Source organism: Aythya marila, assembly GCF_965140915.1.
Source record: "Aythya marila genome assembly, chromosome: 11".
In the NCBI taxonomy this organism is placed as follows: domain Eukaryota; kingdom Metazoa; phylum Chordata; class Aves; order Anseriformes; family Anatidae; genus Aythya; species Aythya marila.
The window spans coordinates 18,513,944-18,585,335 of NC_139052.1; the positions used below are offsets into that span (position 1 = coordinate 18,513,944).

Genomic DNA, 71,392 nt, shown 5'->3' on the forward strand with positions numbered 1-71,392 from the left:
AATTCAGCACTACTAATTTCTCAAATAATATTCCCATGTGCTATTACTGTCTTAAGATGACAGAAATGAAGACACAATATACTCTGGCTGTAACAGTAGGGATTTAGGGATCAGTCCAACCAATTCATTCAGGGAAGAGTTTTTAATTAATTTCCAACAGTCTGAATAATATAGGATTAAAATAGAGAAGCCTTGTTGATCCGTGGACCTGGAAGCACTGGTTTAACGACTGTATGAAAATAAACCTCAGCAATTTGTAACACTTGCACATAAGACAACGCTGCAAATGTTGTTTGATTACATTAATAGAAGACTCTTAGCGCATCAATCCTTATCTATCCAGAGAGAAAACGAGTACAAATACAAACATACGCTTGGTGCAAAAGAAAGACAACCCCTTTGATGTCTCACAGTCAGTAAGAATTCCCTCCTCTGCATCTGCTCATGACTGAGAATTACAGAAAACTCTGGTATCATACTGGCTGATGCTTTTAGCTCAGGTGAAGAGACACTTCTTTAACGGGACCAATGTCCTGCTGAAGATGACCGAGTACTAGATTCTTCCCTGAAGAGATTTTAAAAAAGATTTAGAGTTTTACATTTTCTGCGTAATTGCTCTCTACCTAACTGTGAATATTGAACAAAGCACACCAAATTGTCATTTGATGACAAGTCTGCAAAATAGGCTTCATAATCTTGCCCACTGCTTTCTATGCAGTTATTACTTCCTTCAAAGTAGCCCTGGACATTTGGAAGCTCTTTGAAGCTCCAGAGAAAATCTTTCAGGTTTCAACTCTCTCTGGCCTCAGCATAGGATGAGGCAGATTCTTGGACAGAACTCCTGACACAGTTTCAGGATATGCAAAATTTTCCCTACCACCTTTTAAGAAGGCTAGTATTCAGCAGCACAGTCACCTTTCAGGTTGTATATGCTACTTTTTTTCAAGTCTCCCAGCTGGAAGGCCACTGCTGGCTGACAAAACACATGTTTTGCCAGACACTGGTATGTAGGAACCAGGAATGACTAAGGATACTGTAACTCTCCACAAAAGCTTTCTACCACAGAATATAACCTTATATTCCTTTCTTGCTGTATGTAAAACAGAGTCAGCTTGTCCACTGAAGAGCATTTCCAACAGTAATCAGCAATAAAGTCCATTACACAGCATTTAAATAGACAATGACTTGGAAAAGCTTAAATCTCTGGGATGTTACCCAGACAAGGCCAGGTCTGTGCGGGCTGTTGAGCTAGTTAGTGACAGTAAAAGGCTGCTTATGATCCACTGACACACACAGATGGCTTCTAACAGGACTTCAGAGTGAGCCAGGTAGCCTGAGAGTTGTACGAAGTGCAACAACGATCTACAAATTTATTTGGACAATTCTTTGAGAAAACAAAAAAAAACAAAACAAAACAAAAAAAAAACAACCGTAATGACCATAGTGTTTTCACTCTCCCTGATACTAACAGGCTGTGATTAATACCTGGTACTGGCTTCAGACACCATCCCTGACTGAATTTGGAAGAAGTGCAAACACTTTATCCTGCAGTGATAAACTAGGGAAAAACCATGGCTCCTTATTCCCAGCTTTACAAGAGTATTGTACATATAGAAATTCTCAGGGTTGGTTTTTGGTCCTGTATTGCAGGATTAAAACACGTACTACAAGTGTTAACACTAGAAGGTACAGCAGTCATATAAACATTGGAGGAAAACCAGTCTAAAGAACAACAAACATAGAACCACCTGGATTTAGCTGATTGCAACCAAGCTCTACAATAATCCAAGTTTAAGACTATTCTTTAAAATAAATAAATAAATAAATAAATAAAAGCACATCCTTTAAGCAAATTCTAGTGCTGTTTACTTCATTAAAGCATAATTTATTCTATTGATGTGGGAGGAAAACTCAAAACATAAATGGAGACTGTGGATATTTCTCAGGTTAAGTCTTCAGATAGACAACCATCTCCAGACGGGTCATCTGATCTGTTCTGTGTCCAATAAGAGCAGAAAGTTGTTAGGTATCAACAGCCAAATATAAGGCATTTTATCCTCCTAATAACAGTATCACTGACCTAGTTCAGAAGTTCTAATTTAACACTGGTAATAGGTTCTGTAGCTGAGTTAATTTGCTCTACCCTAAAACCTTTTGATAGTAAAGACTCAAGAAAAAAAAGAAACCAAACCAAAACCAAACCCCACCTTACATATTCAAATGATAAAAATACAAGCTCATTTATAAAGGTGTTGTCTTTGTACTAGACTTCCTCAAATAGCCACAGAACTACCAACTGCCTGCACTGTTTACACTCATTTTGTGTGGAATAACAACAAAAAAAAGTTAATCCTCCTTATCAGTTTTACTTCATCTCAGGATCTACAGTTTGTTAATGGTAACATATCAAGGTAAAAAGTATAAAACATTGAGGTAGCTAGTTAGCAGATACAAACCAGATTTACCCATTTTTACCATTAAAATGTTCTGTGAATTAAAACAATGGATTTCTGAGAAGTAAAACATGTGGGAATGATCATTACTAATAACCAACTGGGCACACAATAAACTTCATGCCTGTAACAATTAAATGCAGTTTTATTGGAACCCAACACTGCTATGTTCAAAAATCAAAAGTTCTAGATCCTACACTTCTTGCTAAATTCTACACGCTGTGCCGAACTTTTACTTTAAAAAAGTTTAAGTTGTAGTAATCACTGACAAAAATGATGAAAATGAGCACTTAGGAAAACAGGAAGTGTCTCCCCATGCTACCTTTCCCACCCAGTTTATCTTATCGGTGTGTGAGAAATAGAGTTGTAATTTAGATATTTCCAACTTGCAAAGTAGCGCAGTGAAACAATGAGGTTACTCAGGCAAAATCAACTAGTCAGCAAAGCCCAGATTAGAAAAGAAGAGGGGATAGTGGAAAGGATTTCACTGAAACTAAAGTACCTACATTTAAAATTGTGATCTTGAGAAATTCTTGCTCAACTCTCTTGCCAAAGGCACTTCCCTTGTTTGAACAGAAATGTTCCCAAGTTGTCTAGAGCTGCATCTTTGGACATGCCCAGAGGCTTTTTAGTCCTGACAGAAATAAGCAACTTGGCATCTAGAGCATAACCAAGTTCAGACTGTAGAAAGAAACTAAGCATTCCTCTGCCCCAGACAACTCAGAGGATAGTTTTAACTAAAGTGACTATAAGCAGGAATTGACATTTTTTCCTACTCATTGATATTCTTTTCCAGTGCTATCCTTAAAATCATCTGCACAAAGAAACCAGAGGCACAGAATACTGTCTATTACAGCTGCCATCCCAAAAGAGTAAGATTAAGGTTCAAACCTTCGTGTCTAAGAACCCATACCATTCAATGCCTCTGGAGAGCACTGTAATTTCCAGGTAAGTTATCCTATAAACTTCACCCAGTCTTCTCCTCCTCCCAACACATGGTTGATTCACTAGCTGAGAGCTCAACTCTAATCCAGAAGAAGGTCAAGGAGATTTGGAGGAATCAGGGTCACCTGTTCCAGAGTCTGGTTGTTTTAACTCAGTATCTATATTATTTTACACTAAACAGCTATTTTAAGGGGAAGAGACAACTTACCTGGTTCTAAACCAGAATAGAGCACTTACCTTCAAGAGAAGATCCTAAGAGGAAAACCGTTTCTTTCAGTTCTGATGAGCTCTGAGATTTTATAGTACTTTCTGTCATCGGTATTTTCCCATTGCCTAACCCTTATAAGAGCATTACAAGCTGCATGTTAAGCGTACCAACATTAGGTGGCTTCCTGTTAAGTGTACACACTGGTTTGGAGATCCTGTTCTGAACTAACTTTCCATAGGCAGAGTCTTAGACACTTACTTTTCAGGTTATTCAAATTAGAACTAATAACAGATGCAACTATAAAAGTTTACATTCAACATCCACCTTGCTGCATTGCAGATATTTAATTTCTAGTTCTCTACTTCGTAAATATTTTCTATACTTAGATAAAACGTAATGGAAGTAAGGATTTCTTTTGGAATTTCAACAATGCAACTTCTGCATTACCTAAGTTTGATTTTTAAATGTAATGCTCCACTAAAATGTTCTATAAATAGGCAACATACCATGAAATACTGAGAAAAACTAAATACAACTTTTAGTGAGATAGTAACGCTACTGATTAGATCAGGCAAAAAGTAAATCCTAGACATTACTTGAGCACTTCAACCAAGAAAAGAGAGGCATGGATTAATGGGATTGTGCTACTACCCCTGCATGTGCATTTAGAGCAGAGCACTGATTCAGAACACACAGTATAAACTCCCCAAAACACAGTGTAAACTCCCCCTAGAACTGTCCCCAGCTACAATATTTTATTTAGCTCAATCTCTAAGCAGTTAAGTGTTGCATTAACACTTCATCGGAGCCTGTAAGTCATTAGAATGACATTCAGTATAATTGACAATACTTTAAATATTGTTGATAAGCTTTCAGATTAGTTGTTTATTATCAAACTATGGACAGCTAGCAATTAATCTTCATATACACTACAGACGTACATACCATGAATATGCCTGGGACCCTAAGGTAATGAATGGATCACGTCACTGAGCAGATTTTTTAAGGTGTTAACCAAAAACATGTTTATCCTGTTTCAGTTTAAACACACTGACAGGTGCAAAAGGCGTGAGCTTTAGAAGTCATTCATCTCATGGAAATGTTCTCTACTGTACTAGTTAGAAATCACCAGATCTTTGACTTATGCTGAATTTGTGCTTTTACTGATCTTCTCAACGTGACTCAGTAGTCTCAACAACGCAGATGGATTATATGGGAAAAGATTTCTTCTCTGCAACCTAGAAATAGCATTTTGCAGTTCTTCCAAACACTTTGTTGATTTATAAAGCATTATTTTTAGGGGAACGATGTTATCTGAAGGCTCTATACAAGCCAAACTGGATGAAGTATTACATCCCTTTTGTTTCAGAGGCAACGTTTGAGACTTGAGTTTATTCTGCGTATCGTCTGTGTAGCTGCAAACAGTTTCACTTATCATTGTCTCATGCTCATTATTTAAAGGCATCTTCTCTGTGTTTACCAAACACTCTTTTCCAACTGATTCTAATTCAGAATCTTCTGAGCTGTCATAATTAACAAGGCTTTGAAGAGAACCCAGCAGAGAGGTACTATCGTTGCATAGCAATGACTTAGACTGGTTAGACTCTGCAACTTCATTATCGCCTTGCTCTGTGGTAAACACTAAGCAACTGTGAGAAGAAGTCAAAGGTATCAGAGTCTGTGGTTCTGGTTCACAAGGAGCATTTTGCAAATTCACATCACTCATGCAGCTTTGTTTTTCTTGATGTGGAGGCTTGATAGAAGAAACTGGTTGACAAGTGCCATGCTTGGTATCAAAATAGTTACAGACATTTACAAACTGATGCCAGTCTTCTCTAAGAAGTTTTAAGTACCTTACCAAGTACTCCAGAAAGCAAGTTTCTGATGAAATCAAAAAATCTAGCAGAACTGTGGAATCAAATGCAATTTTTTCTAGAAAAAATAAAAATATACAGTGAGGATTATAGCCACTTGCATGTGTAAGGCAATTCCAGCTTTCCTCTTCTTTTTGGCTTAAGTTATCAGCAGCATCATGCCGTAACCTGAAAAGTAGGTTGTGAAATGGATTAAATTCAATATAAGTTTATAGTTAAGAACAGGTATGTGCAGAAAAGTGCGTTCTTGATCCTTTTTGATGTTCTCTGACAGAGAAACTAAATGCACATACATTAGATCCAGTTGCAATTAAATGTTTCATAGTGATAGATTTCCAGGTCAATATTTTATATAAATAAAACTGTCTAAAAAATAAAATATGAGAGAAAACCACCTGCTGGAATCCCAGCAAGGTAATTTGTTTTGTTAGATGAGTTTTCTATGCAAGACAGAACTGAAACTTGTTCCCACCTACAGTACGTAATACTTTGAAAATCAATAACCCACCAGACTCAGATTTTGTCAAAAAATAAACACTAGGAAAAACAAAGTTTTGCTACTAGAGAATGAACACAGGGAGGTGGGAGATCAGACAGTTTAGAAAGTCAAAGCACTTAAAGAAGGCTTTCTTAAACTGTACTTCTCCTTAGGATGCATTCTGGGAGAAACAAGGTTACTTCTAATACATGATCTCTTATTTTAATATTTTTGTAAACCTGAACACAGATTACATTGGGAAAAGGTGGGCTTTTATTTAGGTGCCTAAAAAGAACTGTATGTATATATGATATCTCAGTATCTTCATATTAGAAGCTCGAAAGACACTTCATAAATTAGGATAATATCTTGCATGGTAACAACAATGAAGCACTAAATGTCCCGCACAAATTTATAAAGAACAGGTTTTTGCTATTAGCAATTGCAGTATTTACCAAGTAGCTAGAATTAACATGGGTCCAAACATGAGAGCACTACCTTGCCAGACGTCCCTAAATTCCTGAAGCTTAATTACAATATCACGTTCTTCAGAAACTCAGTGTTGAAAGAAAAGTCTTGCCTTTTATCTATATCTAACCACTATTTAGATTGTGAAGTCAATTATTCTCAATTGCAGTTCTAAGCGCTAAAGTATTTAATAGGAATTAGTTGCACAACTCCCCCGCTTCAATCCAAAAGCCACTTAATTAAATTATCCAAAAAGTTAGCAGCTCTCACACCATACATTACTACATAGTCCTGAGTTTACTATTAAAAATATTTCTCCTTTATACAAAACTAATCAATGGAAATGTTATGCATTTTACAATAACCTCATTAAATCATTATTATTCATAGGTCTAATAAATAAAATATGTACTAACCTATCAAATTTTAAGTAATTGAGTAATAAAGCTTTAGCAGCTTCCCACATATCATCATCTTGCTCGATGAAAACCAAGGAGAGCCATTCACAGTGATGTACAACTGGGTGGGATTGTGGGGAACACTTCATATGACTCCTCCAGAATGTCAACAGTTGGGACATGGAACTCTGAAAGACTTCTGGAAAATGATTTAAAAAAACATGATTTTTATTGACTTTGTTACTAAACACCATAAAAACTCTTGCATATAACAAGGTGAATTCTCTTGCACCTGAGCTTACAGACTAATGAACAAAGTTCACTTCCACAGATTTGCATGCATCACAAAGCCTACAAAATTTTGATAAGCCTGTACAGCTGGGATTTATATTTTCCTTTAACTCCCTGATTAGGCAGCTTCATGGGTATACCACAAACTAAAGAAAGGTGAATTGTAATCGAGTCAATTCCACAGATGGAACAATCCAACATGAGCACTTTCTTCCCTCATGAAAGAACAATGCAGTTTTAATGTTTTAATAGGGCTGAAGCTCAAACCCATACTCCGTGCAAGTTCCACTGCATAGAAATTTGCTGCAGTGATTTACAGTTGATGGAAATAATTTGTTATCTCTACAATAAAAGCAGTAAGCTTGTAGCACCACCATAGTCAAAACAAATTTTTTTTAAATAAATTCTTCATGGGTGAGGCACATTTTCAAGTATATATGGACTTGGAATAAAGGTACGTTCATGAGATGGTACTTCCAGCCAGGATTTTGCACTAAATTCACTGAACTTTCTAAACTAATGTAAGCAGTGTTTTTCCTGCAAGTCTTCATTTTTCCTTTCCTTCTGCACTTCTGAATGGGAAAATCACCTCAAAATTAATGTCATTTTAGTGCAGTAGCTTACTCATAAAAATACCTTTGTATTCCTACGACTGAGACAGACTCCCTCTCCCTTAGGAGAAGAAACCTCTTCAATGCTAACAACAAACTATAAAAAGATTCTTTATGTCTGAACTTAGGTACCAGTTTTTCATGTAATGCAGCATATTCAACATTTAGAAAACCAAAGAAAAGCAACACATCTTTACCCCAAAGGTATTCCTCAACTAAGAACTCTAATGCTACTGGACGTACACCATGGCTTAAAGAGCACAGCTGCAACATTTATGTAACAGTGATTACTGCTTTTGGAAGATTTCCTGCAACATGGGAATCAATTTTACTTACAAAACCATCATTACATATTTTTCCTTAATATTTGACTTTAAAATTTGCTTTTTCTCTTAGAAAAAAAAAATAAGAACAGCAAATTATCTTGGCTATTTGTTACTATTCAGACTGAAATTCTTCCATATAAATCAAAGCTATCTGGAAATTACTCTCAAAATTGACATGAATTAAAGTTAAGCCACTGTAATTCATATTAATAAAAAAAAAAAAGATAGGATCAACCAGCTTCCCGGAAGGGAAGTTAGCATATTAAAGCACTTTGGTGCTTGTTTTAACCACTTCATTTAACACCACTCAAATAGAAGCACCGTTCCTTTCAACTTGAAATTCCTCATGACAGCTGTGGTATTTGAATCTAATTAAACAACTCATTTTTGTGGAATGAATCTGGAAAAGAAACATTTTTTTCTTTGAGACAGAATTATCCATAGAGACATCTAAAACAGATTCAGCCTACATTTATTCTATTCACTTGTTCTTAAACAGTCTCAGAACTTTTTCTGGAGGTGGACTTTAAGCAAGATATTCTCTGCAAATACTTAAAAATCCTAACAATACAACTGGCATCACAAACACGACATCTTCCAAAAGTATGGAAAAAGTGCCAGAAGTTCTCTTGCAAAATTCTGGAGCTCTTTTGCACAGATGAATTAGGACTTTTTACATTTCTACATTCTGTAGCAAACAAAATAAAATAACATTTACATCTTGAACTGTTAAAGTTCCTCAATAAATGCAAAATGCTGTAAAAAAATCTATCCTTCTATAAATAGATTAAATAGTTTTGAATTTTGCCACGTCAACAGTTGACTGACAATAAGGAACACCCATTCTCACTTGAATTTGGCTACAGTTTCAAAACCACCTGTCCATTTTTGCTGTGAAGTCTGTACTCCAGGGACAGCAAGCTGCTTTGATCACAGGATTTGCACATCCACGTTCACATGTAGCTTCACAAGATGTGCACCATGTGCCTCTGAGAGGCAAAAAGGCGAGTGGAAAGCCGGGATTCCAGGAGCGTTTCCCAGGCAAGAAGTCTCACCCCACCACTCCCTTAGAGCATACAAAGCGACTACTCCCCGGTGAGATGCAGCACCGCGTCCTCTCCTGTCAGGAACGCAAATTACACAGCATTCCTCCGCCATCCCACTGTCTGCCTTGTGGCATAGTCCTAGCGCAAGAGACTGATCTGCTCTTCTACTAATCTAATTCATCTATTCAGTGGAACAAACACACTCTAGCTGAGCAGGTATGAAAAGTATGCCTAGCACCTACTAATTCAAAGGACTAGACCTGTAAGTCAGAGTGAAGAATACCGCCAGCATACGCTGCCAGCTCCCATAATTTCCCTATCTTCTACTTTACAGCTTCATTATTTTTACTTTTGCTACCACCACTGTTTTCTGCCCCATTACATTATTTGTCTGACAGCAATGCCAGTACCTTCAACCAAGTTAAGTGCAGGTCTAGCTCCATGTTAGAAATCAGGAGAGAGTTGCCTGTCCTTGCTTTCAGTTCTCCATCCCGTACAGAGTAGATGCTTGTGCTATGGGCTCTCTTCTCTTCCACCTGGAGAAGAGCCTGGTGTTCTCAAGCTGGCTCAACTATTTCAAATATTAACGTATGTTCTTAACAGGAAAAGCTTTCAATCCCAAACACAGCTGTTGCAACCCCCCCATATTCCAGGGCTAAGGATAGGATAAAACATAAAGAGCCAACTTAGGCAGAACACAGCGACAGTTCTGACAAGTTTTCTGTATGTTTTTTTTCTTCTTCCCTTCTATCACTACTAATTCAGATGAATTTATTTACAGTCTTAATGAGCTGTGACTTCAAATTTAAAAGCTTTGAAAGTATTGCCACTTACTGAATGAAACCAAGAGATTGTTACCTTTGATTTCAGCTTCTGTAGCAGAATTCTGAAACTTGAACTCCAATGTTTTAAGCACAACCAGACTTAGGGCTCTGAGAACAGTTTGGTCAGAACCACTTTGAGTATTATCTCCAGGCAGAGCTTCACTACTTCCAAAGTAGCTGGCCTTTTCACCAAGTGGGATTTGATCAAGCCAAGTCAAATTCACAACTTGCAGAACAGCATTACTCAGAGCAAGCATGTCCTCATAGAAATATGGGTTTCGTAAGGACTGTGATCCACTTACAGTATCTTCTCCAGGTTTACAAAGGACACATTTTTTAAGGAGCATAATGAACTTCTTCTTGATGAAATAGTGAGTTGATGAGCTAATGACGTTCAGGACATAAGAAACTTTCAGAAACAATACTCTCTGGCATTTTAGTGGTAACTGCAATTCAGTTCTGGAAGCCAGAAGTGCTTCAAGCAGATCTGTAAAACTTATCAAATTATTTGCAGTTTCAGAATAAGGTGATGTATAGAGATGACTGTCAAAATGATGGAGCAGAATGGAATTATAAAATCCTTCAAGTACATCATCAAGAGGAGACAACAACTTCTTCAAAATACCTATAGCAACAAGAAGAAAGTTAGAGTTGGTTTTCCAGGATAACAGCCAGCTAAATCATCATATAAGCAGAAAACAAGTGATTGTGACTACTCAATTTTTAAGCATGTTAAACCCACTACATTTTTAATTGCACTTTCTCCCCGTCTTCGCAGCAAAGAAAAATAGGTGTTGTACAGACAAGCTGCTCTAGATGAGATTACAAGTAATATTCCTCCCCCTAGTGGGCACTCGTGTATTGATACTATCCTGAAATTGCTACGGTACCTGCTTTGGGTAAAGTTTCATCTTTTAATATGTCTTTGATAATAGCTGTAAGAGTCCACAGACATTCTGCTACCTGGGTACACATAGGGAATTCCAAAAGAGTCTTCAAACTATGGCTGAGCCAGGTGACATTCAATGCATTCTATGGAAATGAGATAAAAAAGCATGTATGTTCTACAGTTGCTATACAAATTAAATTAAAACATTATACAATGATTCAAATTTGTAATTAAATGTAATTAATAAGATGCAAACTAAGACATAGAAAAATCACAGGTAAAAATAATACATCCATCTAGTGCCTTTTACATATGTAGACCTGTGTTTATAAATATGAAGTCACGCATGCAATAGCAATTAGCTCTATTTTCAAGAAAGGGAAAACCAAACCTCAGTGTTATGTAACCTGTCCCATATCAGATAATACTGTAGACAGACCACATCTGAATTCATAATTCCCAGTCTCAGTGAACTCCGCAAGATACTACAAATGCGTTTCTGAGAGAAATACATGTATTCAGGTATGATACTATGGAGGATATAATATTTACCCATCAAATATACAGTAGGAAAAAAACAACAACAACAACAACAAATCATTGGAATATTAAACAAGAAAATATAGAAATGCATTCGATTAACTTTCAATAGGTTGTTACTTATTTTCACTTACTGCATCATGCAACAAACCTCAACTAACTCTACACATATTGACGGTGTAGTTTATTGTTTTTTGGAAATACCTGTATTGCAAGCTTAAAGAGAGTACTTCTTGTGACTTAGCAATATTTTATGCTAAAGTTGTTTCATGAAATTCCAGATTTTTCTGTGTCTTCTGCAAATCAGTTTGCTCTAGAGTAAATGGAACAACTTGAAGGGATGTATTCACAAAGTCATTTTTTAAGCTGTGAGAAGTTATATGACACTCACCTCTTCCTTCAGCTGGAAGTACACAAGAGATGCTAAACTTTTTGAAGCCATGTGTGATAATAGCCGATCACAGCTACTGAGCAAACAAATCTGCAGATGTAAAAAAACAAACAAAAAAAAAAAAAAAAAAAAAAAAACCACAAAAAACACATTAAGTAATATTCCCTTTTTCCCCCCTTCTGCAAAGATCTTTCAAAAGTTTATAAAAGCTTACCAATTTCGAACTGATTTTTGGCTCCTTCAGAAGAAGGATGAGGATTTCACAGTACTTCTGTCTTGTACTGAATTCAGTTTCCTCGGACACTGCTTTATCAACCAGCATTTTGATCAAGGTTAACTGAAGCAGCATCACTTCTCGTGGACAGGATGAGAAGTTCATGCTTGCTAAGTCACGCGATACATCATCTGCTGTAGGCCCAACAGTGTCTGACATAGCGTCCTGATGGCTCCTAATACCACCCTCAGTAGATGGTAGATGCATTCGATCACACGATTCATCTCCTTCTGGTGACTGCTCAATATACAGAGTAAGAAAAGAGGCATAATAACAGTTTTCCTTTGCTAATGGAACGCCTGCCAGTATGTCCTTGTACATCTGCTGTAGCAAAGACATCTTCATTATGAGAACATTCAATATTTTGGGGAAAGTCGTATGTCTTCACTGATTATTTCTGACCACTGCAAACCAGCTTTGAAGTTATTTTCATCCTGTAAGAGAAATTGACACATTATTAGATGCTTCTCTTCTAAGTTACCTAGAAATAAATATTTTACTATTACTGAACTTAATGGGTAGCCATAAAGAAACTTCTGAAAGATATGAGAACTTCAGTCAAATCATTCTACCTTTACATTGCTAGATTTACCAACACCTCACTTCCTTTGTGACAGATCGCTCCAAGAACAGGCATGAAGTTTCAGCTGAGCTTTTTCACCTGAACCAGCAATGTTTATTTCTCCACTAAGGCTGGACAGAACAATATCTATCAAAAAATATGTAAAACAAAGCACAAGTCTTCTATTCTGTTGCACGTAGGCTCAAGGTAAGCAGTGTGAATATGCACTAGGGGAGAACCAAGCTCCTAATTTCATAAGGAGGACCACAAAATTCATTTACCTCCAGATATGCAGAATTCTTATTCTGAGCACATAAATCTTGTAACCCAAACCTGGCTCTTAGATAATGCAAAGAATAATCTCTTCTGGTTGATCCTGTGACCAGAAGACTGGTCTCAAGGGCACAGTGGCTGAAAAGTTCAAAACAAAAATTTACTTAAAGTGTAAAAGGCCTTGGGAGCCAATAAAAGTATTTAACCACACTCAGAAAAGATTTTTTAAAAAATCTTTATCACAAAGTCAATGGAACATTTCTTAAAATCACTACACTGGAACATTCAGTACAGCTTTAAAAGAAAGGCTATTAAGAATTCAAATCCCTCTTCAAAGCATGTGCAGCTAAGCATCCGCAAATTTCTAGTCATTATGCAAGCAAGGCAGGTATCAGATCTCCCCAGAAAACAAAACAGATATACTTAAGAACACCAGGGTTTCTTTTTCATTTATATTGAGAGTGATATTAGTCTGTATCAGTTTTAACATGTTATCTAAGCAGAGCCCCTTTAATAAAAGAAACTCATTACCTTTTATCTACTGTGAATTTAGGAGAGGGATTTATTTTCTTTATTCGAATTTGCTTTTGGGACTCCCTCTCTGAATCTGGCACAGTCAGCCAGGTAGGCTGCTGGAAGCCACCTGTCTCTAGTTGGCTTTTGCTTAAATGTTATGCTTCCCGCTTCTCACCAGTGGAAGAAAACAGCTTGGCCTCTTAACTGATCAAGATTGGAAATATCTTCCCATCTATGTTTTCAGTTATACCACCAATTATCATCACACCAAAAATAAGTTACTGGTTTTTAGGAGAATATTAGAAAACATTGAAACTACAAAATTCAGTATTCTAAGGGTGATTAATTTTCTAAGTTCTAATCTTTGTAGGTTTTTATAATTACTAAACATTGACAACTACACCTTGCTTTGTACAAAGCGATTCTGATCTTTTTTTTTTTTTATAATACAGCTGAAGTACGCATTGAAGAAATGACTTCCCAAACCTACAAAGTAGTGGTCGTAGACCAGGACATGCCACCCAGTCTGCTAACTACTGCCACAAGCGGCAGTCTTTTCTTTGCTGTAAATTCAAACCTAAAATTTGAAAATCACCAGATGCCTGCACTGCAGGGAGTCATCTGCAGTTCCCTCTGGTGGGGTATTTTGGAAGAGATATTCAGCAACGGCTGTCCGGACAGCTCCAAAGTGTCCCTCACCTCATCCACAGCAGACCTAAGAACCCTTTCCCCACCCCTTTCCCATATTCCACATTTTAGATTTTAAAAGCAGATTTTGTGCTTCATACAAACTCCTTCATCTGCAGAATCTACTTGGAATTCTACTCAAGATAAAAATTTATGGCGTGAAACCTCATAAAATTTCTTCAGAAACCACTCTGAATATTTTATATAGCTATTGTTCCCATCTTTGAGTTTTATTTCTTCCTAAACGAACATCTAATAAAGTAAAATTATCTCAACACATTTACTTCTGTGTCCAAAATCAACCCGAATTATCATCCTTCACGGTAAATGAACAGATCTTTCGTGCACAAATTCATAACATACTGCAAGGCTGTTAAAGGCAAGAGGGACTTAGAACTTTGCTAGGACGTGCACTGTGAAATTTTACCTTCGCCACATGATATTGGCTGTGCTTTCCTTGATCCTACTGTAACATCAATATGAAAACCATTAATTTGCAGAGCTCTTTACAAAAACATCTGAAGTACGCCTCGCTCACACAACACAACAGTTCATGAATAGGAGTCATTAAAAGAAATGCTATGTGAGGGGGTTATTTTGCAGAAAATTACTTTAAAGAGGGAGAAAACGTCAGAGAGTGACTAGATTTGGTTCTGACATAGAAAGCACGGTGGAGAGCTCAACGCTGAAGAGCAAAGAGCTATCGTAGCCATAAAAAAATGACAAATTCCACCCCTTACTTGTATAATTTATTCCTGTTATTTAGACGGCATCTAAAAACCAATTAAGATAAGGCCCCACAGTGCCAGTCTCTTGCATAAACATCAGGAAATGCTTCTAAAGACCTCCTGTATAGACAAATCAGGCAACAGACAGGAAAGCTATAGAGAAAAAAAACACTTTGCTATCTATTATTTTCATGACTTCAGCTAGGCTTTGAAATCTTAAAGCCGTGCGGAGCTGCAAGCAGGGGAACGACAGGAGCAGCATGATGGGAACCGCGCTGAAGCACCAGAGATGAAAGCCCCGACGGCCGCTGAAGCCTGCAAGGTTTAAGGCCCTTCAAAACCCCAAACGAGCAAAGTTTAAGTGGTTGGAAATGCCGCCAGCGTGCCCTAAAAGAGAGTGATCAAACATGCGTGTTTCTCCGGGGAGGGATGGCTGATTTAGCACAAAACCACAGAAAATATCGATGTGGCGGGACTACTCCGTGCGTCACGTTTTACCTGTTACATACGCTATATGTTAATTGTGTAAATATCAACTGAAACCGACAGGCGGTGACTTTTGGGCACCCCCTCAACGCTGGACCACCACAAACCCCTCTAAATAATAAAATTTCCTCACAGAGGCCGCCAACGGCCGCTGCCCCCCCCCCCCACCCTCAGCCCTCAGCCCTCAGCCCTCCGCCCCCCTCAGCCCCTCACCAAGCCCCGCCCCCAAGCCCCGCCCCACCTCATAAGCCCCGCCCCCTCTCCTCTCCCTCCCCCCTCCCCTCCCGGAAGCCCGCGGCCCCGCTTAGTCACCCCCAGGCCGCCCCGCGCACGGGGGTTCCCGCCCCGCTGCCAGGCAACCGTTGCCAGGCAACCACCGCGACTCACCCCCTCCCCAAACACCCGGACGGGTCGCGGCAAGGCCCAAACCTCCTCACCCAAACCGCGCGAACGTCCGCAGCCGCCCCCCTTGCTCTTGTCGCAAAGCCCTCCCCCCTCCCCCCCCTCCCTCCCGCGGCCGCCTTTACGGCAAGGGGAGGGGAGCGGGGGAGGAGGGAGGGAGAGGGGGGGAAAAAAGGGGGCGGAGCCGCCGTCAGCCGAACAACCAATCAAACGCGGCGGGCGGGGGCGGGCCCAGCGCGGCGCCTTCTGATTGGCGGAGCCGGGGGTCAGTCCCAGCCCGCTGACCCCGGCGCGCAGTGGCCCCGCTCCGCTCGGCCCCCGCCCGCGGCCGGCCCCGGCCCCGGCCCCGCCGCCTCCCCCCGGCCCCCCCCCAGCCCCGCCGCTCCCCCCCCTTCCCCTCCCCCCTCCCCTCTCCTCCCCCCTCTCCCCTCAGCGCCGCCGCCTCACGGAGCTCGCCGGGTGCCCGCCTCGGCGGCGGCAGGCAGGTAACGGCCGCGGGCGGCGTCCCGGCCGCCCCCTTTTTGCTTCTTCTCCCCCCCCTCAGCCTCGGCCCGGGCCTTTTCGGCCTCCCCCGGGCCGTGTGGGGGCGCCGCTGCCTCAGGGAGGGGGGGGGCGGCGGGGCCTGCGCTGCTCCGCTGAGCCCCGGGGGGGCCGGGCAGCACCGTCAGGGCCCTGTGGTTATGGGGGGAGGGGGCAGGGTGCTGGGAACCCCCCCCAGTTCCTGAGGACCCCCCCCTCTTGTCCCCGGGACCCTCTTCCCGGAACCGCTCTGCCCGGAGCCACCCTGTCCCCGATCCCCCCTTTCCTGAGGACCCCCCCTTATTGGGGACCCCCCGGATACCCCTTTTCCCAGATCCACCCCTCTCAGGGATCCCCTTCCCGGATCCCTCTCCCCCCCCCCCCAAATACCCTCCCTTTCCAGGGGACCCCCTCTTCCCGGTGGATCCTCCCCAGGGGCTCCCCCTCCAGGGTCTACCCCCTTTTCCAGGAACCCCCTTTTCCAGGGACTCCCCCCTTCCCAAGCACCCCCCTTCCCGGGGACCCCCCTTTCCCAACACCCCTTAACCAGACCCCCCTCTCCTTCCCCACAACCCCCCTTCCCAAACACCCCCCTCCCAGATATCACCCCCTGGACACCACCCCCCTCAGACCCTCTCCACCAGCATCTTCCTGCCCCTGACCCTGCCGGGCACTTGGGGTCCCGCAGCCCCCCCCCCGGTGTCCCCACTCAGTGCCCTTCCTTCTCCCCACGCTGCCGTCCCGACCCCGGTAACGCACCCGTTCCTTCCTAATCCTCGCAGGCTCTTCCTGTTTCAACCTGGTGTCGCCTTGGTCTCGGTCTCTCTCCTGTCATTGCCTGGCTCAGGTCGACTTTTATTTATTTCTTTTTTAGGTTTAAGCTGCCTTAAAGGAGAAATAAGAATCGTGACTCCAAAGAGCAAAATAAGACAGAAGAGAGAAAACGGCGCGCAAAAAATCCCCAGAAAGGTGATAATTCATGTAGACTTCTCAGAATCATCCGAGACGCACGGTTTGCCTGGGTTTGGGGCCTCTCGTTGTTAGTGTTTTTCCACGGATCTGAATAGGTAGCATTAAATGCCTTTGTTCTCTCAAAACCTGCTTGCTATTGAGCTTCAGAAGTTTGAAAGCTCCGAGGCCCGTTTGAAGCACTCTTCCTCTTTTCTTTTTGTAAGTTTGTCATTTTCTAAATTTAACCTGCAAATGATATTTTGATCTTGAGCTGCTGCTTAACGTTTTTTGGGTCTCTTCATCTCAGGAGCGTCATTTTTAAACGACTTTGCTCTGGGTAGCGAAAAGGGTCGGCTCTTTCAGTCTGTTCACTAACTTACCTGACTTGTTTCTGCTCTGATTCTAAAATCGTTACTAGAGCAGGTCATGGTAATTGCATTTGGTTGGTTCAGTTGTACCGAAGTTTTGCGTGGGTCAGGCTTTTTTTTTGTATTTTAACTGAGTTGCGAAAATCGCCGCGCGTTTAATTGGACGGCGTTTGTTTACGAGTACCTTGTGGGCTGAGATCACATGAGAAGATAATTCTGTTAGATGCTGAAGGAAAAAAAAATGAAAGGAGTCATCAAAAACTGAGCCCTGCTGGTAAGAGGAGGACGGTTGGGGTTCAGAGCGAGAACAGTTCCTAGGGAGAAGTGCTTGTTTTACATGGCAAGGAGATAAAGAGATGATCTCTAGAAGGAAAGAGCGTTGGGGGGGGCTTGATGGTAGCAGTCAGCCTTTTTCTGTGTCCTGCTGTTGCTGTGCTCCAAATAATGGCGTTTCTGCGTGTTCCTTTAATGCCAAGTCTGTATTGACTCCATCCTAATCCGTTTCAGAAGTAGATGAGGTTGTGTTATTTTGGCAAATATCCTCAGTGTGGTCCCACCGGTCTTTGTCGTGTTGTCAGAGACGTCGTTGACTGCACCAGAATGTTTTTGCGTTGTCAGCATTAAATTATTTCTCAGCGTTAGTTGCAGGGGGAAAAAGCCGTACCTGTGGCTTTGGTCAGGGGTGGATCTGTATTCTGGTGTGTGCGTCCTCGTCGTGTGTTGAGGAGTAGCTGTTAGCAGATTAAATAGAAAATTCCTCAGTACCTCAAGTTCTGAGATATTTGCTGAAAGTAGTAAAGAAATTATCTGTGTCATTTTGCTAGAATGCTGCAAAGTCATGTACATATTGCTGGGACACGTGGACGTGCCCGGTGTGATTGCAGGAGGGGCTTTTATGCTAATTGGTGGGACAGACACGCATTAATATGAACTTTGCAGCGCAGTTATGGCACACCTGCTTTGTAAAGTTGCATTGTCCTAACAACCTCTTTGCAGCCCATCCCGTGGGTCTAACGTGGGCCTTGCGTTAACGTCGCTTCTCCAGCAGAACATCTTGGTGCTGATAAGCCGTGAGATCTTTGGGGACTGTGTCTGTGATTTGTGAAGCTCCTTCCGAACGTGGAATGGCAATGCAGTGAAGTGTGATCCAGATGTAGAGGCTGGAACTGGATTCACAGGAATCAGGGAATTAGCTTCTGGCAGAAATTTACACATGGTCAAAACAAGATTCGGAGATAAATGGTGTGCTGAAGCCCTCCTCTCATGCTCTGGAAGGAATGCAGCACGTTGCAAGTATAGCTGTCCCCTTAGAAACACACATCCAGTGTGCTGTTTGTTTGTTTTTTAATTATCTTCAGGCTATATATCTACTTTGTTTTTGGTTTTCCTTAATGTGAATTCTCTACCCTTAAAGGAAATGGGTAGACTGAGAGGCTGTTTTCAGTTGTTCCAGCATTTCCTTCCAGAATGATACCATTGCAGTGAAATACAGTTGCTTTATCTGCTGAAGTCATCCAGGGAATCCTGTCCAGTTTGATTCTTTTAGGCCATATTAAAAAGAAATGCAGAGACTTGAATGAAGCAAACTCTGCTCATCAGTTGTCTTATTAGGACTGAGTGATAGCTTTTGGTGAGGCTTGAACTAGTTATTTTTTCCTCCTGCTTTTGTCATTCCACGAAAAGTTGGTGTTTGGATACTTTAATGACAGCAAATCATGTTAAAATTTGTAAGTCTTAGGCATTAACACTTGCTATGAATTGTTACTGAGTTTAAGGCTAACTTTTCATTTCACTCGTACTGTTTGAAACTTGTTAAAAGTTAGAAGAGGGATTGTGTTTTATGCTGGTACAGGAGGATTGCAAAGCATGCTGCAGGCCACGAGCTCCTGCAGTTGGTCAGTGCAGATTTGAGGGAGGAGAGTTACAGCTGTGTGAATCTGATGCAGCATTCCCTACTGAAAAAGCTCTGCAAGGCCTTGCTTCAGCACTGACAGTGGGCTCCTTGGTTTGGGGGCAGTCACAGCATTTTCTTCACGGGGTTCTGCTTGTGGTTAAGGTTGCCAATGTATCGGGAGGGAATCCTCAGGATGGTTAAAGCTGACACAGTGCCAGTGTTTCCTGAAGGTGATGTCTCCTCTGTTGCTCTCCTGTTTGCAGACTGAAGTTACTTGAGCTGGCTGATTTCACTAGTTCTCCACCAGGCCCAAAAGCCAGACCTCAGCCTCTCCGTGAAACGGATAATAGTTGGTAAAATGACACCTCTAAACTTCAATTTCAGTCACCTGCAGAATGTGCCAGCCCAGCAGCTGCTTGTTAGTGTCTAACAGCACCACGTGGTACCATAACCATCTGAAGTCGATGGAGCGCTTTTAGATCAGCTCTCTTGGTTCAGCTGAACGTGTCCCAGCTACAAGATGGCATTATTGGTGCCCTCATGAGAACCCTGTAACTCTTAATGACCACTTAGGAAGTGTGAAGGCTTCTTTCCTTTGAAGCAGCAGTAGTTCTGTGATGGTTGGGAAGATTCGTGCACTATTAACTCATTGCTTCCAGCACTACGCATGCGTGGCTCGGTGATTTTCATCTCAGTCACTTGGATACCTCGCTTGATGTCTGTCTGGGATGTAGCATAGAGCAGCTTGCAGGAAATATATTCAGGACCATCAGGCTCTGTGAAATTCTGATATTTCACATGTTATTTGCAAACTTTGTGATTGCGATAGGAGAACACAAATAACGTTGTTTGCCTTACTCTGTCTGTAGAGCTCCTGAAATAGGAAGCCGAGCGACATAGGAAGATGATGGTTGCGTTTAGGCTCTTCGTCAAACACATTGTCCGTTTCTGAAATGCCATTTGAGTGAGAACACATTTAGCTTGTTTGAGTTTTGAAATGGGTGGGAGAATAATGAATGCTAATGTGATTATCCTTACTCCACCGGGCTTTCTTTTCTTTGGTTGGTTGGTTTAAATATCGTGGGAGACTTCAGATACAACCAGGACCTACGCTGACTAGTTCTGTGCTGAATATTAAGTGTCATGCGTAGTGATACGCTTTCCCTGTTGTATACAGTGAGGTTGGTGCCAGTAAGTGTAATCCTTGCTCTGCTGTTGGATGTGTAACTTCATGGCTCAGGGATAAAGCCTGTTAGGCTCTTTGAATGAACAAAACACTGTCCTCTAAGGTCTCATCTTTAGTACCAGCCTTGAATCTTCTTTAAAGTGCACGCGCAGATACACTGGAATTCATTTTCCACGTAACGTTTGCAATGACTTGAATGAAATAACACGTTAATGTAGAAAAGTCTGGGATATCTATTGATAAATAGTCCCGTTGTCAAAGAAAATGATGATGTTTGTCTTATTTTCTTTAGTTAGTGTGCAACTTCTACTACAATTATTAGTATTTTAAGCAAACTTTGTCAAGTTGAGTAAGTGAGCTTTACTTTCACTAAATATAACTTCTTTTTATTAAAGTTACAGATCTTACTCTTGCCATATGCAGCTAATTTTCCTTTGGGGGGAAAAAAGCTTGTTACTTTTTTAGTGGAGCAATCTGTTACCTTGTCTGTAGTCTGTGAAGTCAGTGCAATTCTAATTTGCATCAGCTAATAAAAAATGTGTGGGTTTTTAAGTGAAAATCATGCAAAAAAAATAAAAAATAAAAAAGGTGAACTAACGACTGATCAACTATGCAAAAACAAGGCTAGAAATGTGATCAAATTAGGTCATGGCAGTGCAATTTTGTGCAGGGCTGTGAGCATATCTGCAAGCCCTGTGTGTTTTATCTTGGGAAGCGAAGCTCTAGGAAAACGTGCATAAGGGGATGAAGAGAGCTTTTCTCCATCCTCTTTTTCTGAGCTACCATCAGGAAAGCAAGATTTCATGTTGCGTTAAGTGACAAGTTTTAAGCTAAAAGCTACACGGTTCTTAAATTGGTCTGATGCAACAGACAGAACTCGCAGTTTGTGTGATCCGCTACACAGTGCGGTAATTATTGCTTTTATTACTTGTGGTATCACAGCGCATAAACATGATGAGGGGTCCTTCCCAAACAGCTCACAGCCAGAGTGAAAAAAAGGCCAGAAAGAGAGAGGAGTACAATGAATTAATGAAATAATATCAGTCACTCAAGGCTCTCAATGGGGCCATGAAGAGTGGTTAGATGTTGGGACTGACGCTGGTAGCTGCAGATGGCAAGGAAGGAGAATAAGATGGGCTGGTTTGAAGAAAGGAAATGGGTAGGGATGGTAACTGGTGTTCAGTAAACCTGGATATGAAAAGGAAAGGTTTGATGTGTGAAGAAAAGGGTGAAGATTTTGGGGCTGAAGGTATTGCTTGCACTGTGAAGGTGTCTGTGAGCCTGGCTGCTTGTGTGAGGGAGAGCAGAGTGACCTGCTGGTGATACAGAAGTCCAGCTGAAGGACAAGGAAAGAAGTGCTTTGTCTTGTCAGCTTTTGTTCTTGGGATAGAGAAACATAGGTGGGATAGGGATAAAGAAACAGACGTGGGCTGGGAGGAACTGAGTGGATCCTGAAGGTTTTTCCTGGAATCTGGCTCCCATGGGAAGATGTTGAGCAGTCAGGCAGAAATATCTACTGTAACCTTTGCATTCATCCTTGTTCCATGGCAGGACAGATGCATGAAATGGTTAGAGCAGGGCTTAGACATTTCTTCAAGGGGTACTCCAGAGAGGAAGCGCATCTCTAGTTTCTCTTGTCTCCTGTAAATTAATCTCTGTAGCCTTCTCCTCATCTGGCAGAAGGAAACTCTCCCCAACCCAGTCTCTGGAGGACTGTCTGATAATGAAGGAAAACATACTTGGGGACTTTTTTTGCCATGAGGGTATTAAAATGTCGCATTCTAGTGCAGATCCAGGGTAAAAGTAGGTAAACCTCTTACTTTTTGACCCTAACAAGAAATATCGTTCTTTTTAAGGGGTAGCAGGTTGTTTGACACACATGGGCACACAAGATTATGAATAGTGAAGACAATGAAGAGTGGGACATCCATCAAAGACTGACAACCCCTCGTAAGGTAATTCAGGAACACATTGAATTTATCCTTTTGTGCTTGCAAAATCAGTTAAACTGTTGTTATTGTCCTTTATTTTCATGCCACTTTACAATCATTATACCAAGAATGTATAGGTACATTTTTTCATACTTACTCATTTTAATTTTGTACTTGCATGAAGAAAGCCAGTATGTAGCAATCCAAATGCATAATACGTTCTGAATGAGATTGATTATAGTTACAAAACATTTCATATTTAAAGTGCCAATTGGCTAATGAATTCCAGTAGTCCCCCTCTCCTTCTCCAAAAATTGATGCCGTAAATGGAGATTTATAAACAGGATTTCTAAATGATCTGTGGAGTGGAAATTAACCTATTTTCAAAGCTGGTGTGTCTAGAACTATCCTGAAACCTTCAATGTTGCAGTTAAGTATTCTTGTCATTTGAATTTCATTGCTTGCCATAGGGGTGAGATAGAAGAGTAGATATTTACAGAAACTACGCAAGTGATAAAAGGAGCTGCTTATGCCTGACTTTGTCTTCAGCTTTGTATGTTTTAGTACTTACGTACTTTAGTACTAGCTAATTTGAATAAGCTCTGCTAGTCACATGCAACATATGGGGCCAGTGCCAACTTTTTGTAATGCTGCATTACAAATGTACCCACCAGCTGAGAAGTGTGATATAAAGAGATTTGCTTTTTCTTAACCAACTGTCTTTGTAGATACTTTTTGGGGGGATACTGCTGGCCCCTTAAATGAGAAATCCATTTCTTCTCACCTGTATGGTCATCTTGTCTCTTTCTGTCGTGCTTTGAACAACAAGTTTGACCTTCATTTTCAGGACACTGTGGGATCTTGCAGGTATTATTCCTTTACCAGTAGGGACTGTAAAAATGGTGGTAGAATGTTTTCTGTCAGATATTCTCAGTTTGGGAAAAGAGTTTATTTATCTTGTTTTTTGACACAGAAAATAAGGTCAAAGGGGCGTGGTTTTTGGAGGGTTGGGGGGTTAGGGAAGTGTTTTGATTTTGTTTCTGAAGGATTTCCTTCGAACTCATACTTAGTATCGATTACTTTCTTTGGTCAGCTTTCACCTATAAATCCAAGATGCTGTTCTTGCGGGTGGAATTTCATTAACAGTACTGTTAGTGGTGTGATCTAGAACGAAGTCAAGCTCCCTGTATTATAGGTGAGCACAAGTGCTAATTGGAGTTTAGAAAAGAGCTTAGCAAAAGCCTATTAGAGTCAATAGAAATACTTCCATTGTCATCAGATTAGTCGAGTTTGATTTTTGAATATGATGCCAACGCTGAACCTATCAAGTTAGCAGGTGCCAGTTTGCAAATCCCTTTCTTCCTGTGTCAGATAATGGAGTCCATACCATGAAACAAAACCAAGGCAGTGTCTAAGCCACATACAACCTATTGAGCTAAATAGCTGTCTTTCACAGCCCTATGCTGAATTAGTCTCTCTTGCCATACGTAGTATCTTGAAGCATTTATAAATGTCAAAGGCAGGCATTTGCTGCATGTAATTTCCATTTTTGCTGTGTAAGTAGGGTCACTGTAGCTACCTGTTCATTATAAGTTTATATCTCTGCAAGCAGCACGCAAATAACTTTTTTGCAATGAGCACAACCAGGTAATAAGAAGAGTGAATAGACATCTATGCCTTTATCTGGAAGGATGGCAGTGATTGATGTTTTCGCTTTCATATTGTCTGTGTGCATACCTGGATCAGAGAAAAACAAGTGCCCAGTGGGATATGAGAAGTTGATTGCAATGCCTTTTGAGTGACCTATGAATCATGAGGATCTGGAAATCCTTATTTACGTAAATGAAGGTTTAGGTGGTGATGTGGGTTGATGTTCTAATATAATGGGGGTTGGTGTAAATTTTAAGGATCATTTAAAATTCATTTTCATCTTCAGAATTTCTTGTTACTTTACTCATGATTAACTTTACAGCATTCTAAATACATTTTTTCTTTAATATTCTATTTCTGTGTTAATGTCCATTGCAATTTCTGGATAATTCTGAGATGTTTATTGCTCAGCACTCCCTTCATTCCTTGCTTTTATTCTTCTAATATTCCTTTCCATTCTAGGAATACCTGATAATGGAATATGATACAGAGTGTATGTGAAAATGTAAATACTGAACAGATTTTGTGTGCTGTGAAAGAATTTCTGAGTACCTGTTTTTTTTTTCTTGTCCTCAGCTGGGTAGCAAGTAGAACTGCAGATGAGTACTTTTCAAACAGGGCATGGAGTATAGTTTTTGGTTGTTTTTTTTTTTTTTTTTTTTTCTCCCCAATATATGCTGGTATTCTAGGTTCTCTGACAATGGCTACTTTAGGTAGCCTTTTGGCCCAGCCCTCTCATATGCTTTATCAAGGTAATTATAAGTTGAACTGTTCTGATATATTTATTTGTAGTGTTTGACAGGACTGTATTAACTGAACTTTTATGTTCTCAGGTCTCATATAATATCATTGCCTGGTTTTGGAATATAGAGGTCCTTTACATTGTTTATGTACTAATAAAGAAGCCCACACGCCAAACTACTGGCAGTAGACTCTTAACATTTTTTTAAAAAAAGGAGGGTGGGGAAGAGAGGATTAAAGTTTTCACTTTGAACATTGGTGTTACTAATATTCTTGTGCAGTATGTCACAGGAAAATGTTATCTTAGTAATAGAACACATTTTCAATTAAGTTTAGAGGTGACATATTTCTAGAAAAAATAATAAAGAAAAAAATCATAGTTCCATTGCTGTAGCAATACCGTGCTGTTTCATGCAGTTTAGATGATGTATTTAGCAGTATCTCCAGAGCAGTGGTATTAACCAGGGTCTGATCTTAAAGGAATGTTGGGTCCTGGAGATCTCTCATCCTGCTTATTGTTGGGTGCTTTAGCTGTGGTCTGCTTGTTGATGCTCTCATTTTCGAAGAAATGATTACTATTTATTTTGTGCAAGTGTCCTTTTTAGTCACAATTCAATGGTGTATACTACAATTTTGCTAGCAATAGTGAGATTACTTGTGTTTTGTCCTATGTATAAGATGGCTTTGCTCTGCATATAGAGAGTAAATCATAGCATTGCTTTTCATTAGTACTAATTATTTTTTCAGATCTCTTTCCTGGTTCCAGTCCTAATTAATTCATGCTTTATATTGATTCAAGGTGACTAGTGCGACCTCATGACGCTTCTGTAAAAGGCAGATTCAGCTAGGATGTTACACCATCACTGTCGGAGAAACCCTGAACTACAGGAAGAATTGCAGATTCAGGCTGCAGTTGCTGCTGGCGATGTTCACACCGTGCGCAAGATGCTGGAGCAAGGATATTCTCCAAATGGTCGAGATGCCAATGGCTGGACCTTGCTTCATTTCTCTGCAGCAAGAGGGAAAGAGAGATGCGTCCGTGTTTTTCTTGAACATGGAGGTGAGTTGCCTAGAGAGAGAAATCTTGATTCCCATCTCACAGCTTTCTATCCCAATTCCCATTGTATGGCTTTCCAGCACCAATTAGTTGCCAGACTACTTTTGATTTTTTTTTCCTCTTTCATTGGAGTGCTGCTTCATTTCTGTTTCTATCTGATGCATGCTCTGTGAATGAGGTAATAGATTAGCTTTAGATCTTAATACCTGACAGTTTTTTTCAGAATCGCCCAGGAATTGTTAAAAGAATGAATAAGCATTATAAAAATAGGGCAAAGAGCTCATTATAAACTTAAATGCACTCACTATAGGCCTTTCTACTGTTAGAGGCTGTTATTAAGGAAGGCAGGTCCTTGAGTTGAAATTGTAGGGAAGATTGTTTCATAGTTCTCAAAATTTAACAAGTCACGTTAAAGACTTACATTTCTGTGTAGGTTTTAACACAGTCTGCTGAACTTTATGATAACATTACTCTCCGCAGGGGTTTGAGTGTCAGCTAGTCCAGCTGAGTTTACGTCTCTCCTGCATCTAATGATAGCCAAGCTTTATTTCAAGAACTAATTGAGTTTTATTTAAGTGATATAATTGCTTGGGTGATGTGTATTCCCCATTGAATGGTACAGTCAGAATTTCTTTCTGCTGTATCTTTTTCCAAGGCTACCTGAAGGTTTAGAAATTGATAGTCTTAAACTTCTAATGTGACACTAGCGAGGAAAACCAAAAATGGGATGTTCTCCACATTCTGAATAGCGTTCTTAAAGAACAACATCCTTTGCTCTAGCACCGTTCTTATCAACTTAATCATGAACTAAGATGTTTTTAGTCCCATGGAAACTGAAATGAATCATCTTTTTGATGCTTTACGTATCTGAGGCTTGGTCATGGTCCCCTTGTTTCTATTGCAGTATTTGTCAGAAGCATAGATAAATCACCCTTAAAATTGAGTGGCATTAATGGGCTTGTGATATTTGCCCAATTAATGGTGTGTTATTTCAGAGCAGGAGTGAAATACAGCCTGAACAACTGGACCCCGTTTATACATAAGTACTGCAAATTCTAAGTATACAATACTGTCAAACCCTCAATGTTGTTCCTGGAAGGGGGGGAAGCAACTGAATCGTGCAAATAAATAACTTTAAAATTCTACTTTTTAAATGTAATACTGTAGATAATTTCAAATCTTCATCTTTATAGGCTGTGGGTCTCAAAATGTATGCTATAACTTTATGAGCTTGAAGATGAGCTGGAAAAACAAAAGCATAAACCCTATTTATCTTCATTGTATAGGTTTTGCTATTAAATAGCTGCTGGCATGGTGTTTTGTTTTGGTTTTCTATCTTTTGATGTTGCTATTTTCTATATGAAGTACAAGCAGAATATGATGCCCAATGAAAACTGTCTGTAATGAGACAGATTCCTTGTGCTGGAAGCAGCACAGAGTTTAATCACCAGGACTAGAAAGTTGAGTAACAAATAGTGTGAGGGTTAGTCATCTACAGCAGCTTTTCTGTAGCTGAGCCTCCCTTCAGAAAATTGGCACTGTTTTGTGCCTTACCTTGTTTTGCCTCAAAACAGAGGCATAAAAGATAATGAGTGTTTAAAACATAATAATGTCACAAGTGAGCTAATAAGCAGTGAATGAGCTGACTGTTAAAAGCGAACTTAATCATGCTTGCCTCGTTAGTGAGAGGTTTGTGTCTACCTTTCTTAAGTCTCCACCTTCCTCCCTCTCGAGAAGTAGATTAGTTTGACATTGGGTGTTAATCCCTTTGGACCCAAGTGATATTGGGGTGAAAAAAGTCATTTTCTGGTATGAAATTTACAGTAAGCAGAATATAGAACTGACTAGAGATGTGTATTGGTAATAAAGGGGAGGGAGTGGATGAAGTTTTGAAGAAAAGGGGGAACCTGAGAGTTAGTGGAAGCAAGGGGGAGACCGGTGATAGATGTGATGCCAAAGCCTAGCAGAGCTGGAAATATGTTCATAGGACAGGAACGAGAAAACCATGCTGGGCTGTTGCTGAGGGTAGCGTGCCATGCCTCAGATCTTGGACGCTGGAAGAGCACTGACATAGGCTTGAGTGGTAGTGAGTTTGAAATGGGTTTTGGCTAATAAACACTGAGAAGGAATCTGATCGCTGACCTGGAAATAAGAGGTAGCTTCTTATGGGAGTCATGACCTAGCTGCCTCCTGCTTTTTCTCTCTTCTTCCAGCATTGCTCGCCAGCAAAGAAAAGAGCCAGGGGACAGCATTGTGTATGCAGCTTGGCTGATTGGAGCGGAGGTGGTGGAACAGGAGGAAGCATTTATTTTCTGCTAAACAAGGAGGAGAGACAGATAGATGGGCAGAACGCCTAAAGTAGCAGTTCAAATTGAAGGGTAAAGCCAGCAGAAATAGCAGCTAGGTACAGAGGTTATAGGTCAGATAACAAGTATTCTTATGAAATGTGAAAACTGAAGGGTGGAGCAACTTAGTTTTCATAAGTGAAAAATAGTGATTTTACTTAAAGTATTTGTCACATTTTAATAAAGGGAAGTTTCTGTGAAGCTAGCTCTTTCTATCCACAGGAACAATCCAAAGTCACAAAGCTCAGTAGGAGAACAAAACAAAAACAGGGGATGTAGTTTTCAGTGATCTTAGATTTTTTGCATAGCATAGCAAGCTTTTTTTTTCCCCTCTAAATGTATTCTTTGCTTTTAAAATAAGGTACTGTCTGTTTCAATATAACACTGCACAAAACCAGTTTGTTTAATTCCCATCACAGTTAGCACAGTTAGTTACCACCAGCTAAGATCCTGAAAGCATGTAGTTCCTATCTGTCTCTTGGTGATAACTCTCAACGTTAATTGAGCAGGACAGCTTCTTGTTACTTGTGTTAAAGTAAAAAATGATTTGCTAAAGCTCTCAGAAACTGAAAAGTAACGGAAGTATCTAAGCAGATGTATTTATTTTTAGTCTTGGCTGCAAGGTGTCTAGCTTTAAGGTCATGGAGAATCCAGGAGAAACTAAAGAATGGCAAATGCTCATCCCTCCCTAAAGCTCAGAGTGGTCTTGTGTAGTAATGCCTTTGTGGATGTCTTTTGTATCAATGTCCTAAAAATTAGTCATGCAGTAGCCATGTTTCTAAACCACATGGTCAGAATTAAGTCCTAGCTGGGGGGAGTTTGCTTGAAATAACAGAAATACTTTATGAAGCCAGAAGCACTGCTTTCTTGGCTTCCCAAATGAGACTGATAGAGTAAGCTAATGAAAGTGTCATGAAAGAAGGGAAGCTGTCCCACTGAGCAGTAAATTAAAACTAAAATTTTAGACTTTTCTTTAGGAATCTATATATTCTGTAGATTACAGTATTAAAAATGAGTCTCATTAACAGTTGAGTTTAAATGACTAGTTTAGGTCCCCAGCTTTAAAATGAACTAAGGTCACGAGTATCATTGTGTTGCAATTTTCTGTCTCAAGTGAGGTTGATTATAGTAATTCGGTACCCTTGATAAGCAGCTCAAGGTTTATGTCACTGTATTTTGCATTATATTTAAGAACATTAGAAGTGACCAAATGCAGCTGTTCATATTTCTAGATTCTGCTATCCCCAAATTTATGGGAAGCTTGAGAAGAAATAACTATAATTGTCAAACAATCAGGATGGAGGCAAGATAAAGAAATGCTGGCAAGTGCTGGCTTCATCCCTTCCTAGTTAAATACGCTTGTACCAGGTACTTTTTTACCCCTCTGCAGAATCTGAAAGGTAAGCTAAGTGAATTCTTTCCCAATTCATTTCTACCTTGCTTGCATTCCAGGGGGAGAGAGTTACTTTACAATATGTTGAAGCCTTTTTTTTTTTTTATATTTTAAAAAAGTATAGCAACCAAAGTTTTTAAGAAAACATCAGCTTTGCAGTATTCTTTTTGCTAATACAGGGACTGAAAGGATAGAAATTGTATGTGATATAACACAGGTCCAACTTTTGCTAAAAGCCCTTGTGCAGTTCAAAAGTTTTACAGGAGGTGGCAGCAAGACATTTGCTGAGTAGCAGCAGATAATGTTTTGGTCTTGTTAAAATTGCTTCCTTAATCAAGGGGGTAACTGCTACCCTTAGCTCACTAAAAGCCCGTAATCTTAACAGGAATCACAATATTTGCATTGTGAGTTTTTGTTACCAGGCTTGGTTTTGGAAGGTTAGTTGTTTGTGTTCCCTCGTTGCCCAGGTAAGACATTTCTTTCCTATTCTTGTTGAGACACTTGTCTTACGTGACATTGTATTTTTTTGCTTGACCTTAATGTGATGAAATTTTGAGAGGAGAGAAAATATGGAAAGGAACTTAAAATCATAGAGAAGGCACATCCTTATTTTGTGAACTAAACCGTAGCTTTTGGATTACAACAACTTGTATAAAAATATTTGTACACACATGCACACAATTTGGGGCAGATCTGATTGACTTCAGAAATGGCATAGACTAAGCAGGCTAGCAGCAATATCTTGTGCCTCAGCTAGAAGGAAGAAATGTTTGACTTGCATGCCCAAAACAGAGTGGAAGAGAGAAGGCAGAATATGAAACAGTGCTTGTCAATTTTATATTTTAACTATTTTTGTGAAAAATGGCCCTGGCTGCTGCTGTCTCCTTCTGTTATGTCCAACTTTCTCCCTAATTCCGCTTCTCAGAATGTATCATCCCTCTGCATCTTAATTCTCATGCTTGTGCTACTAACTTTATCTATCACCAGTCAGGAGTTAATCTAGAATAGTCTGAGCAGTGCAAAGAAAGCAGCAGCTCACATCACTTTGAAGCAGTGTCTCAGTCTTCAATGACTGTGTGGGTTGCACTGATTCTCTGCAAAAATACCTGACACCGTCATAGTGCAGGTTAGCAACCACCTATTCAGGCAAGGTCGTCTTTTTCCTGCCAACCTGTGGATGCTTCGGCAATTGCTTTAACTCAGGTTAGTGTAACTTTACAGGGCACTGAAACTCCTGCTTTTCAGCAAAGACTAGAAAGTAGGCTGTCTACCAAAGCACTTTCCTTAATCTGTCTTTCGTTATTTCTAGGTTCCTACTCTATTTACTTAATAGAGGCAGTTCTTACGTGTTATTTCTACATGTGCTATTTTAATTGCGTAGCCAGGCTCCACTAGTTTGTGTTGTTTTTTTCCTTCCTTCAGTCTTCTCTTTAAATCTTAAAAATTCCTTAGAGCTGCTGGATCACCTTTGCAGCTGTGTTCTGAACTCTGTCTTTCCTGCCCTATTATTTTGGCAGGGCATCTGTCTCAGTGTGTTATCTGGATGTGGTTGCAGTACATCCATATTGGGAAGCTCATTCCTGTTTCCTGATGGCACGTTAGCATGTTCAGACCATCATTAGATCTAGACTAAACTAGTTTGTAGTTCACATTGTGAACTTAACTCGCATATATAGACGAGGAATCCACAAAGAACTCAATGCCAAGGTGCAAGGACAGCGCTGTCAAGATTAGGGAAGGTGGGCAGGCACCCTTACGCTTGTCTGCTCTTAGAGATGATTTGTTCTTTGTGCTGCAAATGTTGTGTGTTTACGGAGCGGAAACAAATACAAGGAACTATGAAGAACAGGACCCAGCAGTTGTTTCAGTAGATGCTGCACAGGCGTATTAAAAATGTGTCAGCTTAATGCTAGTCTCTTGTGCAGACAGTATCTCCTTTTACCAGCTGGGAGGCTTAGGTTAGGAAAGTGCCTCAAACTTCCAAGCTGTGGTTTGTACTCTTCACCATCCGTCAGGCAACATCTACCGATGCTGGAAGGAGAAAGCTTGCAGCCTGGCTTGTTTTCTAGCTGAGGAAGGGTAATGAGGCACGCACCTTTCCTCCAGTAATTAGTTGGGTACGTGGGAATAGTCATTTGATTTACAAGTCTGGGTGTGCTGAGGAAATTAAGTAAATTGATTTGGTTATGTTCTGTTTTTAAATTCATAAATCAGATGACATTTTTGTGCTGTGTTGGGGTGCGTGGGGGGCTATCTGTCTAATCACTTGTATTCTGCACTAACATTTCTCCTGACTCCTTCCATACGTGGTTGCTTACATTCCTGTAAAATCTAAAATTTTTGTAAAAGTATAAATTCAGAACAGATTCATCATTTATAAAAACAAACTTTATCAAGATAATCTAAAATAACATATATCCTACATGCTTTGGAAATCCTGCAGACCACAGAGAAACATTTTACCTAATACAGTATTACACCCTAAAAACAATACAATCCTGCCAGACCACAAAACATCCGCAATTTGGGACAGCAGATGTTTCTACACATGCTTCTTTTTAAGACCAAGAAGCAACACAAGGGAAAATAAAAAAGCTCAGCATTGAGAAAGAAATGTAATATTACAGAGCTGGAGGAAAACTGGATGGACAGAGATTTGAGTAATTAGCCTAAGAGTGCTAGAAAGATGTGGAAAACTATTTGTCAAATGGAAACATATGTATATGAAAGAAAAGGTCTTTTTTGTGTAATTCTTTCATAAATATAATTTAGCTTTTTCTTTAAAATAGCATTTGGTTCTTGAAAGCAAGAATTATTTTGAAGTACCAAAAAAATCCTGTCTTGTTATGCCTGAAAAGAATAACATTCAATCATTTGATTATTTGTTTGCAGCACTGGATTACTGTAACGCCTTCTAATTATTTTTTAATTTTATTTCAACTTCAGCTGATCCCACAGTTAAGGACTTAATTGGAGGCTTCACTGCTCTGCATTATGCAGCCATGCATGGCCGAGCGAGGATTGCACGCTTGATGTTGGAATCTGAATATAGAAGTGACATTATTAATGCAAAAAGCAACGATGGTTGGACTCCCCTCCATGTAGCAGCCCACTATGGCAGAGACTCATTTGTCAGGCTCCTGTTGGAGTTCAAGGCTGAGGTTGATCCGCTCAGTGATAAAGGTACCACACCGCTCCAGCTGGCCATTATCCGAGAGAGGTCAAGCTGTGTGAAAATCCTCCTGGATCACAATGCCAACATCGACATTCAAAATGGTTTCCTGTTACGATACGCTGTGATCAAAAGCAATCACTCGTACTGCCGAATGTTCCTTCAGAGAGGGGCGGACACAAACTTGGGTCGCTTGGAAGATGGACAGACGCCCTTACACTTGTCTGCTCTTAGAGATGATGTGCTTTGTGCACAAATGTTATATAATTACGGAGCGGACACTAACACAAGGAACTATGAAGGACAGACCCCACTGGCTGTTTCAATAAGTATTTCTGGAAGTAGCCGACCCTGTCTGGATTTCTTACAAGAAGTGACAAGTATGTATGTAAGAAAAGTTAATGACGGGACACAATGTCCTCTAAAAGCCTTCTTTGAATTTAGCCCCAGAAAAAAATGCTTCCTCTCTGCCCCTTGATGCTGTTTAAATGCACTAGACAGTTTCTGGGAAGGTGAAGGGATTGTGAAACTGGGAATCTCTTACTTGGCGAAGGTGCTACTGTTAAGTATATTTCATTTCAATTAGTCTTGTTTAAGTATCAACAGGAAGCATAAATTAAAAAGAAAAGTGAACTGTAAAACTAGTTTTATTAATGGCCTTAGCACGTAAGATGTTTGGGTTTTGCTTTTCTTTTTTTTTTAGGGTCTTTTGCGTGTTTAGCACCGTGCAAATGCTCTGCTGTTGCTGGCTTTTTCATCTGGCAATACAACTGGGGCAGGAAAAGAGCTTTTGCTGCATTTTGCTCTCCCACGTTCCCTCTCCTCTCCCCTACACCAGACAACAAAGTGGCATAGTTTATTCGTGCGGCTCGGGGGATTCATATGCTGTGTAGCCCTGATTTGATTTTGGTGGTATCTCTGAAAATTGAAAAGGATTTGAACTCATCGTCACTTCTGACACTTAACCTGAGAGTATTCTGCTGCTGATGTTCTGGTCGGTTTTGTTTGTCAGTTTTGGTGTGCTAGGCCTGCTGGAAGTTTTCTTATACTCCATTCTACATGTAATGTTATAATAATGTTTTCCAATTACAGTATTACCTAAAAGCATTTAGGAACTGCTTATTAGCAATTAGCAGGAGTTTAATTCAATTTATCGAGTTATCTTAACATGTTTATCATCCAGCTAGGATGATCTGAACAGAGAAGGGTGGGGTATCATCTTTTTCCCTGTGGTGGTTACTGTTGTTTTTTTTTTTCCTGTGGTAGTTTTGTTGAGAATTAAGCACCCTCTATTTTCTGCAAAGAAACTGCGATTTAGTGTGGGCTGGGGTGAATCAGCTGCGATCTGTTGTCAGTAAATGACACAAAAAAGCATTTGGAATTTCATTTTTGTCTTCCTGATTTGTGGTGGTGCTTTTGATTATATCTGAAATACAAAGAGAATTTTTGGAAAGGTAGGAGTTGATGAAATCAATCAGTTACATTTATTTCTTATTATTTTACTTCGCCTGTCCCTTTTCATTCATACACATTTCTTCCAGCTTTCCTTTTTGGGAGCCACTCACTGTGTAGTAGCACAGTCAGGGTTATTAGTAGATGATATAATACCAGACTTGCAATTTTTCACAGTCTTAGAACATAGCCCTAAGCGTGAAGGGCTATTCAGTTTTTCTCAGTGTCTACAGGCTGATTCAGAAAGTTGGAAATCGGTCCTGCAGCTTATGTTTAGGTTGCAGATTCCATACCTTAAGGCTTTGAAGGACTCATTTCATTCAAGTGAGAAATAGATTCTGCAACAAAAAAGGCAGCTTAAATTTGTGGCGAACAGAACAGTCCTGGAACTATTTCAATTTTGTGCTGATGGAGGGAGAACTGGGAAAGCAGGGAGAACTAGTGCTGACAAAAACACTTCAGCTTTGTGCTTCTGAGCAAAATTATTATGAATATGTGTTTACAAACAGCTATAAACAGACTCTGCTGCCCTTATTATAAATCTACAAACACTGTCTTCCACTGTTTTCATGAATAATCATTGCAATGAGATGGTGTAGGAGAGAAAATTGGTAAAGAATGAGCTGGGATTTTGGTAGTTCCCAATTAGATCAGACTGTATACAGGGAATTGTTGAGCTCTTACCCTGTAGCACTTCGGGAAAGAATCTGTCTATTGTAATATGTATTTACTGGGGAGGGGGGGAATTACAATTTTTTTTTTTTTTTTTTTTTTTTTACAGAAGTGTTACTGAAATTATCTCTTGTGATTGGTAACAGTGCCTGGATCTTAGGGCTTAACGGGAATTTCTAGTTTGCTTAATTGAAAATTACACACGATGCTTAATGCAGAAATCCGTAGCTGCAAGTTTTATATGTGGGTCCAGAAGCTGAAGAACATATTTAATTGTAAAGCAAGAACTAGTTTTTACTTGCAGTACATTTCACTTTTTTTTTTTTTTAAGTTTACAGATTAACGTATGTAAATTCTGAAAGTTATCAAACTGATTTCTTCCAGTGAAAGCACTTGCATGCTTCAGATAAAAGGAATGTTATTTAGCAGTCTGCATATGAAATGTAAGTTGCTATTTTTGTTGTTTCATCCTCAGAAAACATATTTTTACATTTTCAGATCCCCAGAAACAGTTTTGTTTTGGTACATCCTGTAATGGGTAATAATCACATCCTTTAGTCTAGGTCCCTAGTTGCAAATAGCAGGCAGGAGACCAAGCTCTCAGAAATACTTAGTATTGACTGAAAGTTGGTAAGAAGTTTAGCACCTTTGGATTTTGCTTGCTTTGTTGCTGGAAGTCTGATACCCTTCCTGGTTGTAGGTGGACATTCCTTTACTCTTAGAATAATTTCAAGAAGAACAAAGTTATTCTGTAGTTGCATCTCAATATTTAAGCATGAATTTGGAAGTTGAGAACGATGAAGTTTTTAATCATGAATCTGTGATTGATTTGATGCTTAGACAGTTGCTCTTACCTCTTTTTTTTTTTCCTTACTCATTTTTGTATTATTAAAAAAAAAAACTTCCCGGTGAAAAAAGCACTACTGAAAGTTACTTAATTATTTATTGCCTTCCTCTTCTTTTATGTGTTTTCCGTATTACACTTTTGCACTCCAAAAACAATTACTAGTAGCCGCAATAGTATCTGAAATCATCTGATAAAGAGCTTGTTTTTAGAATACTAAAGTGTTATTCTTGAGTTGTACAGAATCTGTACCTGCCTCTTCAAGAGTGTTGGTGGGTTAAGGTTGGAAAGCACTAATGCAAAAGTGAGATGCATACTGAATGGAAAATTAAAAGGAATGCCTCTGCATATAAAGATAGAGATGCATTTATTTATTTTTTTTAGTCTTGTATATGTCTGCAGAATTAACCTGTGCATTTACAGGCTTGGATGGAATATTGAGGTTAATGTTGAATGAAATTTGAGAATATTAAAGCTAACAAATGAGAATGCATTTTTCCTACCTCTAGCAAGCATTAGAAAAATGTACTTAAAAGTTTAAATGAATTTTTAGATGCTAGAAACTGAAGTATGATCTAAAAAAAGAAAAAAGCTCGAACCTTTTCTTTCTTCCCATAGCACTCATTTAATTTAATCACTGTTCAGATAACATAGCAGACAAGAGAGTCTATGACTAGCCATGCGAGTTGCCCGTCTGTGTTGAGGCAGATAGTGAAGTAAATGGATATGGCCACAGTAGTGTAATATGGCAAGTATGTTAACGGGTATCAAAGAACTAATTTCAGATCTGGAACAAGATCTAAAGATCACCGAATGAATGAAATTACAAATATCTCATCTGCATTCAATTTTTTTATTTTCCAAAGGACATATCTTTGGCTTGGATTAGAGAGTATATTTTTATGTTTAGAAGATTTATGTGACAATGTAAACCTGCAGAGAATTTTAGACAAAGGTCCTGCTGAGGAAATTATTATATATTCTTTGTCTTTATCCTTTTGTTAAATAAAGATGACTTTATTTTCACTAGATATTTTTTTTTTTTAAACTATGCAGAGATCCTTTTAAAAATGTTCTTCCAGTTAAACATCTATGAATACGGGAGTGTAGTGAATTAAATAGATCTCTACATATTTTATTATGTGGGTAACTGCAGAGGAAACAATATCTTCATGTTTGTTATAACACAGAGGAAACTTACTGGAATTGCAAGTTTTGACTGCTTCCTTGGGTGCTGCCAGAAGCCTTGCACTAATGAGTGTGGTCTGCTTTGTCATCCGGAGTTATGCAGGGAACTGGGGTAGGACAGTTTTCATTTTAACTGGATCTGTAATAAACAAATATTGTCTGAATCATGATTACTTTCTGCAGATTGCAGGTAAATATTTTGTGAAGACCAATATAGTTTTTGATAACTTCGTTTAAAAAAAACAAAACAAAACAACAAAAAAAAAAACATGGCCTTATTGCTTTCTTCCTAGGGAAAAAAAAAGGTAACTTTTGATTAATTATTTAACTCTCGGATCAGAATTACTCACTGTGATGTTTTAAAATGTAATTACTAAATTAGACCACAGTTCAGTGCTTACCTTAAGCAGTTGAATTATTTTTTTATATTGTTGGATGCTTTGGAAGGTTTTTGGTCCAAGAACGCTCCTCTTTGGTGCATATTTTTTATGCCAGAAATACTGGAATTTAATAGATATGCAGAAATCATTATGAAGAATTAGTTTTCAAAGAGTAATGAAAGTACAAGTAGTGCTCAGGTATTTCTAACAAAGGCACAAAATTAAACTAGAACTTTTTAAGAAGTTTGTATGATACCCAGTTACAGTGATTAATTAAAAGCTATCTTTGCCCTTTTGAGCTAGTTACTAGTTGGAGGAATCCATGTATGTTTGCTGTTTCCCTCTCTGTAGATGCAGTCCTGCATATCTTATATCAACGTATTTCAGGCAAATTCTTGATGCAAATTGATATACATCTTGATACTGTTGTGGCTTTTTTTTCTGGCATCCTGAGTGCCAAAACCAAAAATCCTCCGTAGTTTTTTTAGCTGTTTTGTGTTTATTTACATGTTTTTTTTTTTGTTTTTTTGTTTTTTTGTTTTTTTTTTGTACTAGAGTACAAGCAACTGCATTTTCTAAGCTGTTAGCGACCCACTCCTGTTGTGGTGAGCGACCAATTCCTGTTCAGTTCAGCAGCATCTATTTCCTAGGTGATTGCATCCTTGCAGTAGGATCCTGTTTGCTAATGCATCCTCAGTGGTGCCTTTGTTGGCTGATGGGGATGTGTGTTAACCTGTGCCACTGGCTTTTTGAATGTGAGTTTCCAGTAGATATGGTCAGTTCTCTAAGTCTTTCCTGCCCTCCCTCTGTCCCCCAGCTCTGGAAGCCAACAGACTTAGCTAAATCTAGTTGCTGAATGAGTTCAGTAGTTAGCTAAAGATACAAATACTGCCATACTTCAGAGGAACTGAGCTGCTGCCAGCTATAAGTCAATCTGCTTTCAACTTCCTTTAGTATTTCACCAAACTTGAAGTTTTGTTTGTAACTAAAAGGAAACTACCAAGTGGTTTCTTGCTACTGTTTTCAGCCTTTCACAATTCCCAGGAGAGGCAGAGGCTCAATTTGAGAAATACTACTGTAAGCTTTCTGGAGAAATGTATTAATATTGCAGAGAAAACTGTGGGCAGAGAAAACTGTAGGCAAAACACAAAATTGCTGTTCCTGTTCATTTTCTGACTTCTGAAGAAGTTGCTTATCCCCTTCAAACAAGTGATACTGATTGTTTGCTTTTAAAAGAACTCTAATTTTTCTTCTTTTTAGTAGGGGGAACAGAAAAACAGAGAGGATTTTCTAACAGCTTACAATTGTATTAATTACAGTTACTACTAGTCACTCTGCTGGGTAACAGCATGGAACTGTTCATGGTAACTGCTCTTGTATCTTCCGTGGAGGGGGGCGATAGGCAGTGCCCCCTTCTCCACCTTCACAAGACTTTTGCTTAAAACTGGGTAAGACACTCCTTAAGAGTCAGCTTTGTCCTAAAGCTAAGACCTAATATTATGCCAATGATCCTTAACTATAGACAGTGACAGGTTAGTCTTTTGTTTGTTGGGGAGCATGTCTGCATAGGAGAAATGGCCTGGCACGGTTCTAAATGGATAAGCTGTGGAGAAGTCATTACAACAACACACAATTCTTTGCGTAGGCAGGAATCCTAAACTTTGCAGAATTTGTTGGGGGAATATTCCTGCGTACGTGTGGCCTAGGTCAGTAGTGTATGCTGTCTAGAAGGATGGTACTATATCCAAATTATGTCTGTAGATACATAAATACGTGACACAGAATTGATAGTGTTTATTGAGGAAGGCCAACATTTTTCAGGCTTTGATTTTTAAACGCTCTTTGTGTCCTATCCCTTCATTGTGGCTGTTACAAAGCTATGTTCTCCTCCATCCTCATCCATCTCTGTCACTTGAATCCACAGATGTGACTTCTTCAAAACACAATTGCTAGCAGAACAATTCTGAAGACCACCGATGAATAAGTAATACATTAGATTCTGATCACACCCTTTGAATTAGTGTTGAGGGGACTAACGTAAGATAAAAGTACAGCATTCCCCAAAATGAAAGCTTCCACATCTGTACAAACAGGATGTGCCAAGGGCCAGGTTTGTGGTTGTGCTGGTGGTGGGTATGGGATGGGGAGCGGGTGAAGGCCGGGGGAAGATGAACCAGGCCCCACTCACAGGGTAGGCTTTGGGGCCTGGTGGAGAAGACCACGCAACCCCTGCTTTTACATGTCCTCGTCACAGAGCTGCCAGCCTTCCTCTATCTACAGCTCTTAGGCACACGTTTTAAAATAAAAGCGTGGCTGGTTCATGATGTAGGATGCCCAGAGATACACCACTGCAATGTTCTAAAGAACTGGGACCCTTTACTCCGCTATTTTTAAAGAGCTTCAAAGCTTGCTGTTTACCTTTTCCCTTCCAGCTCTTGTAACTAATGCACACGGATGTTAAAGAAATTGTTTGTGCTCAATAAAACAAGAGGCCCAAGTTTAACTGTATTGAAATTGAGCTTGCTGGTAAATTATTTGAGGATATAATGAACATTACCGTGACTTCAGACTTCCGTGAGTGAAGCTGGGGCTTGCACAGAGGCCAGCTCTGTTTGAAACAACTTGTCTGCAGAAAATCTTGAAACTGCAGAAAGAAAAAGAAGAATGTATTGAATGGAAATTCACAACTAATTGTAACAAGTTGTTGTAGTTAAAACATGCATTTTTGTCCTCTTGTTTTACCAGAGGCGGCCAATCTGTTAATAGTAATTTAAAAAGCATTATTTCATTATTTCTTAATAATTAGTTAAGGGGAAAAAAAGTCTGGAACTTTGTCACCGGTTGAACCGAGTTAGGAAAATGATTAAACTTTCACGTACTGAGGTCTGCTACCTGTAGAGAGAATAACATTTTTAAAAAACCTTTATTTTATAATCCCATGTTTTACATTTCTTCTGTTGGGAAGAAACTTTTCCGTCATGCTCGGGAAACTACACAAGAGGTGTGTTGGTGGGGATTTCTGCTTCCCATTACCGCACATAGCATGAGCTATGGAAAACAAAGATAAGCTATACTTCTCTTTTTTGTGTAGTTAATACTTTATTTTCTGTCCCCTTAAAGCTTGCAAAATAAATCTGCAGAAGTATCTAACTCATTTCCGTGAACACACGAGCAAATCCCAGCAGCTGCAGGTGTTTGCTGCCCGCTTACATAGCAGCCTTACAATAACCTGGCTGCTCCAGGATAGCAGCACTGCTGGGGCTGAGGTGTCCCTTGGACACTGGATCAAGAATTTTATTTATTTTTAAGGTGATTTGTTAGTGGAACTAGTTTTATGTCACACTTGCATAACCACGGTAATTAGGTCAATCTTACTGATTGTAGGGTTTTTTTAATTCTCTTTTCTATCTTATTTGTTTAAACAACTTTCCAAACTTGTGATGCAGGATATAACCAAAATTGTTGCTTTGTAATCTTTTTTAAACATAACTTTATTCAATACTTAACTTGCAGTACTTTGCCAAATTACTAATAACATTTTTCATTTGCCAAACTAAGGTTCACTGACGTTGGTCCGTAATCCTTTTTTTTTTTTTTTTCTTTTTCATTCAGATGCAATCAAGAATGAGTAAGTGTTCTAGACACCGTTTCTAATAAATCACAAATGCATTAATAACCCTGGAATTTGTAAGGCGTGACCTAAGACACTAACAGCCACTAGATGTAGTAACTGGTGCTTAACACTGGAAATGTCCATTGTTAACACATTCCCGGGAAATATTTTTAGGCTTATCAGGGGAAAATGTCATACATTTGATAATCGGGTCTTTTTGAATTAGCTGGTGACCAATTTCTTCTGGGTATTTTAAGTTGTCTGTTCTATTTTGCTCTCAAGAAATCCACAGGATGTTAATTAAAAAGCATTTGTTTCTGAAACCAGAAATCATTGTCTCATAGCTGTATTATTGTGTACTCTTATACAGAAAATACAGATTTATAGTCCTCTGTAGCCTCTAATGCTGCTGTTTGCAGTTAACTTCTGAGAACCCCGCTTTCATTCACATTTAATGTATTAGAACTCTTTCTTTATCACCATAAGGATTCCTCTGCTTGGTTTCTTACCAAAAATAACTTTTCCTCAAGCTTGAGCATTCATCTGTTGTCCAAATTGTATAAATCCATTCCTTTGAGTGGTGAAAAAAACACCAGTGGACAAAGTAATTACTGATCTGTATTGGAGCTAATTACATTTAGCTACTGTGGTGATAAGTATAATAAAAGTATTATAAACTGATACAAAAAAACTCCCAATTTTCATGCTCTCTAATTTCCAATCCAATTTCTTTAAAAACAGACTGAGACTATTTTCCTGCATTACTTCTGCTAGCTTACCTTGGATAATTTTAGTGCTTAAGATAAATCCAAGCGTATACCTGTCTGTCAGCCCATTTCTATAGAAAAACCCACACGGGGGAAGAAAGAGGGGAACTGCCTGTAAAGGGTAACTGAAACCATCTACAAAATGCCCGAAGTAGAAAACAGGAAATAGTTTTGTAATCTCTTTACTCTGTGCTTACCAGGAACATCTAATAAACCCGTAACGTCAAGGTCTATTTAGCCGAGAGGCTTATCGCTGACTAGGAGGAGGATGGAAGGGTCGGGGCTGCCATGCGTGCGGTGGAGGCTGGGATCAACCCTCTCGTCCCACCCCAACAGGTTTGGTGCCTGGTGATGCCTGGAGCCCCGACAGAAGGCATTCCTTGTTCCCCAACCACCTCCTCTAATTGGTGCCAGCTCAGAGCTAATTGGAAAGGTCCATCTAGCTTACTTAAATTGATTTCTGATGCTTTGTACTGCTTTTTAAAGACGTGATGGGTCAAACAGCTCAATAAAATCGCCATACTTTTCTCTGTGAAAGCAAGCACCGTCCTTTACCATTAACAATTATACAGGTAATAGGTTGCAGTAGGGTGCTCCACTGGTGACAGGTTATCTGGCTGTTGGCATAAGCACCTGCCTCGTGTGTTGGGCCAAGCGTTGTGACTTGGGCAGTCATGGGGTGACATAGCTGCATAAGGCTCCTTCCTCACGCCGTGACGCAGTTAAGTCAGCGATCAAAACATCGACCTTGTGTTATTGGGGTAACTTCAAAAAAAGATGCAGTAGAATAAGAAAAAGGTACGAAGGCAGGCAGCTAGTTTGGGCAGAGGTTTGGAGTGGCTTCTGTTGGGGAAACTTTTAAATTAAGTAAATATCTTCAGCTTTTGAAAGAGATACCGAGCGTGAGTGGAGGATGGAGAATAATATAAAGGTATGTAACGTCGTGATTGGCGTGAGAACTATTATTTATTATTTTTTGTGTGACTTAAAGAATGCTAGGCACTCGACAAAGCGATCAGGAAGCAGATCTAAAATAAATAAAAGTACTTTGTAGTTTTCCAGCCAACGCCTCGTTATATTGTGAAATTTGTTGCCACAGGATGTTTTGGATACTGAAAGTATGAATGGGTTCAAAAAACATTAGACAGATTTACAGAGGGCATGCCATTCACAGCTATTAAAGACCCAGATCTGTGTGCAATCTCTGCTTCAGGAAGGCCTGGAGCCACTGGTGCTGAAAGCTAGAAGGGTACATTGGGACAGGATTTCTCAATGTCTCTTGTTCTGATCTTTTTTTTTTTTTTTTTTCCTTCCCACTTCTTCCTTGGGATCCATTACTGGGTACACTGAGATGCAAGGCTAGATTAACCTTTCTTGTGTTATATTGCATGGGGGACCATTTTTCAAGGTGTTTGAGTTCTAACAGTTTCCTGAATAGAGTTTGAAAGGGAACCAGTTATTTTGGAAAATCCTTGCCAGAAATTCATGTTTGAGTGATGTCAGTAAAGCTTTTCCTCTGTAGACAGCGGTTAACTCATATTTTCATCTCGTTCTGTTTGACGAGGTTGCGGTTGCATCCAAAGCCTAAAGGCTTTGTCTTTTCATTAAAAGGAAAAAAGCAGCCTTTAACTCTGCCACGCGATCCTTGAATAACTTTTGTAAGCCTTGCTCTCTAAGGGGGCTGCCTCTTCCTGCTGCAGTCAAACGGAGAAGTTTTTGTCTTCGTGTCTGAAGAGAAGCAAGAGTGAAGTTCTGGTTTTTGTTTATTTCCCCAGGTGATACAGGGGTAGAGAAAAACGCACAAAAAGTTAAATAGATTAGTAATGCTGTTCTGCAAACACTTGAGCATATGCTGCCACCTCAGGGGAATCCTCACGTGGATAATGTCACTTTACACTGACATCAGTAAAATTATATGCATGTAAATGTCAGTGCTTTTAGGATGCATCCCTTAATTTCACTGAATTATTGTTCATTAGAAAGGTACTAATTTCCACCTTTTTTTTTTGGTAATTTTTTCCATCCCTCTGCCTATGCCCTTTCCTTCTTCCTCTCAGAAAACAGCAAACATCTGTGATTTTACTGAGTAAATGATCTCTTAAAGTCTCTTAAAGTTTAAAATGTGATCATTTTACTTTTGTGTGTTCCTTTTGTCTTTTCAGGACAGCCCAGAAACTTGCAAGATCTATGCCGAATTAAAATCCGACAGTGTATAGGCCTTCAAAACCTAAAACTACTTGATGAACTACCCATTGCCAAGGTCATGAAAGACTACTTAAAACACAAATTTGATGATATCTGATATCCATGAAGAGAAGAACTCTGAGCAAGATTAGTTATATTCCAGATACTGAAGAGGCTTGTTGCCTTGCACAAAGTATATCCTATGCAAATTCTGATTTTTCTGTGAAGTCAGAAGGCAGGTATACACTTCCTTGGGTTTTTTATACCACACGCTAGAAGGTCTTAATTTTTGGTTTCTTGGTCCAAGTTTACAAGGTCCAAGCTTTCTATACGATATTACATTTTAAAAGTTGCTGTTGGGTTTTCATTTGTTTGTTTTCACATTAAGTGTGCGGACTTGCGGTGGGGATGGAATGTAGCCTCTCAAGGGAAGTGATTGGTTGGAATTGGCATGCTGAGCAATTATTCAACAAAGAGTTCGGAAATCAAGGCGCCGGTCCTGCAAAGGGATACCGAGAGAGACCTTCGGAGCCCTGTTGTCTGTTGGAGCTACCAGGGTGGATGTGTTTGCAGGATAGAGGGAAGAGTTGATAATCAATGTGTCATTGGGTACTGTATGAATATAATTTGGAAATTAAAAAAAAAAAGGAAAAAAATGCAGTCACCCTATTCAATTTGAGGGTCTATACATTGGCTCTTTTATTTTATTCTCTTCCTTATTACTGTAGTTTGGATGCCCATAAAATTCAGGCCCTCTTCTTTCCTGACATTCCCTGTAAAACGGGCGGCTGTTTGTAAGTCTGTTTTTAGCAGTGACAGTACACTACAAAGAGGCATGGCCTCTGTATTTTTTACATTAACTTAAGGGTAAACAAAGTTAGATTTTTGAAGCCAATGTATTCTGTTCCTCATACAGTGCCTCCTGTGCAATAATCTTTCTGATGTATTTTCCCTTTATGTGTGATTTTTTTTTCCTCCCCCCACTATTCCTCATTTAGTCTCAGTGCATTATTTGTGAGAATAGGAACTGCTGCCTCACTGTAGTGTTGACGTGACATTACTAAAACGATGGTGGCAGTTGCTGTTCGTTATTAATCCCTGAATTTCATGAATGTATAACCTGCTTTATTTCACTTTCAGTTGAAATTTTATCTACGGGTTCTCAGCCAAATTGTGTCCATTTAAAAAAGAAGAAATTGGCCAAGCCCCTTCGATTTTAAAGGCAGTGGTGGATTTTGTTGTTATTGCTCTGAAATTCAATTTGTTTCAGGTTAGAGAGTGGGAAGTGCACGTAAGTGTTAAGTTGCGTCTTATATGTGCACAAACAAGAAAACACCCCCCTTCATATTGGAAACTTAAATTTTGCAAACATCGTGTGGTTTCCTATTAATCCGAAAACAGCAACTGAAAGGAGTACTGCAATTCGGCTACTGAATGTGTTTTTCATATTAGGCATTGAAAAGATCTGTTAAAGAGCTTTGTTTCTGACCATAAAAAATGAAGTTCTCACTATCAAAAAAAAAAAAAAAAAAGATTGGGCCAAAAATTGCAGTTGTTTCACTCTCTTTATTTTCAAGGGATTATGGAGTCGTCATAAGGTTCTTGCCAGTGTCTTCTACTTTTGTTTTGCCATCCGACTGACTCCAGAAGGGCCCCTCTGATACCAGGAGTGCTTTTATACCAATTATACCAATGGAAGCGGGAAGGTGGAAGGAACAATGGTGGCTTTTAATTTTAACACTGTCACTTTCAAAGTATTTAGTATTAAAAAAATATATTTAAAAAAAAAAAAAGCAAGAGAAGCAGGTATACTCATTTAACTATGCTAGTTCCTTTTAATATCTTACAGCCCTCAGTTGCAGTTCCTTGAGCATGAACGTTATCACTGATAATGGCTGCACCCAGGACTATGGCAAGCAGTTGTCTCCCTGTTGTGCCTGACCTTGCCTCAGGTTTCCTAGCGAAAATAAGTGATTTTGGAGATTCGTGGCTCAGAGGATTGGCGGTGGGATGTTGAACCTTTTTATCTCCAACTTGCATCGGTTCAAGTCCAGCCTGCTCGAGCAGTGACTAAAAGTAAACGTGAGCAGTGGCCACCTCTGGGCAGTAGAGCTTGATGATGCTCCTGCAGACGACGTGTGATGGTGGTGGCACTGTCATGGAGACAAACTGAGCGTGTGGCTGAGGTGTGTGCATGAGCCCGGGTGCATGAGGAGTCCTCCAGCTTTTCCCGAAGCAGGAAGGGTCGGCCCTTAGGATCTTTAAGCTCTGAGACATGATGGAAGTTAAGAACTGGCAGATTTGAAGCATGAATCTTTGCTTTTGTGACATGAGATCAGAACCTTAAAACTGCTTTTTTTCCTTTAAATACTTAGCATTGTTCACTACACTTGTAAGTTGGTCTAAACCAATATCCTTCCCCGTTGAATTTTTACAGTAATATTTTCTAAGGTAATCTAGAGTATATTTTAGTTGCGATCTATATTAAGGCAAATTATTTGTTCTGTCTGTTGCTGTGACTGAAGAAAATTATGGAAGACTTTGTTGGTAACAAGAGTGCTATTTAATGAAGAAATGTGTAATTCCATTATTTATTGTTTGAGGTTTGTTTTTTGGTTATTTCTTTTAAGTAACTGACACCTAAAGGGAACACACATACACTTCAGGCCAGTAAAAAGCCTTTCTTTTGAATTCATTTTCATCTTATCCTCTTTCCCCTCCCCAAGGTGGGAGGGAAGCCCTCATGTCTTATGCTAAGCCATCTCTTGCAGCTGGTTTCCCTGATTTTGATTCAGTGAAGCACTGCAGCACGTGTATTTCTGAACCTCCTGATAGTTCTGCTCGCTATCTTAAGTTATACATGTGCCCAAGTAAAGTATGATTATTCATTGTTAATCCTACCCAAATTTCAGTAATGTGGAATCTGTTCTTTTTTATTATTTTAAATATTATGCACAAATAATTTGAGGAAGAAAATGGATTTTTTTTTTCATTTGGACTAGAATGTGGAAAAAGAAGTGCATAACAGTTTTGTGTAGCCTAGTTCCATTACCATAAAATTCACAGTTGAACACTTTTATTAAACCTTTAAAAATTGGCAAATACACCAAAGAATCAATATGAGGAAAAGACTCTGATCATTAACAAACTGCAAACCTCATCCTTTAAAACAAAGCGGAAAGTTTTTGTAAATATTTATGTTTATAAATGTACAGCAGAGTAAGAGTGTTTTTTAGATTATTTAATTACCATATTTCTAAACTATTTACATTATAGACAATACTTGTTAGTTTGAAAAGCTCTTGAGTGTTTTTTTGTTTGTTTGTTTTGTTTTTTTGTTTTATAAATTCATTATCACTTATGCTTGGAATAACTTTGGCTTCCTTGGGATAGCACGGAAAACTCATTTTTTTGGCTCTAGTTGGCGATAGTAGGAGAACACATCTGGACAAACTCATCAGAAAAATACCCTGAGGCAAAAGAGAATATGTAGCATGTTTACCAGGGTGGACCTGGACTAGCTGAAAGATTTGGGATCCTAACGTTCTCAGTTAAATCTGTCCAGAGCCCCCAGTGATGTTGTAACAAGCAACTCCCAACCTTCCCACAAGTCCAGCTTCCATGCAACTCTGTGTTATCAATATCACGATGTATTTTGTTCTTCCTTTGCAATGTAAGCTTTTGCTTTGGGTCAATTCGAATTTTAAGAAGAAAAAAAAAAGTTGAATCTGGTTAAAACATTTTTTTTGGTTTATGTTCTGTTTGTTTCCAATGTAATGTTTTAATAACACGATACCACTTTACACATTTTCTCTCAATGTTTGTCTGTCTCTTCTACTCCTTTTCCCATCTCCGGTGCACGTGATTCTGCTAATGCATTTGGTACTCAAATTTGCCCCCTCGAGTAGGAGTTCAGATGTGCATTTTACCAGTAAATCAGAGAATAAAACTCACTCTGCGCTCTAGGGCTGGGTTTCAGAAGGGGGAACAAGCTAGCCTCTAGTTATGAATAGCTGGGTTTTCCCTGCTCCGATTCCAGTGCAACCACTTCAAGGTCTTCCAAAAGTTTCACCTTTCCTTCTCAAGTTCATAGGCTGACTAAAATACATAAATGGACCAAATAGAGGTCGCATTTTGCAGATGAATCTGTTTTGTGTCTTATTTACTAATAAAAGTTGAATAAGGGGCCTCTACGTGGATATTCCTGGCACGTAAATAGGAACTGGAAGCAATTGGCTTCAGTCATGAGAGTGATGCATAAGCTAAAGTTGCAGTAAAGTTTTGAACCCTAAAAATCTGGAGAAGGAGCAGCCTAGACTTAAAAACATAAGCATTACAGCTAAAGGGGGAGAGAGGGGGAGATGTTTTCCATTGCCCAGTAGCAAACTATGCAAACATCGCTGGAGTACGTAAGCTGTGCAACCAACAGTTGTGTTTAGAACTGTTGATGATAGTTGCTAACAGACTGGTCACTGGTGTATTTACTAAATGCTGTTAAAGAATTCGTTCCTGTTTATGTATCGTATTTCCTGTTTGAGTGTTCACTTGTTAAGTTTAAAACAATTAATGACTAATGTTACTACTTTAAAAAAAATTTACAAGCTGCTGACAAATGATGTTGTTTAGAGCATACAATTTTACTAGGTATTGGTGTAAGTACGTGATAAGGACATACACATATTTCAGATGGCAAAAGGCTTTTTTACCATAATGGGTAACAAAGCTTTTGCTTTTCTGAGAGCAGAAGTGATGGAGCTGATGAAAATGAGCAAAGATCTTGGAGGTGTGTTCCACCCTGGCTCTGCCATGCGTTTCCCCAGACAGCCTGGGCTGAAGAATTTAACTTCTTTGCTCTAGTCTCTCCCCTCTGCTTGGGTTGGGGCTACCACAATGTCAAAGGCTTTAGAAAATTCTCTGAGACTGGAATAATATTGAAAGGCTGAAGTTGTTCTTTTCCCGTATCACTAGCATATTGAACCTTTTCTGTCTAATTCTACTTCTTGACTTAAGTTATTAACCAAAGTATAGCTCAAGATGTTATTTAATCTCATGACAATAAGAAACAAACCAGATATATGCATTGCCTTACGAAACCATGCTACCAGGAATTCCTCAGCCAGTGCATTCTCCAGGGATCCACAATGTGCAGCTGGAGCAGCAAAAAGTTGGGATCGAAAGCTGCATTGACTTTTATTGGGAAATCTCCAGCTGTCTAGCGAAGAAATCAGAACTCCAGCTGTTTCCTCCACATCTGGGATCTCTAGTGCTGCTGACTGCTCTTTGTGAGGTCCCAGGTAAGTTTTGAACACTTACATTAAAGGATTGTTCTTATGCTTGCAAGAAGGATGTGTGACACATCTACAGAGAGTACTTTTAAAGGGTCTGAAGGTATCCCTGTACCTTCTCTTCTGCCCCATTTTTTATATAGTGACATTTGTGTAGTCTTACAACAAGTGTGTTTAAGAGCTACAGATGCTACAGAGTACGGTTTTTCCCCCAGATTTTTACTCAGTCTATTGCAATGTTTCATAGCTATCAACATCCATGAAGTATTCCTCAAAGGTCTGGAAAAGGTGAGTGAAAAGCAAGCTTACAGTCAGTACATTATACAGGGGTAAATGCTGTTATGAGAAAATTTAAGTCTAAAAATGACTGATGTACAGCAAGGAGCACCTATTTTTTGTTAAAGACCACAACATTGGCCATAACTCTTCTGTTCAGACTTGCAGAAATGAGTTTCTTTGCAGTCTTACTATTATCTAAATATATAAATATTAATATATCAATATTAATAGTTAAGTATACCAGATTATCATCTTCTCTGTCACTTCCATTAACTCCTGTTACCAAATTCTGTCCTCATTTCTGACTTATACCATGGTAACTCAATAACGCTGGTTGTTACTTCACATTTAAGATAGTGTAAAAGAGCAAATAATTCATTTGGATAGCCAGTTCTCAGTCCTGTTTCTTGTCTGATGGCCTAGTGACGGGAGTACTTAAAATTCTGTTAATGCAGCCTGCACTCACAATGCATTTGGAGTACTAGGTTGCAAATTTGTTTAGCATCTTGTTGGCTGCAACAATTAGAGCTGATTAATACGTCTGAGCCTAAAGTGAGGCTGTGAAAAGTTGCATGTCTGTCCTTTTCAGTTCTAAGCCAATTCTTTGTGGTTTTTAGGTTCTCCTCTGTTATTACCTGACTGTAGTGTTTGCATGGGATAACAAATTTAGATTCGGTTTGCTCCAGTGCTTGATTTTAAACAACAGATCATGGGCAGTTGGATGGCATGGGAAATGTGACTTCCAAGCTGCTTGACCAGAGATTCATCCCCTAGCTATCTGGATACAGTTCACCTTGTAACAGGTCATAATATTGCTGTTAGGAACTGAAAACAAATTTTTAGAGAGCAATCCATCTGAAAATAGCGACTGGGATGTTTGGTAGAGAGATGAGATTGAGATGTGGGATTGTGTGTGAGAGAGCAGAAAATGTTCCTTCTGATCTTACAGAAATGTCTGGTATGGGGCTTGTTGGGAGTTTGAATGCCCTTAATATAAAGTAATCTGCATCAGTATTTGAGTCTGTTCCCTCTCTGCTTTGTGTAAGCTATTTAATGATTAGTGAGCCAGAAAAAAATTGTGTTTTCTTATGTTTCAAGCACCCTCCTGACTTTGATTTCAGGTTCCCTCTCTGAACCAGGCAGAGCAATTAAGGATGGGGATTTGAACTAATGTTCCCACCTCTTAGAGCTGTGATTGCAGGGTTATAAAATTGTGCCAAAGAGAGGGAACACCGACCAACACTCCTACAGTCTCTGAGGCTGACCCTGCGAAGTCACTGAAAGCAGCAACCCAACTAAGTGGCACTCACCCTAATGTCTCTTACACATGTGAGCGAAGACCTGATGTTTGCGGGGGCTTTTTTTGACCCTACTTACCTTAGATTACAGATAACTTAGACCTCTTCTGCCTCCCTGAGCACCTGGCCACAGGCTCTGGTGGCATTTGTCTCTTGTCTTTGATACTGGTGCTGGGCTTCTCCTCCTTGTCACAGCTTCGTTTCCACACCAGGTCGCTGAGGAGGGCAGGGAACGAGGCCTCCCTCACTCTGAAGGATCCTAGCAGGCGGATCACGTTGCAGGAAGGATGTGGGAAAGGAATTGTTGCCACAATGTTGGGATACTGTGGCTGGAGCATGTTGGTCTTAATGCTGTCCCCTCTGTCCTCTGTCTCTCTCAGGCATTAGTTGCCTATTGTCAGCCTGCCCTGCACCATTTCCTCATGGCATGAAGGCACAGCTGCTGGAAATGAAAGGTGATGAGGAAGAGGAGGCTGTGGGGCTGATGATAAAGGTGGCAGTGACCATTGGCGTGTGGTGGCTGGAGGGAGGCTCGTGCCTTTGTCACAGGGTGGCTGAGCTGCTATTGATCTGTTGTCAATGTAAGTGAAAAATCAGAGTGCTAGTTCTCGTGATACTGCTGATGACTATATGACTTGGTTTTTATTTTATTTTAATCTGCTTACTTGGCTGAAGAATCAATACTTTTCCTTCTTTTATAACCACAATATCTTACCTAACATTTTCATTGACTCTGCTGTCAGTGTTTCATCCTGGATTCTTCACGGATTCATCACCGATTTGTCCTGTGTTGTCTTAAGACCTGAGCATGCTTAGCAAACTTCTTACTCATCACCGTCAGTGACAATTTTAATGGATCAAACTCTCTAATGGAACAAAGAAATCTTTATTGACATATCTGCATAATGAGTGCTATATTCTATACCTGTGCTTCTGGTTGGTTCTTATCCCAGTAAATGAAATTATTTGGCTTTCCTTGAGTCTCATTGGGTGTTAGCAGCCAGTATTAGAACACTTCAAGCAGTTCTAAATGAGACTTTCTTTGAATAGTGATCCAGATATGGACAATTCCAGTGTTATCTGGTAAATGGTTCAGGTAGCCTCTGCTGCTAATTGATTCTTGTGCTTTGCGTTTTCTTCTTCTCCCCAGGCTTAGGTATAATGCTGATCATTTTTCCCCTCAAGCCATTTTGCCAGAGTTTTCTAAAATCTACCATTTGGAGCAAAGAAAAACTCCACTGAATGTGAATTGCTTTCAAAATTCACTGGCCTACCTTCTGTCTTGGTAAGAGAACAGCTTTTACTGAGAGCAGCCCCTGTGTTTTCAAGGGCGTTTTTGTCTGCCTCTACATTCTGCCCAGATGTTCAGTGTCTTAACTGGTACTTTTTTAATTTGTAGCTATCTTGTCAATAAAGCATCTTTTTATCAAATGCATGCAGTGCAACAGTTATTAGTTATATACGTATATACAGCTGAGCTTGCTGGCTTTGAGTATTTCCTGTGCTTCATAAATACTTATATAATCTGTTATGCAGGCTCAGCTGTTCTTAATTCTAATGTGATTCATATCGTGCTTAGAAATTTGACATTCTTGGCTTGTCAGAAATATTAATATATGTTAGTGCCGTATCTATTGAAAATTGACATGTTTTTTGCCGTGCTTTAATTTTCACTTCTTTATATTGCAGCATTCCACATTGAGCAACACGGCATTGTTTGCTTTTAAATTTCCCTCTCTCCCTCGGTCTTGAGAAACCAGAAATAATTAGATTATATCTTTCTCTTGGCTTGCAGAGTTTTCACTTGTAATGAATTATGCCATGCAAAACTGTATCCCTCCAGTGAGAATTTGGTTGTCATTGTTATGAGCTACATCTGGACTGGATAATTCTTTGTACTTTGCACTACAAAGACTTTTTGCCTATGGCTTGGCGTCAGAAATTGTACCTCGTCAGCAAGTAGGGATAACTCCTTCCTCTAGCAAGAGTGCCACGCTTAACCCCCTCAGGCTTTTCTGCTGTGGGCAGAGCTGTTACATGGACACGAACGTGGCTCTGGAGCTCCAGAGATGCAGCTGAACCTCCTGGCCAAGGCAGAGCCCCTTCAAGACTTCCACCAAGTAACCTTCTAGCCTGTGCTTCAACCTCCTGGGCATTAAATGGTACATGCCTTGGGATTTATTTCTGAACAGTACCAGTGGTTGAAGCTGGTATAGCCTTGACTCTTCGTTTATAGACAGATGAAAGTATTACGGGAATGCTCCTGTGGACAGGTCCCCCCCTTCTCCACTGGGTCACGGGCACCAGAAGGGTAATTCTGACTTCTGTCTACTTGAGCCAAATAATCTGTCCCAATAACTGAATGAAAATTTATCTTCAGAAGTAATTTGAATGCACCTTAAAGGCCCATATGATGGCAAATCAAAACCCTTTACTGTTAAGCCATTTCTGTGTTTAATTATCCTACCAGAGAGGAACTGAAGCTTTTGTTTCCAGGTTGATTCTTTCAGCTGGGAAGTAATGAATGTTTCTGTCTCTCTGTAAAGTCTTTCATCTTGATGATATCATGTTCTTGTATAATCATTGGGGTAGTAACAGATTACTGTTCAGACTTCCTCTTTAGAATGAGACTTAGAGTTTCTCTCTCTTACTCCCCATATGATTTTTGTTCTCATCATACTTTATGTCATGCTCTTTATTGAACATTTGCATGGTGCGGAGCCACCACTTCCTTACTGAGGCTGTTTGATTCCGACAAGACTTTATAAAAACAAACCTTGTTTGGACAATTCTCGTATTTGTGAAGTAATGAAGAAGCAATGCCCTTCAGTTTCCCAGAAAAGAAAGCTAAAATCTTGTGGGTTTTGCTGGTTTTTGTTTGTTACCCACCCCCCCAAGTCTGCTTGGTCAAGAGAGCATCAAGCACTCAAAGCAGAAGTGCCCCTGTGTGCAGAAACTTGGAAGCTGCTCTAATTGCTCACTCCTAAAATATTTCCTTACATAAGAGCCATACTCAGAGCTGGTGCTGGAAGAAATACTCTCATTGAAGCATAAAGGTGGACTGGTCTTGAATTTAAATAGCATTTAAGTGCAACCTTTTTCTGCCCATGCAGAAGGAAATGGACAGGTTGCTTTTGAAGTCTCATTTTTCTTCTTTGTTTCCTGTCCTCATCCATTTCTTCTCCCATCCTTTTCCAAAATGTATTACAGCAAACAGTGAAGTCAACTATTCTGACAAAAAAAAAAAAAAAAAAAAAAAAACTTTGAATTAAAATCCTGTATTTCTGTGTTGTGTATACTTTCTTGAAACTTAGTTTTTTTTTTTATTAGAGTGTAAATGAAGTCCAGGTATGGCCCCACAATCTGCTGCTGATTTCTGTAGTGTGATTGCTTGTAAAGACAGGAGATAAGCTGCTGCTTAGTCAAGTTTCCTTGACTCATCCGTCTTACCAGAACATACTGCAGCATAGATACGTCACATTTTAAGTAGCGTTTATTCTCAAAGTAGCTAGTCACAGCTGCCTTTTATTCCTGCAGCACACAGATGTGAGGTTACAGTACAGAGCTCCCCCCAGAATGATGTATTGCTATCATGACCTTGACTTCTGCTCTTACGGAGGCTCACGGCCATAAAAATCACTTTGTTCAAGAGCAGTGGCTGTAACAAATAAGCTTAGCTAAACCATCACTTTTTCACTTTTACTGATTTCACTCTTCTGCTTTATGACAGAGGTTAATACAGAGAATTAGATTTCAGTGACATTGTTTAAACCTCTTTATCCTTGTCTAATTAAACTGAATGCTTTAAAGATGATTCATGTTGCTTGACGCCCTTGCATCTAAATACTCTTTTAGTTAGAAAGTAAAGGAGAGGTGTAGACCAGAAATTCCAATCAGCTTTCAATTCAATGATTGAGAGAATTATTGTTGGTTTCTTTTGTTTTTAAACTTTCACTAGGAAGCATTATGCTTTTCCAGTATCTGTTGTGATGTTAGCCAGATCCTGGATAGGCAGATTCCCAGCTGGAGTTGGCAGATGTGTTCAAGTGACTGTTTCTGTGACTTCTTTGTACTCATCAAAGTTTTCATTCAATAACTAGCTTTAGCTGCTTGTTCAAGCTCCTAGCAATTTAATAGTTTAGGAAGTTCCTAGGATATCTGTTGTCTTTGTGGGGGTTTTGTGTTGCGCTTTTTTTTTTTTTTTTTTTGTCAAACTCAATATCAGTGCCGTTGTTAACTTCCAGTACTTACACCTCCACGCACAGCCCAGCAAAGCTTCCCTCCTCACCCTTTTCTGAAAGCCAAGCATATTTTACTCCTGTGGATTCGGTACTGCAGAGCAGACACCCCTTTGATGCGCCACCCAGCAGGGGTTGTCGGTAGGACCCAGGACTAGGCACCACCTTCCCTCGTCCCCATCTCCCCACGCATCCAGCCTCCTGGTTGGGGAGCTGTGCTGTGTGCTGCTTCAGAAGCCCCAGGGAGGGGGATCAGGGCTGCGTGACGCCCCATGTAAAGTTTCTCTCATCGTAGGATAGTTGTGGTCTTGCGGCACATTCTTTCACTTTTTATCAGCTCAGTCAACACGGAGACACTGAAACGAAAGATTTCTGCCGTAGTATGAATGCTTCTCAAGCTACCAGGGCTTACTCAGTTTTGCATAAGGCTTTGGGTACTGCCTCTTCCCGAAGGTGTTGTGTGAGTAACGAAGGCAGGGCTGAAAGGGACTCTGGTTTCCCCTCCTCCTCACTGCAGGAGTTCATGATATAAAGAGCACAGTACTTCGGCGATATTTGTTTCTGTTTCTGCATGTGGGCTTTTCACAATACTGTGGTCAGGAAGATGACAAGATAAAGGATGACTAATTTAAATTTCCTCCCTCTTTTGGAAGAGGAATAACCCCCTTTTCTGATTATATTTCCTCTCCCCTCTGTTGGAAATGTTGACTCAGAAATCCATCACAAAAGAAGTAAATTCATTTGAGTTTCTATTGAACCTTGAAAAGCTGCTTTTATGAAGTTCTTTTTGGAGACTTTCAACAGCGGGCCTTTGACAAGAGCAAAGACAGAACTGAAACTCCCAGTCCCAATCCTCCAGTGTCAGTGGCTTGCCCTTGGCTCTTGCGCCCTATTGCAGATGGAAAATGAGACCATTACTCATTCTTGGGGGTATGATGTGTGATCCGACTCCTCAATAGCTGTTATAGTAAGAATCTGCCATACAAGGAAAAATTACTGTTAGCTGATTGAATAAAATGCCAACAGAAATCTGCTTTGCTTTGTTCGGAGGTGAGAGAAAAAAGAATAGGCTGATGAATGGGATGGCTTCCTTCACCATCATTTCTCTTTACGAAATTTCTTGTCAGAATTTGTGCGTTCAGCCTTCATTTTTGAAAGCATGTGGAGTGGTGATCGTATGCATTCAGAACAACTTGGGTTTTTTTGGGACAGCGTAAGTCAGGAGAACAAAAGCCTCCAAGAGATATCAGTTTGTAGTCACGTGCTGCATGTGTTTCAAGAGCAAAATGGGTGTCCTACATCTGCAGCATGGTGTGGAAAAGGTGCATGGTGCTGAAAATGAGAACAGCAGTTTTATAACTGCAGTAGGAATATGGAATAGGTACCTGTGCCTGAACTGAACTGTCATTGATTGCAATATTGGGCTTTTTATGCCAAAAGAAGACATGGTTGCCCTTGTAAAAAGTTAACATTTAAGTTATCGGATTAGCAAGAATTTTTCAGAATTTGATATAAATCAAGATATGTGTTCTTGCTCTGAAGAGGCTGTGTGGTCCATCCTAGCCTTGCTAGCCTGATCCCTGCTGCCTTCACCCTTCCCATGCAAAAGCAAAACCTTCCTCTGAACACCTAAAAATGAAAAGCCCTTTCTGCATTTTTCACCTCCTGTAGGGTAATCGGAGGCCTCTAGATGGTTAAAAATATAAGTGCATCAAACCAAGTCCTGCTTGTTAAGCAATAATAATTGACGGAGATGAGATTAGGAGCAGGCTCAGGCCCTGCTTACCCCTGGAGGAGTGATTCAGTGCAGAAGAACACAATTGGCGCATTGTGGCTGTAGTTGGGCAAGATAGACTTTTAAATAAATAAGCTTCCTCTGGTTAGCTATAACACTGAGCTGCTTCTTTCAATGCTGGCTTGTGCACTGCTGTCACGCAGGGCAGCCTGCCTGCCTGCAGCCTCTGTTGGATGTACATTGTATGGATTGCACAAGATGTTCAGACTTTGATCTTACAAGTCCTTCTCCTGACCTATAGCTGATACCAACAGGTTTTGTTCAGGTAATGTGGCTCGAGATGAGGTGGCAAGTCTTTATTTTGTCTCTTTTTTGATTGATTGACTTGTTTTGAAAGAGAAATTTTAAAGAACAACATGATGTGGCCGTAAAAAGATGCCCACCTGATTGTGGACGTGAGTTATAGGGCTCCAGGACTCAATTTTCACCAGAAAAGGTAAATCTCTGAACTTCCAAACATGTCTGAGGTCAGGCTGTCATGTTAGTAAATCAAGTTTCTGTGGTGGCTGCTCAGATACAGAGCTAACTATGTTTTTTAAAAGATGTTTTAGGTAGTCAAAAAATAATCTCATAGATGATCGGTCTGCTTTGTGTAACAGTTGGTTATGTGTTTCTTGGGTTTTACCAGTTCTCAAAGTAACAGGTGGAAATAGGAAAGCAAATAACAGAAGTAAAATGAGGCCATGACTTTTTTTCTTACATCAACATTTGAGCTTATTTCAGAAGGGTTAAAATCTGACAAACATCTCCTGTGCTTGTCCCTAGTTGTAAACCAGTCTGAACTCACAAAACTCAGCACTCGAGGTCTCCGGTCGCTGCAGCTTGCTTATCTGGCCAAAAACCTGACATTTCTATGACCGAAAATACTCAGTCCATTAAAAACAGAGGGGGCAGGGGAGGCTTTGCAGAGAATTTTCAGGCAGGGTCATTTGGGGCATTTTTGAGGGAGCTGTTTTGGCGGATCTCGGCATTGCACAAAGCGAGGAGCCTGTCGGAGGCCTGGGAGGTGGTGCTGGGCTGCAGCCACGGTCCTCGTCCTCACAGAGGCCATGAATATTTCACCACAGCTTGCTTGTTGTTGTGCAAGGGTGCAAATGTGCATGCCTAGTATTTAAAGATGTAGAATCTCCATAATGAAGCATGCTCTCAGCACTCCGTTTTAATTTGAACATTTGCGTTCTCAGTTCTGCCTCGCAGCTCCTGGAGCCCAGAGCTGTGTATTTACAACAGCTTTTTGAGGCCTAAGGGCTTTGCCCTCAAACCACCATTTCTTATTGAGGGTTTCTAATGCTTCTTTTGAATACAGGCACAGTGGTTAATGAATTGTTCCCTGCCTGACTTTACTTCGGGCGGTTATTTGCATCCACTCTCTTTGTAATAACAGAATTAAAGGGCGTGTTAAAAAGACTTATGAGCAGCAAATGAAGCAACGAGCAAAGAAGTCCTGTTTGTATGCAAATGCTGGAAGTGCTTTGTCATGTTCTGGGATCTATCAGCTCCCTCGACACTTCCAGAACTCCAGCCCCATCAATCCTCTGTGCTGAGGCTTTAAGCCAAGGCCTGGTGAGGTCGCTGGGTCTCCCCATCGCCACCGGTGGGCTCTGGGCTTGGGTCTGAGGCAGGAGAGTCATCAGAGGCTACAGGCCACTCCAATTTCACCTGGAGCTTCCCTATATTAAGAAGGCTTTTTGTCTTCTGTTGATAAAAACAAGTTACGAGAGCCAAGGAGTAGCCAAATTTTGGAAAGTTTTGCATTATTGTCTGTGTTGGCCACTGTCTTGATCTAATGACCTCAGTAGCTGCAAGCATTGAGCCTGCAGTGCCTGTGTGACGGAGCCAGCCTCTCTAGCTGGAGCTGGAAGAGATTAACAGTTTTTGTAGCCTCTGGCAAAAGGAGAGGACAGGAAGCATGTTGACCAGCGTGCCAAAGCTCAGTTTCCTTCTGAGTATACGAGTCTGTTGGGCTCGCAGTGAAGTTATCCCTCAGGACTGATTTCAGGAGGTGATTTCCAGCCCTGTCCCTCGTGCCTGTGGTGTCTGGTGGAAGCTGTGAGAGCCCTGGGTGTAATCCCTCTGTTCTTCAGCAGGGACAGGCTGGAGAGCTTCCAAACGATGTCCCGTCGGTGCTGTTACGTTTTTATCACGAGAAACGGCAAGGTGCTGTAGTGCTGGGAGGAACGAGTGAAATCTGCATTGGCTTTATGTGGCTGTTGAGCTGCTCCACTGACTCTAATAAGCTGCTTTGCATTATAGGACAGGCAGATCACTATCTCAAGAGATCACCGCAGTTTGGCTCATTTTCCTTGAGCTAGATAAGCAGGAAGGACAGTCCCTGATGGGAGGAGAAGGAGCGAGGAGACATGTGGCATGTGCAGCCTGGAAGACTTGCCTATGAGCTTGACTTGCCTCCATCCAGGGAAGGAAGCTGATGCTAATGGCTCTGCATGAGATAACAAATTATACTCAAGCATGTGTTTTCTGTATTCATTACAACATGTCATGGGGGGTGGGGGGACAGGATGTATAGTGTGCGCTTATTTCTGGAGCCTCAGGAGAGCTGCCCAGATGTTGAAAAGAAGCAAGGAAGAGAGTTGGAGATAAAGGAGAAGGACCTCCAGGGTGGGACTGTAAAAGCTGATCCAGAATAGGAGTCATTGTGTTTTGCTCTCCGTCACACCAGCTGGCTTCAAGTGGCAAGGGAGCGTTCCAGATAAGCTGTGGACAGTAGGAGCATAAATAAGGAACTCGTTCCAAAAGGTTGAAATAAAAAAGCTGAAGGATGCAGTACACCCATAAATAATTATTTAAACGAGCTCTCTTTAAAACAGCTGCTGGGTAAATTGTCCTAACGTGAGCCTTAGGTGTGGTGTGAAATATGGTGATAGTCTGCTGTTTGTTGATAGTTGTTGTGCAGTAATCTTAAACAGGACGTTTAAAGAAACACCCTTGTAATCGCATTGCCATATGTAGCTGTGCGCCTGAGATGTTTCTAATCCATGTGGTTAGCTGTCAGAGGCTGCGTTAGTGACTGATGTAACTCGGTATGCTTGATCGCTGTGTGCTCAGAGCATATGGTTTTGAATGAATTATCCCTTTCCAGTCCTTCCCCAAAGGCTTTCCCGGGACTTTCCTCCTGCTCTGCAGAGCTTTGCTGTGGCAAATGGCAGCGGTTTCAGGCTGAAGTGGCCTGAGGTGCAGCTGACCCGCTGGGGTTGCCTGATGATGATGTTTCTGTTCTTCTCTTCACTCTGGTGTAGTTCTGCCCTATTTTAATTTAACCTCTGGTCCTGCTAAACCCAAAGTTCAGGATCTCATCCATTGCCTGAGCATGGAGAGCGTTCTTGCTGTAATGGAAGAGCATGCTTTGCTTCCCCACCATTTCTTGTCATTTTGTGTGTTTGCAAGAACCCAGATGCTGCTGCTTTTACTAGGTAATGAAAGCCCAGAACATTTTTTTTTCTTGTTGAGTAATAATGCATTTTAATTGTCCTGAATTTAGCATGCATAGACTCTCATTATTTATTCCCCTCCCAAGACACTGTAACCCTGTGGGATAAGTTAAAAACCCCTCCCCTGTTCTGTCTGATCTGTTCCCATGTCCTTCATTTCCTTGACTTTCTCACCACTGGATTTTCAGAACAGAGTTGAAAATCCTTTTGCATGAAACCCCTTTTGCCTCTCACTTGCATCGTCCCTGCAGAAAATTTGCACCCTGGAAAACGCCTGTGACTTGTGTCAGCTACCCGCTATCCAGGCTGTGAGATGAAAAAGTGAGCTTTGCAAAACATAATTGCAGAGACGTTTGAGTGTGCTATAGGATGTTTGGTGCATCACCCAGGTCTCTTGATGCTCTCGAGTTGACTGTGTCTGTTGCAGTATGGTCACAGTCATGATCTTCTGAGCATTTAGGCAAGGCAGTTTACCTTAAATAGCTGTGAGAAAAAGAAACAAGCCCCAAATTTTTGTTTTTCTCCCTGAATCTTGCCTGAAGTTAGCGCAATAGAGCTGTAATTAGCAGATGTCTGTGCAACGAAGCTCATGTTGCAATTGATCTCTTGAAATTCTGAGATGGATAGACTGGATAGATGGATTGAAATTCTGACTGGTCCCATCAGTCAGACAGAGTGGGGGACCACAGCCCTTCCCAGTGTCCCAAAGAAGGGCAGTGTTTGTCCTTCCTTTCCTTATAAGAGGGTGAAGATGATCTGTAGGGGTACATGTTGATGTCTTCAGCTAAATACTTGAAAATAGCAGAATTTGATCCAAGCTGTTGTAACTTCTTGCGTCTGCTCATGTTGGAGTCAAGTGGGTGGACAAGAGAGTAAATCAGCAGAGAGCTGTGAAGATCGGGACGATGGGCAGTGCAGCGCAGCTGACAGATAATGGGATGATATCATCCATTTCCTGGAAAATGCAAGGATTCTGGCCAAAGCATTCCAGACCCCGAGTGCTCAAATGAGCTGGAGAGTTCTTGGAATATTTTAAACAGAAGTTTCAGTCGTCCAGGTGTAACATGATTAAGGATGAGTAACTTCATGGCAAGATGTGACTCAAGATCAAGATTTCTGGTAACTTTTTGCTAAGCAGCAATAAAAACTATAGGCAAGGAAGGTGGGGGTAGTAACAGTTATGATCAAGATTTGGGGAAAACAATGTGTGGTCATTAAGTGGCTTAATGTTCCTCACTTTGCAAGTGAGGAGCGTTGTCCAAGCTGTGTTACCATCAAACACAAGAATGTTTAGGCTTAGATTTTTATTTTTCCTCTATAAATCAGGAAATGGAGGTGTTGAAACAGACAAGTTCAGTAAGGGAGGGGAAGATGAGGAAACTGGGGGCAGAACATGCACATCTGAGAGGTGATCTGAAAGGAGACTGCGCTGGTGAGCTTTTGGAAAGGGTGACTGCTGCGTTGTGCATAATGGAGAAAGGTCAGTTACCTTCTGTCGGTTTCTTGTTTGCAAGCTGCTTGATTTCAAACTTAAAATGAAGCAAAAACTGGACAGAGAATTTGTACATCTACTTCACTGGCAGTAAAGGTAAGGAAAGCACACCACAGGGTTTCATACCTTGGGGTGGGAGCAGATGTAAACACACACCTGCTTTTTTGAGATCCTCTACTGAAAGAGACTAGGAAAAGAAAAAGGCTTATTGAGGTAAAAATAATGCACAATGTCAGCATAAACACCAACAGCTACAAGTGAACCTAGTAACGCATCTGGTGTTTTTCCATGAGTCCTCAAAGCATAAAAATAAGCTGGGGCTGCAGTCCATGCTTCATCCAGCTGCTGAAATGAAGGTGCAGGTACATTAAGATAGAAGGTGCCCGTCTGGGCTGCTAATAGGTTATTGTGTTTACAAGGATCTTCAGAAGATAAACACACATGACATGTCTCATCCTAATTGTATTCTGTGCTTAGCATATCTGGCAACCGCAAGCTAATCTTTTTTTCACCCTTTTAAGATCAGTTGGCCAACAGCGAGCACCCAATTATCTGGATGCCGGCTGTTCTGACGGCGTGTTTACACACTGTCTCCTGTGCGTAGATGTTTAATGTGGGTGGATGGGGGACAGGGAGGATAGAGAGCTGGCTGGGACTAAGGACAAGTCATCCTCTGTCTACCAGAGAGCCAACACATTCCTGAAAGCGGAGCCCTGTGATCCGTATTGTGCATCGGGGTCTTCTGGAAGTCAGAGTCCCAAAGGAAAGGCGACTGCACACAGGAGGATCCCGTTGGTGTGTTTAGCAGTGGGATCCCAGCTTTTCTGGGAATGGCAGGTACACGCAGTGAGCTCTGCTTCCAGCTGTGTTTAGGATAACGTAGGTGCTGCAGGTGTAAGGGAACCGATGGGGGGATGTTCGCGGTATGAGGTGGAAGCAGGAGAACATTCTGAGAAGCAATAAGGAAACATGACAAAAGTCTCGAAGACCGAAGTAAATAATGGTCATTTGCCCTAAAACTGGTGGTGGTCAGGAATAAGATCTGGTGATGTATGCTGAACGTGAACTATATTCCTGTAAACTGTGGCTGGATGAGCCCTGCAATGAGAGGGCTCCAGAGAGCACAGCTGCTGATCACGGCGTGTAAGCATGGGGGACAGACCGTGATTTTTGAGCTTAAAATCAGTCTTTTGCAAAACTCTAAAACTAATCCTTCATGTCAGGCAATGGCTTAATACATTTTAATCACCTTGTAATGAGGAAAAAGTCTCAATTAGTTTTTGAAACCCTTTTTTTTTTTTTTCCTTTTAAATCAGCTAAAATATAATTAAATTGAAAGCTAAGAACCAGAGTGCCTGTCTCTTTGGCGAACAGTTTTTAAAATAGAGCTGTCTTGAATTCTTGCACATCATTGAAAAAAACAAAATAAGATTTAACAGTTTTGGTCAAATGAGTTAATCTTTGGAGATTTTGGACTGCCCAAATACATGCAGTAGCAAAATGCTGGCAGAAAGGCCCTGTCTGGTGAAGATGCTCCTTGATCTTGTAAGATTGTTAGCAAGTAAAAATGGGTCTGGAAGAGGCAGGAACTCCTGCAAAAGAGGAAGGAAGAGGAACAGCCTCCAGCTTCAGAAGTGGTACTGGCTGTGGCACATCAAAGGCATTAGAAGAGATTCTCCCGAGAGCTTTGACAACTAGATGAGGTGTGTCAGTGGAAGGTTGTGGGGATAAGAGGACCCCAAGCACCATCTGCAGTCAGCTGGGATCAGGTACAGGGGACATGGACATCCTGGTGCCCTCCCAGAAGCTCCTTCCTTGATATTTTTTAGCTTTTTAGCTCATAATGTTGAAGCCATCTCAGTCTGACAGTAGCTAGTTGTTTTTTTTTTGTTACAGAAAAATAAAAATGGGACATATCAGCTTTGACCTGTCCTTGTGGCTCTTGCTCATTTGTATCTCTGTCCCAGTGTTTAACAGCCATCACTGCATTATCTGCATTACATCCTCTACTCTTTTTGAACCCACTTACAATTTGTCATCCAAAATGTCCCATGGCAATGAGTTCCACAATTGAATGATGTTGTATAGGAAAACATACTTTCCTTTTCTGCCTGATTATTTCATTGGTTTTCCCCTAATTTTTTCATGTTACGAGAAAGTGAATTGTTTCTTAATTATCTTTCCATTTGGTTCATGAGTTGAGCTGCTTTCATGCTTCACCTCCAGATCCAGTCATTGTTCCTGTACTCTTCTCTTTATACACAACACGTTCATTGCTATTTATTGCTTTTCTGATTTTATTACAAACTCCTGAGGTGTAGAGAAGGGCAATTCTAGAGGTGAATGCAATGCTCGTGGATTTTTATAGCAGAGTAGCATAACTTATGCCAGATTCTCTTCTCTCTGCCTTTGTGGCAGCTATCAAACGTTGTGCTGATGTTTTAAAAGTATTGCTCGTGCTAATGGCAAGATTTTTTTGTTCCTAGTGGTAATAGCTAATTCAGTCCCCTATGGGTGTGGCATTAATAGTGATTTTCTCCATGTACATTACTTTGTCCCTACTACTGTTGTGGTACAAAGACAGGTGACATTCATGGTGTCACAATTTTTTGCAGTGCTTCACAGATGGTCTAGTTTTGATTATCCTGAAGAATTGTATGCTGTCAGTAAGACTAATGCCTTTCTGCTCACTTTAACAAGCCATTTATGAATGTTGGTTTCTCACAACGTCTCATCCTCAAAGACTGAGGATCGCAAAGTCCAAGACTGGAGCTTTTCTCATCATTTATTAAGCCTAAATAGAGCACCCGGGTACTAAAGGAACTGGCTGCCAAATTAATAGCAACCAGAGAGGTTCCAGCCTCTGAGCATGTGATGGGATAGAGGAGGTTCTGTGAGCCAGGAACAGGCAGCACAAACCTTGGGATAGGGACCGAAGGGGACTCCCTGGAGGTGGCTTCAGTAGTTATTGGGGGAGCTGGCTGTGACTTCTCAGAGACAGTTCTCTCAAATCACCCGAAGCATGGCCTAGCAACACTCAATTCAAGGAACACAGCGATTCAAGGGAGCGATGACCAGCTGGATGGAAAGTGCAAAAGAAACACAGGCACTTTCCTTGCATCTATGCGCAGCTCTTGCAGACGGGCTCTTCTGGTGATGGATATGCCTGGCTCTTTGTGTTTGTTTTTTCCTCCATCCGATGCAGCCAGCCACTAAAGTTGCTAGGTTAAGATGTCTTCTGGAATTCAGGGGCTTCCTTCCTCCATCTGCTCCTTCAAGCACTATTTGCCTCTGCTGCAGTGGGGTGTTTTGTTTTCATTTGGTTAAAGTTTAATGGAAGGGTTTGGCTAATTTAATCTCTAACCCTTCATAGTTCATCAGGCTGTATAGGAGGACAAGACCTCTTCTACATTTTTGCAAGGAAATTCATACAGACTGAAGCGGTTTCTGATAAACAGTCTAACTGTGCATTGGGGTGGAAATTCATCTTTTGCAATATAAACAAGAAAAGTATGTGTGCACATAACACGAAGTGGAGCTTGGGACGTAAATGCCTGGGCATCCAGTCCAGTTTCTGGATGTCCACTTTAGCTGAGCGCAGTGGTAGACAGGAGTGTACATAGCTTAAAAATCTTAAAAACAAAATGAAGAGACAACTGATCAATCTTAATCTTGGATAAACATTTTAATGGGAGTAATTTTGTGACTTACGAAGTTTGAAAGTCCCAACTTAAGGGATGACATGTTCTCAAAAACTAACTCATCGTATCACTATCCCTGCTCCTAGTAGTAAGAATAACACCAAAAGTGGGTAGCTTTACCAAAGAGAAAATGTAGACCTTATATTTGAAAGGAAAAGGGCTGAATTTTAATTGATCTTTTGCATGTGAGGTTTACCTTGGCCTTGCAGGAGGGATGCTCTTACACAGGCAGAGCTGAATGAGCTGCCTCACTTTCTCAACTGGTTACCTGATTTTCTAAGCTTTGGATTTGATAGCTGATGGGTGTTTTTGATTAACTACAAGATCAGTTTGTTATATTAATATAATATATGTAAGATTATTGTATAATCCTACCCATGCATTAAGTGAGGGACCTGGCTGTTACAAAACACAAATACCGGTCTGATGTCTTGTTTGTACAACAAATTGGTTGGGAATGCCAGTGTTGCTACCATGGCGCAAAGGAAATTAAATGCATCCACAAAACTACAACCTCTTTAAATGTTTGGTTTGAAAAATATAACACAGGATACAGTTTTTACCCAGGGCAGCTGTGTTTGGCTTTGTCTTCAAGTGCGTGCAGCTATACAGGCAGCTGCTATGTAGCTGCCATAGTGAGCGCTTGAAACGAAGAATGAATTTGGTATTCATATTCCTTTTATTGTTAGAGGCGTTATTTTTGCATTTTAGAAGACAGTTTGTCTTGTTAAGAAAGATTTAAAAAGCATTGTTCCAAGAAGCTAACTTGCAGAATTTATTCATTTTTCACCCCCGCTTTCCTCAAGGGACATTCCGCCCAGCTCCAGTTGCAAGCTACCTCTTCACATACTGTTTGTAAACACTGCAGCCAGATCTGCTCCCGTTCGCCTGCGTGAGCATCCTCCCCAAAACGGGCTGTCTGGAGTACGTGTCCGTGTTTCTTCCTGGTATCATCCTTAGCACAGCAGTACAGGAGGGAGTTAAGGCATTGCTCCTGACAGTGCAATGGTCGCGTCCTTTTGTTGTGGTAATAGGACTATTTTTGTACTGTAGCTCATTCTATCGTACCAGTCTAACAAATACAAGTATATAGTGTTACCACTGCTCCCCCAAAATGATGCAGCTGTAAAAGTATATTGTTATGGTCATTTTGATGAGCATCTTAAGGCAGTTTCATGAACTATGCCACATCTGACATCAGTGAAAATATTTGCCTCTAATGCACATGAGGATGGTAAAGTCTGCAGTGATCAGAATAGAGAGGGGGGAAAGACACAAACTTGGATTTTTTTAATGGATTTTTAAAGCTGTAAAGCCGTTATTTAACTTGACTTTTGAATTGCAAGCATCAGATTTCCAGGGTCAGCTTGACAGTGTTGCTTGCCAGACTTGCCAAGAGATCAGCGCTCTTTGCACTTCATGTAGGTGCATAAATTCTAAAGTCTTACTGATAGTCTCTTTTGCTGCTTCATTCAGTAATGCCATGATATCCCCTGCCCCTTACCTTTCTTATTTTCTTCACTTAGAAATATTAAAACTCACTAATGACCTCAGACTTGGGTGCTTTTTTTTTTTTTTTTCTCCTATTCTTCTTTCTTGTTTCTAACACATTTGTAAAGTAGTTTGGTTAGCTAGAGGCTCTCTGTGCAGTTAGGTGTTCTGGTGTATTTGAGTTGGGCTTTTCTCTGCCTTCTCCACAGGAACAGCACTGAAGCTGTCATGGAAGCAGCATTAAATCATACCACAGGTTACCAACACAGTGGGATACATAACAGACATTGTCTAAGGAAGGAAAAAGTCATGCCATTATTCCCCCTAGATATTAAGACCTCATTTCACTCAGAGATGACGCTCTATTTGGAAAGCAAATGGCTCCTTTTCTAATATTATCAGTGGGTGCTTTTTCAATATCCTGTATAATTTCGGACTGAAAGCACCTGTCTTCTCAACCAGATGTACAAGGCACTGAGGCATGACCAACTGAAACTCAGGCACTGGAATTCCCTCCTGCTGAGTTATTTCTTTAGAGATAATCTACAATCACTATTTATCTGCAATCAGACCTCGTATAGCATTTTCTATAGGTCTGATGAGACTGAAAAGCATTAGGAGAGCGTGCTCTTGAAGCAAGCGACAGCAGTAATGCAAATGCATGCATACAAAGCAATCGTCCTGTATCTCTGCAACTGGACATCTCACAAACACCTCTAAGAGGAGCAGGAAAAGGTTAAGATGCAAACAGTAAGAACTCAGTTGTATTTAAACTACTAAACTATTTCTATTAAACTAATTCAGTTTAAAAGTGGGAGAATGAATATGAAATGAGCTGGTTAGCTGCTCTCAAATACTTGAAGTATCTAGCGATTGTCTGCACAATAGTTCGTCGTGATATTAGCCTGACAAGGCCAGCCTTGGTGACAGCCAAGGGGCCATACATTTCTTGAAATAATTAAGCAAAAATATCTCACACATGGCTTCTCCCTGAGAATGTGGCCTTATCAGGTTTCAATTTTATTTTGGTTTTGTTCTGCATTATGGCTTGTTCTTCCCTGCTTGAGGTTGGCTGTGGGGGCTGTGGCAGGGGAAGCTGAGAGGAAGAGCAAAGTATGCTTCATTTATTTTGGAAAAATACATATTCCTTGCAGGCAAACAACAACTCCAAAATATTTTCATCGCCATTAGTGATTGTAGCTCCAAATGAAGATTACATTTATGATAGATCTGATGTTGTGCACTCAAGCATTGAGGTATTTCAACGGTCAGTGTTACAGAAAGCCTTGTATGATGCTGATGCAGAAGCTGAAAAGGTTTGTTATCCTCTGAAATGAGGACAAATGGTTTTCTTGCTGCAAAATAAGCAGGTAACTTGTGGATAATGGCAGCCAGCAGTGAGGGGGAATAGCCTTGTATTTTCCTTTCGGTCTAGAGGTTCTGGGAATTTTGACAGATGCTGTTGCAACCATGAGCCAGTGCAGCAAAGCTGCTCAGGTCACCGTTAGAATGCCCAGGTATTTCTGATATTTATATATTAAAAAAATAAAACAATGCTATTTCTGAACTGGCTGCATGTGCTGAGTGAGCGCAGCCTTTCCCATGAGACATCTCTTATTGTATGAACAACTAGGACAGGTTAACTGGATAAAAGAGGATCCTTTTTGAGTCTCCATTTGGAGTGAGAATAAAAATACCTTTTTTGAGGCTTTAAAAAATCTTATTTTCTGCTTACACTTCCATCCAAATTCCTTTCCTGTCTGCGTAACTTCACAGAAGTCTGGGCTCGCGGAAACCTCAGGTGGTGTTTTGTGAGCTCCTCAAGTTGATATAAATGCACAGCGCTGCCAAAAGGGAAGGTTTCACTTTCTCTCTTCACCCCAGCCATGGGTTTCCACCCTCTTTGAGGTCTCTGTTAGATCTGTTGGAGCCTCAAAGCTCTGCTGTGGTGTAAGGGGATGTTCAAAGGCACATAAGTTTGGAGGATGCTGCAGAAACACTTTAATTTGCTATGCCAGCATCAATAAAGAAGTAACGGGGCTGAATGATTAATGATTATTTTACATTTTTGTTACTTGAAGGATGGTTCCTCTTTTTATACCTTGAAAGTTAACACATGGAAGTGATTGGTTACACCATTTCATAGTAGCTGTCAAAACTTTTCAGTAGCTTCGAACTTAGTAGCTAGAGGAGGTCATGGGACAATCACCACTTGGCATGCAGTTTGTGGGTTTTTGATTGTTTGGGGGAAACAAGAGGCACTGCTGCAGGGAAATCTGGTAGCACAGATGTAATCACGTATCCACAAGCATTCACTGGATACAAATGCTGAGCTTTGCTTTCTTCAGAACAAAATAAACATGAACATCTATTCACTTTCTCTCTTGTAACTAAGACTTTTTTTTTTTAGTTCTGAACTGTAAATCATCATATTTTAGAGGTATAGGAGGATTGTCTTGGATATAACCTGGAGATTTTGGGATCAGTTGACTCACGGTATGGAACATGGAGCATGCAGTAATATACAACCTGTGCATTCACAGGGCTTGTGCTGTTGAACCCATATCTGTTTTGATAGCCTTGCATCCTGCTACCTAAATGAACAGAAATCCAAGAAAGTTGGGTTGTTTCACTTGGTGGTGTTTGGTTAACAGCGTTTCTTGGCTCTACGGGCTGGAGCCAATACCTTCTGGTGGTAGAATAAATTCTAGTATGATAAATTAAAGAACGGTTTTGAAGATTACTTTGAACTTCTTTCAGCACAACTTCCCTGGAGGTATGACCAACATCTCCCTGACCTGCTGGAGAAGCCCTGGTATCCAGAGATCTGGTCAGGCAGTCATTGTTGCCCTTTTGCCACGTTTGGATGACCACGTCATTGACCTGACTTCCTTGGTATCACACAGTGGTTACAAGAAGTTGGGCTGAAATGGACATAGTTTGGACCCAATAACCTAGTTTGAAAATGTAAAGGGATAGAGGCCCCAAAGATACTACTACACCCTTAGCACATTTCAGTAGAATTGGCAATCTAGTGAGTATTGGGGACCCAGCTGTCATGGTTCCATCATGAACAGGGGTGGAGGAGCTCACATGGTCATTGATAGTCTCCTCAACCATCAGATGCCCACCAGCTCACCTGCAGCAGTGGGATGGTTGGATTGCGTGGAGCTCCAGGCAAGCCGCGGTGACACAGCCGTGCAGTTTGAGAACATTGGAGGCAACAAGAGGAGGAATATGAAGTGTAAAGAGGAAAAGGTGGGGGCATAGGACTACTTCTTGCAGTGTGGGGAGCTTAGATCCCGATTCAGAGGAAATAAGTTCCATCTAGAGCTCTATAAAAGTGCTTGAATATTCTCTTCTTTCTCCCCTTTTTTGCCTTTTTTTTTTTTTCTTTGGTGTGGGGAATGGGGTGGAACAAGTACTGTTAAAGGCTCAAGTACCAGGGGATCCTGCAGAAAATGAAGTACTCAGAAGGACAGCCATTTTTGGTAAGTGGACTTAATCAGGCATAGATAATGGGGAGTTAGACCATCTTTGAAAACCATGATGTGTGTCACATAAAAGGATTGGAGACTTACTGTTATGAGTTTATTTAAGTGAAGTGAGATTTGGCTTCTTATGGATTTGAATCCTTCTAGGGACTATTGGCATGGAAAATTAAGAAGGATTTTGCTGGGGAGCTGCCTGGAGGCATTGCCTCTGTCTTGGCCATATTTATGCACACAAAAAGAACCAGAGACAGGATTGTTGGCCTCTGAAACTTCTCTAAGGCATTGAATAGAGTCTTGTGTTTCACTGAGAGAAAGCAGGATGTCATCTGCTAAAAAAGCAATTTTATATTCTTTATCATGGATTGTGATGCCCTGAATCTAATTTAAGGCTTTGAAGTATTCTGAACCTACTTGCATTATCACCAAATCCCCTCCAGTTAACATGTTCAGGGAAAGGCACATATCTTAAAAGAAATAGCCATGCAAGGAGCCTTCCCCATGATAGCTGAGACTTTCGTGCAGACTTTGCAAAGCGTAATCTAAAACTTCCTTGGCTGCAATTAAGTAAATCTTGTGTCCTACAGCAGTGAGATAATATCTCCACAGAAATGCTTTTTAAAAGTTTCCTGTTTCCATTGTGTTCTCAATCCCCATGGGATAATATTCTCATTCACTAAGTCCTGGGCCCTTAAAAAAATAATAATTAAAACAGGTGTGAGTCAATGGGATTCCCCAACTTTTGTTTGGCTTTTGCTTAAGGAACATTACAGCGCGCCCGGTTTATTTGAGCAGCAGGGGAGGTGCCGGTGTTTGCACGCAGCTCGCTGAGCCCACAGCCATGAGAGCCTGGCGAGGGAAAGCCTGGATTCTCAGGATGCACATCAAACCCTTTT

At 40.4% G+C, this 71,392-nt stretch overlaps 2 protein-coding genes across 6 annotated transcripts; one reads left to right on the plus strand and one right to left on the minus strand.

Annotated features, from left to right (window-relative positions):
* Window positions 1–3,935: 3,935 nt before the first annotated feature.
* Window positions 3,936–15,807, minus strand: LINS1 (lines homolog 1). Of its 4 annotated transcripts, none has more exons than XM_082769586.1 (8): window positions 15,656–15,711; window positions 12,860–12,989; window positions 11,957–12,450; window positions 11,743–11,832; window positions 10,813–10,954; window positions 9,957–10,547; window positions 6,843–7,023; window positions 3,936–5,648 (listed from the first exon to the last, which is right to left on the minus strand). In XM_082769586.1, exons 3-8 carry the CDS (start codon window positions 12,359–12,361, stop codon window positions 4,748–4,750), a joined length of 2,310 nt encoding a protein of 769 aa, XP_082625712.1. In that variant the 5' UTR covers window positions 12,362–12,450; window positions 12,860–12,989; window positions 15,656–15,711; the 3' UTR covers window positions 3,936–4,747. The 4 variants fall into 4 exon arrangements, with proteins under 4 accessions (XP_082625712.1, XP_082625713.1, XP_082625715.1 ...); XM_082769587.1 differs by lacking the exon at window positions 15,656–15,711 and adding an exon at window positions 14,482–14,588; XM_082769589.1 differs by lacking the exon at window positions 12,860–12,989 and having other exon boundaries at window positions 15,706–15,807.
* A 258-nt stretch (window positions 15,808–16,065) lies between these two features.
* Window positions 16,066–47,989, plus strand: ASB7 (ankyrin repeat and SOCS box containing 7). Of its 2 annotated transcripts, XM_082769389.1 has the most exons (7): window positions 16,066–16,155; window positions 17,064–17,158; window positions 22,445–22,543; window positions 25,710–25,970; window positions 32,652–33,257; window positions 35,386–35,444; window positions 43,956–44,025. In XM_082769389.1, the coding sequence occupies exons 4-6, from the start codon at window positions 25,760–25,762 to the stop codon at window positions 35,409–35,411; spliced, it is 843 nt and encodes a 280-aa protein (XP_082625515.1). In that variant the 5' UTR covers window positions 16,066–16,155; window positions 17,064–17,158; window positions 22,445–22,543; window positions 25,710–25,759; the 3' UTR covers window positions 35,412–35,444; window positions 43,956–44,025. The 2 variants fall into 2 exon arrangements, with proteins under 2 accessions (XP_082625515.1, XP_082625514.1); XM_082769388.1 differs by lacking the exon at window positions 35,386–35,444 and having other exon boundaries at window positions 43,956–47,989.
* The last annotated feature ends 23,403 nt before the right edge of the window (window positions 47,990–71,392 follow it).

Bases quoted from the DNA above. Each gene is read 5' to 3' on its own strand.
- LINS1 (XM_082769589.1), bottom strand. From the start codon at position 12,361: ATGAAGATGTCTTTGCTACAGCAGATGTACAAGGACATACTGGCAGGC. The intron at 11,833-11,956 runs GTAAGCTTTTAT...TTACATCTGCAG, and splicing joins CAAAAATCAGTTCGAAATTG to ATTTGTTTGCTCAGTAGCTG. The intron at 10,548-10,812 runs GTACCGTAGCAA...TTGTTGCTATAG, and splicing joins TGAAACTTTACCCAAAGCAG to GTATTTTGAAGAAGTTGTTG.
- ASB7 (XM_082769388.1), top strand. From the start codon at position 25,760: ATGTTACACCATCACTGTCGGAGAAACCCTGAACTACAGGAAGAATTG. The intron at 25,971-32,651 runs GTGAGTTGCCTA...TTTCAACTTCAG, and splicing joins TGTTTTTCTTGAACATGGAG to CTGATCCCACAGTTAAGGAC. The intron at 33,258-43,955 runs GTATGTATGTAA...TTGTCTTTTCAG, and splicing joins TTTCTTACAAGAAGTGACAA to GACAGCCCAGAAACTTGCAA.